Below are 72,089 nucleotides of genomic sequence, written 5' to 3' on the forward strand. Positions count from 1 at the left end.
CTTTGGCAAAACAATCAGGATGTTTTGTAAAACCCTACTTCTTGAGAGTATTATAGTTAGAAGTTATCATGTGCACACTTTCATATAGTCTCTCCTTTTATAAACATATGTTACATGATTGGGTGGAAGAATGATGACAATTGAATTAATTTGATAACCACTCTAGAATTGTTAAGCCTTAATGCTTATTAAATCAAAGGATGATTAAAATATCCAGAATATTGGAATGTGGCTACTACTCATTTGATGTATGTGGAAAATGATCCAAATTCTTATGATTAATAAAATATATCTTCAAATTTCCAGTGGCACACTGCTATGCTAACTGGGAGGAGAGAGTGGTGATGCCAGGGATTGAAAGCTGGAAACGAAGCAAAATATCCGGGTAGAGCCTTTGCTAAGGATAAAATTTTCAAGGCCCATACCAAATATATTGAATTAGAATGCTAAGTGATGAATGACAGCACCAAATTTTATTTGTTGGCTTCTTTGTTTTGTGAAGTCCTGGGATTTGGACCTAGGGCCAGGGTCCTGTCCCTTAGGTTTTCCTCAAGGCTAGTGCTCTACCAGTTGAACCACAGCTTCATGTCCATATTTTTGGTGATTAATTGGAGATCAATCTTACCAAATTCCCTCTTTGTGCTTGCTTTAAACCTGATCCTCAAATATCAGCCTCCTGAGTAACTAGGATTCCAGTTGTGAGCTACCTGAGCCCAGCTAGAATCACAGTTTAAAAGTATTCTTTACTGAATCAGATGTGTCTGACTACTATTTTAGCACTTTGTTTCCAGTGGGTCAGATTTAAACTAAAATCAGAACTTTTCTTCTTGTAACGACAGCATGCATTATCTATCTAATTTATTCCTACCTTCATTTCTGATCTTTTTCTTCTTTGAACTTTTCCATTCTTATTTCACAAGCAAGCATGTCAGTGCTGTTTTCCTTTTCTGAGGCAAGTCAATTCCATTCCCATCAATGGGGGATGTACTTACTGTTCTTACTGCCTGGAGTACCTGCTGGATGATGGCTCTCAAATCAACATCCCTCATCAATGTGAAGTTGTTGCCACAAAATCACCAATTTCACGTCTCTGATTTATAGAGATTATCATTAAGATTTCTGGTTTTTTTTCCAGCATGAAATTAGTGAGGAGAGAGCCACATTCACTTCTGTTTCTCCAACACCTGTAATAGTGCCTAGTCCTTAGTGCTCAGCAGCCTTACATGGAGATCAGCCTTCTCCAACTCAATTGATCCTAGCTTCTGGTCAGGAGAGCTCTTCAGGCTGAAGTTTGGTGGCCAATAGGCATTCCTTCTCATTCTTTGTGCCTTTTGGTGTTGTTGAGTCCACTTCAGGGCCAAATCAGTGCCTGACACCTATTTCCTGCTATGGCAAAGGTGGCTGTGCCATCATAGAAGTTATGGCCATTGTATTGTTAAGCTGTGTGAGGACACCCCACCCCCACACAATTTCCCAGGAGTCCATTCAACAATTCAGCAACCAAACTATCACCAGTTCCTGATCAACTCAGAATATGTGTCTATTTAAAAAAAAAAAAGAAAAATTCAAGACATGTTTTTGATGATTTGTCATTGAACTACTGAAACAGAGTATATAATTTTATGTATTTGTATGTCTTTGACCATCTCTCTTGAGCCCTTGCCATATTTCTATGTGTTTGCAGCTTGGGTATGGAAATACGTTTTAATTCAATATAGTCAGAGACTATAGTTCAGAAGGCTCTTTTTTAGAACCTTTTGGAGGGAATACCAACTTTCCATTTGATGTTCTACAGGTGGCCATCTTGGTACAGGTACTGAATAGACTGTCATAACATAGAGGCTGTACTGATTTCTACTGACTTTCCTCTGGGGTCAGGGAGTGTGATCCCACTGCATATGTGTCTCTTTGCTACACTGGAGGGCCCAGGACTCCTCTGAAAATCTAAGGCTTGGGGTAATAAATAATAGAAGTCAGAATTCAGCTTCTCACATCACTAAGATTACAGGCCTGAGTTTCATGGACTCAATTTTTGTATACATACTGGAATCAATTTCATAATACTCACTTTCATTATATTCACTTCATAGACAGATATATACAAATATATGTATATAATTATTCATCTATTTATAACAAGTGTTATATCTAGAAACACACGTATATATATTCATATAATTATAATCAAATTATATCACTTCTTTCCCTAATAATATTTACACTAATGTTTTACGCAAAAATACTGAAGACTAAAAAGTTAAATGCCTTTGTAATTTGAAAAATCATATTCAATCTTATATATTATATAAAATAGTATATATTACATAAAGAATATAATGTATTTACATAAAACTGATTTAATTGTGGAGTTTTTTCTTCCTGATTTTGTGTTTGTTCACATCTGTAAGCCTTCTTTCTTCTATTGATGATGGTATATACTTTCCAGTATATATTTCTATTATATATTTTGTCAATTTTTTTCAGCACTAAGTAGACTTTTTATATTATTGGAGCCAAATTTTTCTTCCATATTTGCCCAAAGCACAAGGAAGATGTATACAGATTAGGACTCACTGTTGGAAGCGTGTCCCACATACCACTATAAGTATTGTGGCATTTATACCAATAGACAGCTTAACTTTCTAGGACATCTGATCTGCTATGTCCTAGACCTTTTGTTGTCACCTTATCACCCCATGCTGGCATGGCCTGGCTTCATTGCCACTCCCTGTGCATTTAACAGTTTCCATTATATCCAGTAGGATCTCTTGTACAGCTTTCTGTCACTCTGTGTTTTCCCTCCTACAGAACATGTATACACGATGGTTCAGATTGTAAGTTTAAGAGGAAATATATCAAGAATTCTAGAATATGTCAAAAAACATTGACATTTTAATAAAGTTCGAAAAATAAATAGAATGAAACTTTTACAACAATCAGGACAAAAAGAAAAAGAAGGATTTTCTCACTAAGGGGAGAAAGAATCTCCAAATCTAGATTGGTCTCTAACTTGGCGTTCAGGGAGAAATTCTGCCTCAGAGTCCTCAAAGGGATTTCCTCATTAAAGACAGGATTCTCTCCTGAGTCCAGGTAGGGACAGATTCTAATTTCTCAATTGGAAATTGGATCCCCTGCAAGAGGACAGATTTGTCTGGGTATTCTGTGAGGGAAGATTCTCTGACCTCATCTGAATCTAGATTTTGGATCTCACTTATTGGTTTTTCTCAGCATATACTGGGGTCATTTTCCATTAGCATACATTTACCCTGTACACCATGACGTGTTTTTTTGACTGGTTTGGAGCTGATCTAGCTTGATTGTGAACATCAATGGGAAAATTCTGGATCATCTTCTTCCTTGGTGGTATGTGCAGGTACACCTGCATAACATTTGGGGTTCAAAACCAGTGGATTGTCCACAGGACTCAAAATGTACTTGGGCCTCTCTACAAATTGAAAAAGAAAAACCCTCTACCTTCACATGCTTTCTTGAGATCAGTGATGGATTCTGATCTCCATCAGTCACTATAGACGACATCACTGATGGGTTCTTTGTCTGGAGTTCTGCAGGAGCTGCTCTATGGTGATGCAAACCTGAGAATGGAAATAGGTACAGGAGTCTTAGAGTAGACCCTAGAAGTTAAGGTGTGACTAAACTTCCATAAGGATAGAATGGGGGAAGCTGTAGAATTTGAGTTTGGACTGAACACTGATGCGAAGGTAGGGTGTTTTAAACAAGTGGCTACTTCTAAGTTCTTTCAAAAGAGAACAGTTATTACCTGGCATAGAATATCCATAAAATGACATTTTTTCCAAGCTGGGGAGTACTAAGGGCCCTTGGCCAATCAGGCCCATCCCTAGAGATGCAGGTTCCATACCTACTCATGAGCTCTGAGGCATCTAAACAAGGACTTCTTCCACTTTTTCTTTGTCTCATGGGTCGTGGGTTCCTCCAGCTAGTCCAGAAGAATGTGTAAGCAGAAGAGCAGGTCTGAAGAGGGCATGTTGAGCTTGACATACTGTGTAAGTTTTTTCAGGGTGTCATGGTCCTTGGTCTCATAGAAATCATCAGGGTAGAAGTCCATCCACATAGGGATGATGGAACAACCATTGCTGTGGGAAGATTGGTGACAAGGAAAATGAGAGCCCACCCTCCCCATTCTGAGTCTTGTCTATAGCCTCTGTCTGGCAGGACTTGTTGTTGGGAAGTAGGAATAAACTCCTGCAAGCAGGATGCTCCTCACAACCCACTTCTAGAAATTTCTCAAATATAATCCCCTAAAATTCTCCCTGTAATAGGAAGAAAATGTTGTTTCCCTACTGAATCAGACTTGCTATACACAGCCCTCCCTGTCATCCCTGAGAGTCCAAAACCGCAAGCACATCCACAACTATGTAATCTGCTATCCTCTGAAGTGCCAAGCCTCAATCCCCTAGTAAAAATCACAACTGGTGAGCAAAGAAGAAAGTTGACTTTGATTCAGAAACCTCAAACATATCAAGTTTTCAAGGACAAAACTTTTCTTTATGCCAACATCCACATACTTTTTCACTTGTTCATCTTCCTCCCAGTTACGGTAGAAGGATCAGTACCAATGGGAGGAGAGTAGGAAGTTAACTCTTTGCTTCTCCTTTTCTGAATTAACATGACACACATAGGACTGGCTATGTCCCATATGGTAATGTAAACATGACAGACAAAAAGTAGAGTTATGTCTATACAATTTCATGGAAATTGTGTGAGGATCTTATATGTATCTCTACAAAGACATACACAATGGATCATGCCTCTAAACCTACTAATCAGGAGAGTGAGATCTGAAGATCACAGTTTGAACCCACTCTAGTTTGTAAAATTCTAAAGACACTTATCTTCAATTAACCAGCCAAACGCCAGAAATGGACCTTGGGCTCAATTGGTAGAGTGCTACAAATCGGACAACACTCAGGCCACAGATTCAAGTTCAAGTTACATCCTTACTTATGTCCATATTCCTTTAAAGGCCTCTAAGGTAGTTATTTCCTAGGTGAGGGTGAATATTGGGTGCCACTTGCTCATTCCTTTAATCCTAGTCTCTCACATGCAAATTGCTAAACTTCCACTAGCTTATGAGGCAAATGAAATATTCTGGCAGCCCAGTAATAAGAAATTAAGCAGGGAGGCACTTCTTTGTCTCAAGCCAAGTTCCTTTGATAAGAACCCAGTGAAACAGTCTCAGAGAGATAGCGATTGTTCCAGTACTCTGCCAGGTGGTCTCATCAGCCCTGGGTTTGTTGGTCATGGGGCTTGAACTCTGGGCTTCAGTGCTATCCCTCAGCCCTTCAGCTCAGGGGGAGCTCTCTTCCACTTGAGCCACCACACAACTTCCAGTTTTCTAGTGGTGTATTGGAGATAAGAGTCTCATGGACCTTCCTGCTCGGGCTGGCTTTGAACCGTAATCCTCAGATCTCAGCCATTGACTGTAGTGTTCTAACAATTGTCCAAAGTTCCACTGCAAGCCTTTTAGTAGTGAAATGGAGAGGAGAGACTCATAAAATTTTCTGCTCAGGCCATCTGAACTAAATCTCAGGTCTAAAACCCCTGATTAGCTAGTTATAATTATGAGCCTACAGAACCTGGTGATAAAGCATTGTTACTGGAGACAGTGGGGTTGCAAGTTTTAGTCCACCTTCACAACACTCTATATCATAAAACAGCAACAGTACAACCCTATATCAAAATACAATAATAAAAAGTGTTTAGAATACAATTTAGTGATATAGTCTGCTAGCAAAACTTTCAGGAAAACCTTGGTTTTAATGATTTAGCATCACAAAACCAAACAAATTGAGATAATTTCAGTAGATTCTACAAATGTTTACATTACATCTTAATTTCAAAACATACAAGAAAACATTCATACTTATAAGGAAAATGTAAAAAAGATAAAAGATGGCAGATTATGAAATGGAAAATTCTACACTGCAGGAAAATTATTTTCATGGTGAATATATGGTGGTATTGTCATGGTGAATATATGATAATGTTCTTCAGAGCAGCAGCAATAGATAAATATATATTTACTACACATAGTCTAACTTGTCTGTCTCTATCAACTTCCAATCTTCTATGCACATTATCAATGTATTCATGTTTATGGTATACTCAAAAAAAATAACTAGCCGAGTCAGGAGGTTACCGAAATACATTAGCTTAAATGTTTTAGGAGATAAACGTGCTAATTATATTGACTATTCTATATCTTAAACATGTAGTGTGTTATCATTGTATCTCTAAGTATATGCAAACACTACTTCAAAGTGAAATTGAATACAATGTTTTGAAGGCATATGCCTGTAAAGCTACCTATCTGGGACATCATGTCAAGACCAGTGTAGTTTTTCCTGCAATGCTGCCCAACCTCTTGCTCTGTGTGATGGAATATGTCTATCATCCCAGGTCCATGGGGAGCTGAGAGCAGCTCCATGTCATTCTAGGCAAGAACTTCCACATGGTCCCATCTCAACCAAAGAAGGTTCAATACTGGCTAGCACCTATCTCCCCTACCTAGGTGAAAATACAAATAAGAACTTCGTAGTATAAGAAACAAACAATATTAAAACAAGCCAACACACACCTAGTGTTTGTTTCTCATACCTGCAATCCTAACTATAGCTAGGACTATATATGTGAGCCAGAAGCACAAAGCAGTTCATCATATTAAAAGTGACTATTTGAGTGTCTGCTTTGACTCTGAGGTCTTTGATCTATTTGTAGTTGATTGTGGTGCCGTGTGATATATAAGGATCTAGCTTTAGTTTTCTACAAGTGATTAACCAATTTTGCCAGCACCATTAACTAAAGAGGGGGTCATTCTTCCATTCTATTTTTTTAGATGGCTATCTGCCTGGAGGTTCATTTCTGGGATTTCAATTCTATTCCATTGGTCCTGAGGGAGGTTCTTGTGCCACTACCAAGCTGTTTTGATTACTATGGCTTTTTAGTAGAGTTTGAAATTTGATATTTCTCCAGCACTGTTCTTTCTGTTTAGGATTGTTTTTGCTATTTGGGGTATTGTATTGTTCCATATGTATTTTTGGATTGCCTCTTCTATTTCCTTGACGAATGAGGTTGGAATATTGATAGTTATGGCATTGAATTTGTAGATAGCCTGGGGAACTATTGCCATTTTCACGATATTGATCTTTCCAATCTTGGAGCATAGGAGTTTTTCCCGTTTCTAGGTTCTGTTTTGATTTCATTTTTCATGTTTTTTAAGGACCTCATCATAGAGGTCCTTCATGTCTTTGGTTAAATGAATTCCTAGGTATTTTTTTTTTTGTGGGGCTATTACGAATAGAGTTGCTTTCCTGATTTCAGCCATGCTTTTCTCATTGTTGTCATACAGAAAAGCCATTGATTTTTGAGGGTTAAATTTATACTTTGCTACTTTGCCAAAGTTTTGAATCAGTTTGAGTAATTTGGGAGTGGAGTCCGTGAATAAGAGAAACATTAGGTCACCTTGGCACAGACCAATGTTTTTGTAAAGAGTCCCAGAAACACAACAAATAAAAAAATGTTTGGAGAAATGGTATTGCATGAAATTGCAGGGTTTCTGAAAGGCAAAGGAAAGAGTTAGCAAGATCAATAGAAAGACCACATACTGGGAGAAGATCTTCACTAGCCATACAACGGACAAGTGTTTCATATATAAAATATACCTAGAACCCAGAAAATCAAATCCCCCAAAAACAAATCCTCAAAGAAACAACTACCCAATGAATAAGGGACCTAAGACTTAAAGAGACACTTCTCCGAAGAGGAAAGAAGGATGGCCAATAGACACATGAAGATGTGTTCAACCTCCCTACCCATAAAAGAAATACAAACCAAAACAACATCAAAACAACAACCACCTTACCCCAGTTAGATTGGGTATAATTAAGGACTCTAATAACAATAGATGCTGTAGGGGATGTGGCAAAAATGGAACCTTATTACATTGTTGGCGGAAGTGTAAACTTGTTCAAAAACCTTGGAAAACTGTATGCAGGTTCCTCAAAAAACTCCACACAAAGTTCTCCTATCACCCAGCAATCTCACTTTTGGGCATTTACACAAATGATCACAAACAAATCAATACTAATGTTACCAGCAAAACTGTGTTTATTGCAGCATTATTTACCGTAGCTAAAATATTGAACCAAGCCAGATACCCCTCAGTAGATGAATGGATCAAGAAAATATGGTGTATATACACAATGGAATTCTCTGCCTCCATCAGAAAGAATAACGTTGCCCCATTTGTTAGGAAATGGAAAGCCTTGGAAAAAATTATATTAAATGAAGTAAGACAGGCCCAAAGAAACAGGTGCCATGGTTTCCCTTATTTTCTATAACTAGTATATGTCTGAGACAAGCAGAAAAGGTCAGATAAGTTGATGTTAGGTGAAATGAATGCCAAGATAAGGATTCAAATGTATTTTTTTCTTTCATGCCAATGTTTCTAACATATTTATGAGATGATTTCTTTGTTGTTTTCTATGTCCCTCCCCCACGGTATAGCCCCTGATTTCATTGTATTTGATGTTGGTATAATTTGTGGAAGGGAAGCAAAAAAACAAATTAAGTAGGGATACAGTTGAACCCATTGAACAATGAGATATACAAGATGTTATTTCAGAAAACGAACATTACAACCTGCCCGGGGGAGGTGGGTGAGTGTGGATTGGGGCGGTTAGTGAGGTGTGTGTGTGTGAGATAAGAAGTGATGGGAAGGGGAAACAAAGGAGGGGGCAACAATGCTTCATAAGAAATTTCTCATTACTTTGCCCATATAATTATAACCCCTCTCTATGGTATTTTCACACACACACACACACACACACACACACACACACACACACACACACACACACACACACACACACACACACACACACACAAGACCATTTCAAGCCAGGTGCCAGTGGCTCATACCTGTAATTCCAGCTACTCATGAGGCTGAGATCTGAGGATTGAAGTTCAAAGCCAGGCCAGGAATAAAAGTCCCCATAAGACTCTTACCTCCAATTAACAACTCAAAAGCCAGAAGTGGTTCTGTAGCTCAATTGTTAGAGTGCTACCTAACTTGAGCACAGAGTATTAGGGACAGTGCCCAGGCCCTGAATTCAAGCCCCACAACTGACAAAAATATAAATAAACATGTAAATGTCTGAATTTTTTGTGAAATGGTAACCTCACTGTACATACTTAAGTAACAATTACATTTCAAAAAGAATCAGAAATCCCGAAGCCATGGGTCGTTATGATGTGCATCTACTTTCCAAAATTTCAAAGTCCCATCGTCTGAGCTGGTAGCACACAGGTTGTAGCCCAAGGGGATGAGAAAATATGAAGCCAGAGATCCTTTCAGATTGTCCCACTAACGCTTTTATTACTTTAAGAAAAAACAAACAAAACAAAGGAAAGCAAACAAAATAGACTTTATGGTTAATTAAAGTGCTATTAAAGATTCCAGGCAGAATTATATTGTTAAATGATGAGTCAGTACATATATTTTGTAGATACTGAACTCACATGTGTCACAAAAGTATCTATGGATTCATAACTAGAAAGTCTTAAGTGTAAGGCATATTAATTAGGTGAGTTTCATTAAGTAGTCAATGAAGAGAACACCACACGGTATACAGTCAGGTAAGTAGTTTATTTACTGAACTGCTTCCCATACCATACATGGTAGAAAGGCATGTAAAAAAAAAATGGGGTGACCCAACCTCCAGCGAGGACCTATCTAGGTAAAGAACCGGATGAGGTGAGGCCAGGTCGGGGAAAATTCTGGCCACACTGGATCTAGATGTGACTTTAAGGCCTGAGACTCATCTCTGGTTAGATAGAAAGTGTGACCAGAGGCTGACCCGGTTGTGACTTAGCAGGAGGGGGAGGTGGCTGCCTCCAGGTGTGCCAAATACCTAGGTAACAAAGAGTGGAAACTTAGTCAAGAAGTGGGAAGGTGTGTGCAAAGGGTTTGCATGTCCTGGGGCAGACCTAATACACAATACAGGTAGTACCTCTACCATGCAATTCCTGACTCCAAAAAATTCATTCTCAATAATTTTGTTTCTTTCTATCCGTCTCATTCATTCTTTCTTTCTTTCTTTCTTTCTTCCTCTTTCTTTCTTTCTTTCTTTCTTTCTTTTTTCTTTTTCTTACTTTCAAACTTACCATATATTTTAATATCAAATCACCTATATTTGCCAATGATTAACTCAAATTACCTGTAATCATTTATTTCCATAATATCATCTAGAGGTAGGCAGAACTGGAGCTCACACCATTAACTAAATTGGTAGAATTTGAGAGTATCACAATTCTGAATCCGTCTAGGAAGGAAAGTATCACCCATATCAACCTACTAAGTAGGGATTTTGGAATGCAATCATGATCCCTGCTTTTTGGGATGGGTGCAAAAATTGCTACTCTATGAGTACAGTAACTTAAACAAGAAAGGATTGGTGGAATGACTCCAGTGGTGGAATACCTGTCTGGTAAACACAAAATCTAAACTTAAATCAACTTCCTAAAGATAAAATAAGAAAAGGAAACAAAGAACAACTCATACTGAGCATGTGTTTAATGTAAACATTTACCCTAAATTATTGTAATTATAAATGTCATCATTTATTTCTAGGGGCAAACACATTTTGTGTCAAGCCTAAATGAAAATATAACACACTATATATAAAGCTTTGGTAAAACACAGGTCTAGCTTACAATGATGAACACATAAGTTTGCATGCTCAGTGGTGTTGCAGGGCTGATATACATAAATATACAAATTTATATATATATACATACATATATACCTACAAAAATACATATATACATATATGTATGTATTTATATATCAAGTAACATAATAAATAAAAATAAAAAATTTACAATGAATAAATTTAGTTCACAGATACCTTTCCCAGAGTATTATTTTACTTGAACCAATTCAGGTCTTGAAGTCTCCAATGCCATATCACTCTTACATGGTTGCTGATACCTTTCAGCTTTTTTATGATATTCTTTTTTCTTTGTTTTTCAGATGAAAAAGCCTGGCAATAAACATACTTGTATGACATTCCTTTCTTTAGAAAATGAAAAGCATGTTGTGTTATCTGGCTCTTTATGTATCATCAAACTAATTTTTTATAATTTCAAGTACACATTGTCTTAGACTTAGATCTCACTCATTCTCTTCCAATAGTACCTATGGGAAGGAGAACATGAAGGATCATTTTGTTACTTTTGGAGCTTCTATCATTAATCACTGAAATAAACATTATGAAAATGAAACTCTGAAATTATTTAGAGAGATCACTTGAAAGTTACCTTTCTACACACTCATTCTACTCCCTCAACTAAATCATAGAACTTAAAATAAGTAACAATTTAGCTGTGTGACAGTGGCTTATGCCTCTAATCCTACCTACTCAGGAGTTGAGATCTGAGGATGATAGTTCAAAGCTAGCCCTTGCAGGAAATCCGTGACATTCTTACCTCCAATTAACCACCAGAAAACAGGAAGTGGCACTGTGGCTCAAGTGGTAAAGTGATAGTCTTGATCTGAAGAGCTCAAGGACAACACCTAGATCCAGAATTCAAGCCCCATAACCAAGAAAAATAAAAAAATAAAAACTGATCAAAATGTAATATTTGAAAACTAATGTGCACATATACACAAAAACTGTATAGAAATAAAACTGTAACAGTCCCTGGACTGGCAAAGAAAAAGAGATTAAAATGAAATTGCCTTCAATAATTCACTTAGACGATATATACTGACAGGGGAGCCTACTGGAACTCACATCACTAATTGAAGAGGTAAAATTTGAGAAGATCACATTTCAGAACCAATATGCAAGGAAAGTACTAAGAGTCTCATATCATCCTAAAGCCTGGCACGTTGGAATGCATTTGTGATCCCAGCTACTTGGCAGACAGAAGTGAGGAACTTAGCCTCTGTTCAGCCCTCAGCAAAATTGATAACCTATGAGCAAAGTAAATAAATCGAAAAAGGATGTTCTAATGGTAGAATACTTGTTCAACAAACAAAATATCTAAATTCATACTCATTTCCTAAAAGAGGAAATAAAAGAGAAGAAATAACGTAAGAAAGAAAGGAAGAAAGAAAGAAAGAAAGAAAGAAGAAAGAAAGAAAGAAAGAAAGAAAGAAAGAAAGAAAGAAAGAAAGAAAGAAAGAAAGAAAGAAAGAAAGAAAATAGAAAGGAAAAGGGGCTGGGAAGGTGGCTTAGTGGTAGAATGCTTACCTTGCATGCATGAGGTCCTGGGTTCGATTCCTCAGCACAATATAATTAAAAAAAAGCCGGAAGTGGCTCTGTGGCTCAATTGGGAGAGCACTAGCTTTGAGCTGTAGAGATGAGGGACAACACCCAGGCCCAGAGTTCAGTCCCCACGACTGGACTCTGCCCCCCCCCCAAAAAAAAGAAAGAGAAAGAAAGAATGGAGGAAAAAAGAAAGGGAAAAGGAGAGGTATAAATAAATCCTCAGCATGCGATAGATGTTAATAATGACCCTGAATAAACGATAGCATACAAAGCTTTGGTAAAATACCACATTGAAAGTTTTGGTAAAATACAGGTCTGGCTTATTCTGTTGGACCAATAGGAGTGTATGTCTAGTGTTGTTGGAGGTATGTTAAGGTGTGTGGGAGTTTACCATCCTGAGGATCTTGCAATGATGAAATTGACTAACTACACAACTACCTGAGCAGATCCCTGCTGAGACCTATATTAAGTCACAGGTTAGCGAAGAACAATATTTACAATTATATATATAGATATATATATATACATATATATAATTTACAATGAAATATATATAATAAAAATAATTTTGTGACCAAAATTATTTTTACCTGATTCTGTGTATGTTTTTCATTCTATGTACAAGTTCCTCATTCTCTTCTGTCTCATTATATTGTCTTTCCTTGGTTTTGTTTTGTTTTCAGAACCATGGTCTAACAGGACATTTCTTGTATTTTTGTCTTCTAGTCTTCACAAAGTCTGCAGTTAAATATTCTTAAGTTCCTTTTGTTAGAAAATTTCAAGCACATTGAATGGGATCTTCATCATAATTTTGTTATGATCTCAAATAAGTTTTTATTTCTGGAATTTCACCTGTATAATATTACTTCAATCTTTTCCAAAGGTCACTTTAGTGGAAGGAGGAAATTCAACATGGATTCTGGTAGAGAATTTCTGTTACTAAAATCTCTGATACATCGTAAGGCAAGCAACTCCGAAATTATTCATTAGAGAGATGATTTGAAAGTCATCTTTGCAGATGCTTGTGTTGGAGCAGGGCTGGCTTTCCAGGCAGGAGATAGGTTGTGTGAGAGGCTTCTAGCCAAGCAAGGCTGGGCTTCAAGGGCAGTTATAGGGAAGTGAAGGTTTTTTGTAATAGCATTATGGACTTTGTGGGAAGAAGTAGGTTCAGGGCTGTGTTTGCGAGGTTAGGCCATTTAGAATTAGGCTATTTATGGGTGAAGTTTCTGATGAAATGAGGAGGAGCTTGTGGGAGAAGGCTAGTTGTGGGTGGGGTAGGAAAGGGAAGGGAGGAGCTTGGAGGAACTAGGATATGGGAGCAATGGGACTATGAAGAACTAGAGTAGTTATGGGCCCAGTATCTGATGGATGAATTGAGGATTCAAGGGAGGAGCCTGATGTAGGCGGGGTTCTTGGTGCAGCAAAGCAGGATATAGAAGGAGGAGATATGGATGTATCCTGGTTTCTGGTGATGCAGAGCATGGATTGCAGGAAGGGGTGGAGTGGAAGAAGGCTTTCCCTGTAGCAAAGGAGGGATTTCAGGAAGGAGTCTGATTGCAGTCAGGCCTTTGAAAATTTATAACGGGACTACCAGGTGGTATGTTAGTTAAGTTTTGACTTTTTAAGGAGGAGGCTGCCTGGAAGTGGTTTTCCAGTGGATATAGTCATGTTTTATGGGAAGAGGAAATTGGATAGTGGCAAGACTTAGTGAAGAGTGGGGCTACAAAAAATAAACAGTTACTGCTAATAGGAACACCATTTTCTGTCACTATAGAATTATATTACTTTATGTATGCAAGAGATATTGGAGAAAGTAACCAAGTAATTTTTCCTTCCTAGTGAAATTTTTCTTTATTCCATTTGAGTAAAAGTAAAACCACAGGTCACATCAGGCTCAGGCAAATGGTAGACTAAGACACATGAAGCACTGGACTTGATTCCCCAGCACAACCTTTAAGGACCACAAATAAAAAGTTTAAAATGTCTCATTGGTCATAATGGACCCTCTATGGTCTTAATATTGTGAATGAATAGAACTTTTACTCTGGCCAATTTAGAAATCCGAAATCTAAGTAAGTAGTAATGTTTTAACATTATATAATATTGGAAAGTATATTAAAATAATTAGGAAAATATAAAATTGAATATGGAATGTTCATTTTCCACCATCAATTTTTAATCTAAAAGAATTTTAAACCAGAAAATTACCATATAATGAGATTGCAGCATGATTTCTTTTCATTCATCAAAATGGTGTCTTAAGCAATGTCTTTGGCATTGGATACATCGATGTTAAAACATATCTAAGAATGTGAAGAACTAAGATGGAGGAGGAAAAGCTGGAGGCAAAAAAAGCTCTTGCATAGAAAGGAGTTTTAGTGTTCCAGTGAACAGTCCTAGGCCAGATAATTACACCAAGTGTGCCAGCACGGTACAGAGAGTGTGGCCAGAGAGAGAAAATCCAGGCAAAGAGACAGATCTGAGTACTTGCTGGCTGCCGCCGACACAGCGACAGCCATAGCTTCCATACCTGCAACACAGAGAGTCTGGTACAAAAGCGTCAGATGCAGCAGGTAAGCGAATTCTACTCAACACCAGCAAGAACTGACAAGGAGCAGATATTTTCACCCTGCAGATCACAGACCAGAGATGACCCAGGAACCAACACTCTGGCGGTGTTAGTAGAAGCCTGCCATCCTCACTCCTCAGGGAGCAGAGGAGGGCAGGCCAATCATCCCCCACCCTACTACCAGAGATCTCCATCTTTGATACTGACAAAGGCACGGCTGAGCTGCTAGTGCCAACTCAGGCCTTGAGAGAAAAACAGAGTCATTTAGCAGGTCACAGGAACCTGCTCAGACCTGCCAGGCTCAACTCCACACAGGAAACAGTCACTCAGCCCAGGCAGAGGAAAATCTGTCCCCAGGAGTTGCTCTGTTTTCTGCATAAACAGAGCCAGAGGCTGCCCCTCCCCATGGAAGCCTTGACAATCAATTGAAATTCAGTAAACATAAACCCTGACAGTGGCTCCAGGCTGGGCTCTGTGAATGTCTCAGAAGCTAGCCCCTCAGGGAAAAGCTACTGTTTGCTGAAAGGCCTCAACTCTACACAGAACCTAACCTCATCACAGCATCTCCAAACAAGAGGTAACAGCCATCTCCCTCTTTTGTGATACTCGAAGCAGATCTATATCCCATTGAACTAGCCTGGGAGGAGGACCACAAAATCCTGGGAAAAGCAGAGCATTTTTCTGCTTGCCCAAACAAACTGACTTTAGTAACCAATTAAGCCACAGGAAAACCAACCACCACAAGCAGATCAAAGACTCCACCAAGAGACTGGATATGAAAAAAAGGGAGATACAGAATCTTCCCGTCTCCCACCCTCACCAAAAAAACAAAGAACTTTCTTTTTTGTACCTTATTTTTAAATATTAAAAACAATTTTAATTTCTAATTTTTAAAAAAACTTTCGTTTTCAATTATTTTTTTCTTTTCTTCCTCGTATAATTTTAATTTTAGGTGTATATGTTTGTATGCTTTTTAAAAATCTCTACTGACATTTTGATCATTTTTTTCTCTTTTTCTTTTCTCATTCTTTTCAATTCTTCTCTTTCATTCTTTTCTGTGTGACTTAATTGCTGTTCTGCTCATCTTCAGATATACCTCTTGCCGATTATTAGATCTTATCCCCCAAGGAATACACACTAAATCCAGAAATTTATTACTCAACTCAAAACCTTAGACTTAAACTCCTTTATAGCAGTTTTACCTCTTTATACCAATATAATATTTTAAAAGGTTTTTATTTTTCTAGTTTTTCATGTCTCCTTTTGATCCCTCCCCTCCTCTCATCCCATCCCCATTCTTCTCTGAATACTAGTCCTTCAAACTTGCAGTTTTTAAGGGTTTCACATTTTAATTGTAAATTTTTGTTTTCCCATTTTTATCTCTTTTTTATTTTTCTTCTTTTTTTCTCTTATTCTTTTTTCTTTTTCTTTTTTTCTCTATCTGCTTTCATTCTGTCCAATCCATTTCCCTTATTTGAGATTAGGACTTGGTTAATTCCACTCTCCCTCACCTTTCCACATCCCACTAATCCTTTTTTTCCCCACATACTCCCTAAACCGAATAATTTCTAGTTGCCAAATTCTCCTTTACTGTTTGATGTTGAATAGATTCTATCTCTTGAACTAGAATGTATCTGCAGACTTTTGACTGTGTAACTACAGACTTTGGTTGATGCTTACCTTAAAATAGTGTTCGAGCCCAAAACTGGTGTTACACTCATCCCAAATGGCCAGAAAAACTCAAGAGAAATAGCAAGTCCGGGGATCTCAGCTCCCACTCATGACAATCAGGGGACAGATTAGATAATGAATAAACCAGAGGACGTTCCCAAAAAGCTCTACAAACACTACAGATAAACAGCGTAAATGAAAAGAGTGAAAATTTGCAAAGTATCAGTGTGAGGATGATAGGTAGAGAGAAGAGGTAACCAAAGATCAATACAGGAGACTCATGAGTCTGAGGAAGCTACTCAAAAATTGATACAGGAATTTTGTGAGCAGATTGAGAACACTGAAAGAGAAATAAAGGAATTGCAAAAGCAGATTGAGATCAGTCAAAGAGATAGAGGAGGAACTGCATGAGCTGGCTGAGAACAGACAAAGAGAAAGTCAGGAATGGTGTGAACAGGCTGAGAACACTCAATGAGAACTACAGGAATTCTGTGAACATGAGGAAGCTAATCAAAGAGAAATACGGAAACTGAGAGAACCGGATGAGAATAGACAAAGATCAATGGAGGCATTCATGGAATCCATAAACAAAAAGCTGAAATAAATCAGGGAGACTACAAATGGAATGCTGAATGGAACCCAAGAGAAGGAATGGCAGTCCAAGTAAACCATAACCAATCAACTAAGTGATTTGAGAATAAACACTGAACACAAAATTAAGGAATTAAAGAGTTTCATGAAAGATCTAAAACAAAGCTCCAGCAAAGAATTTGAAAGCTGACCAACTAGAAGAAAAAGAAATAAAAAACAAAGTAGAAAGTCTTGGCAGTAGGTTAGACCATGCAGAAGATCGAATTTCGGGGATTGAATACAGCCTAGATATTATAGAGAAAGAATATACAACCATCCAAGACAAAAACCAAGAAGTATGATAGATCTATTCAACATTTGGAAGAAACCATCAGAAGGCCTAATTTGAGGATAATGGGTGTAGAGGAACACCTAGAGACAGAAGTTAATGGTCTAGGAAATTTGTTTCACAGGATCCTAGCAGAAAACTTCCCAAACATGCAAAAAGATAGGCCTATTCAGATACAAGAAGCTTTTAGAACACCCAATAGAGAATATGGGGGGGATTACTTACACATGAGTCCATGAGTAAGGACCACGATAAGAATTCTACAAAGAAGCGTCAAAATGGACCAAAGGGTCCTACCCATAATACTTTGCTTCTACTGCAAATCACACAACCTCCAAAATCCAGCGTCTCCATTTGTAGAAATACATACTTGTGACAAGGATAGAAAAGGCACCGAGGACCAAAGTGAATGATGCACAATTTTAAGGTAGATTCCATAGATAAAGGAATGTGTCCCACACATTTCCAACTGTAAATCTGAGAAAGTCAGTCATCTTTGTCATACTAATAAAAACCACATAAAAGCTAACTGTGAGATTCAAAAAGATTGCATGAGAACAGGTGTTCATTGTGACAGCACAGCAACTTCAGTGCAAATTACTATCTCTGTCTTTGCTTGTCTTATTCCAATCTCATTCTTGAATTCTGAAGGTGAGATTCTGGAGAGCCAGTTCTCATTGCTCCAGTAATTAATTGGAGATATAATTTCTTCACATAGTTCTTGTATTCTCACTGTTTATTAAGCTTACTGAGTACTAATGGGATTATAAAACACAAGGAAGTCTTAACTTCTCCACTATTTTTTAAATGTCTGCTGTAAGAACAACAAAGCTAACGAAAGCAAAAACTCAGAAGCCATATAAAGATATTTGTGGTGTATTGGTACCAGAAGAAATTGAAATGTCACATATAAATACCAAATGACATTTACAAAGCACAAATCCTAATTCTTCTGTGAGCTAATATGATAATTACACATGTATATTTTCCAACAAAATCACCATTGAGAATACCACAGCCAATTTCAATCACAGAAGCAAAGCTGCAAGAATTGCTAAAATTTCCACCTATTCTTTCCAAGAGTTGAGAGCGTTGATTCTGCTGGCATTGACTGTTTGATCCTCTTCCTCCTCACAAATAAGTGTGCCTATGTAGAACAATTTATATCTATATCTTAACTTCATGGGTGTCTAGCCTTTCTGGTCTGATCTTCAGTCTTAGTACCATCTATGTAGCATATGTAGTTTATGAACATGAACCATCCCTTAACAAGCAGAAACATGCTCTAAAACAGTTCTAACAGAAACATCTGTGATAATGGAAATATTCTATATATGCATTGTCTAACATACTACCCACTGGCTATATGTGGCTAATGAATCTCAAATGTGAATAATGTCTGAGACATTAATCTTTCCAATTTCAGTTAAATGAAATTTTAAATAATAAGATTCATTTACTCACTCTTAACTGAACAGCTCAGTTTCCAAATAAGGAAGCTGCAGTTCTCACAAAGATAGTAATATGTATGAAGTCTTGACTTTAGACATGCCAAATTCTTACCAAATTCCTAGCGGTACTGGAGGATTGAACCCAAAACCCTATACTTTTGAAACAGCATCTCTACTAGTGCCATACCTGCAGATTGTAATTGGATTGCTTATTTTGAGGTAGTATCATTTTGCCTGGGACTGATTGGACTGCGGTCCCCCTAACACAGGCAAGAAAACATTGCACCCAGCAAATGCTTAGAGTTTCTGAAACTTTTTTTTGTTGTCTGGGCTTGCCTGGCACTGAAATTCTCTAATCTTTGTTGCCCAAGAAGATAAGATTAAAAGTTTGAGCCACTTTATCAAGTAAAGGTACACGATTTCAAAATATCATGATATTGCCTGTATTTGTGCTTAACATATAGATCTAACCTTACTTTTCTCCCTCTTTTGTTTAGTATTCTGAGTTGAAAATTTTGGCTTTCTTGATATACATAGCTTTGTTTTAGATGGAATACCATAACAATAAAAAAAACTCCCAAAATTTTATGTCAAAAATCATGGAAAAGAAGGCTTCAGTTTGGAAAACAACAACAACACTGATCCTTCCGTTATAAATGCAATATATTTATAGTGTTAGTCAGTGCTTTCTTATATCAGAAGAGAAGGAAGGCAGAAATGTGAAAAATTTGTACATGTACCACAGTTGCTTTATTAGTCTGTAGTTGAACACAACTTTGATTTATATATTGGCTGTTGTTGTGAATAAGTTAAATAACAATGAACTACAGATATATTCACGAGTTACCGAGAGAGAAATAATCACATTATTGGTGGGTAAGATGATACATTAACTTAGCATTTCTCTTTTATTTTGTCGGTTTGGGGCTTGAACTCACGGCCTGGGTGTTGTCCCTCAGGGCTTCAGCTCAAGGCTAGCGATCTACCATTTGAGCTACAGCACCACTTCCAGTTTTCTGGTGTTTCTTGGAGATAAGAGTTTCACAGACTTTTCTTCCTGGGCTGGCTTTGAACCTGATCCTCAGATATCAGCCTCTTTAGAAAACTGCATACTACTTTCTACAACGAGAATACTAACCTGGATTTTGACCAAGAGGGTAGAAAGTTTCCTTTTCTCCACACTCTCACCATTATTATATTTTATAATATGGGCAAGTTTTTACTATCTGCAGCACACCCCAAACTGGCCTTAGACTTAAATCCAACCTCCTAAGTGCTTGGAATTACAAGCCTTTACCACAACACCTGGTTCCTTTGATTTTTTGATAAGAGTTATAAAAGTAATTAAGTAGTATCATAGTAATTTTGAGTGACATTTCGCTAATGAATTCTGGTCTCAAAGCATTAAGCCAGCATAGAAGTTGTATTAAGTACAACTTTGTTAACCCACTGTCGATCTTCAGGGATTTAAGGAAAACATGTCTATTCAGAACTTTTGTCTATTTTAAATCAAGTTTCTCGTTAATCTCATCTTTAATCTTCTATGCAAAATCAATAAATAATTCAAGGTAGTAGAAAGGAAAAATATTAAGCAACTCAACATTTTTCAATTATCAATAACATGATATTGCTTAAATCATTTTCTATTTACGCTTGCGAATATATAACTCAATTTAGTTATACCTTTTACAAGGCTGTAAGTATTTTATTTATTTTACCTTGATTATTCATTCCAAAGTATACGTGTATAATTTCCCTTAGTTTCTTTCAATCTCAAGTAGTTCAGATTTGGACTGAAGAATAAATTGAAGGAAACAAAAAAAATACAGTTCCTCTCATCTGATGATGCCTCTACAAGAATGAGGAAAGAGTTCAACCTTCTAAGGACCTATGATAGGATATCAAAAAGAGAATTCATTCCTCTAGGTCTTCCTTATGATGTAAAACACAATATATTGCTCAGATACTTTTGTTTTATCAGTTTTTCACATTTACATATGGACTTCACCTCAGTTTACAACATTCATTCATTATTCTGTTCCTGATATTTTTACAATACCAAGACATAAGATAACCAGTTTGATTTACAGCATGAGAAGTTATCGACCTGGCTTCCTTGGAAGCAGAGCATGGTCAATAGATAACATTACTTTTGGTTGCTCACTACATGTAATAGTACATTTCTGAACAAGCATTGTTACCTCCTCCTTTATTTTCACCTACCATCCTTCCCTCCTACCTCCAAAAGTATACTGCCCTCCCCCAGTCCCCAACATAAATTGTAAAGTTCATTTTTCAACATAGGGTTTGTGAATTTAATTGTTACAATGGGTCAACCTGTATTCCGTTTAAGCATTTTGGTTTTTTCCTTCCCCTTCCCAAACTAGAGGAACATATATACAAGATGTAGCAGCTTCAAATACAGTGAAAACAGGTGTTATAGTTTGAGGGAGGAACCTATAAAGAAACACAAAAAATCACATTGCACATTATAAGTATGTTAGAAACAATAGCAAGAAAGAAATAACCACTGTGTCCCTATCTTGGGGTTCATTTCCCTTAACATTATCTTGTCTGGTCAAATAGACATAGCTTTTGAACATTTCTGTTTATCGCAGATATATATTCGTTATTGAAAATTAGGGAAACCATGGGATGTATCTTTCTTTGGATAGGCCATACTAATATTTTATCTTCTACATTGTTGTATTAGTTTATTCAAACACACACAAATATACACATACAAACTCACAGATATATATAGGTGTAGTATGAAGAATCAGTCAGTCGGCAAAGCAATATTTTAATAGGAATTCCATAAAATATTTAATCTGCTGAGATCTGATTAGAATTTGTAGAAATAGATAGCTGTCCAGTTTCTTCACTTCTCTTCAATCTAGTAATAGAATGCCTAGCTACAGCAATAGGACAAGATGGAAACATAAAGGGGATCTAAATAGGGAAGGAAGAAATAAAACTCTCCCCCTTTGCAGATGACATGATCCAGTATTTAAGGAATCCCATAGAATCCATTCCCAAATTACTCAAGCTGATTCAAAATTTTGGCAAAGTAGCAGGGTATAAAATTAACCCCCAAAATCAATGGCTTTTCTGTATGCCAACAATGAGAAAAGTGTGGCTGAAATTAGGAAAGCGAAACCATTTGTAACAGCCCCACAAAAAATAAAACACCTAGGAATTAACTAAAGAAGTGAAGGACCTCTATGATGAAAACCTTAAAAACTTGAAAAAGGAAATCAAAACAGAACTTAAAAAATGGCAAAAACTCCCATGCTCCTGGATTGGAAAGATTAACATAGTGAAAATGACAATACTTCCCAAGGCTATTTACAAATTCAATGCGATACCTATCAAAATTCCAACCTCATTCTTCAAGGAAATAGAGGCAATCCAAAAATTCATATGCAACAATAAAAGACCCCGAATAGCAAAAACGCTCCTCAACGGAAAGAACGCTGCTGGAGGAATATCAATGCCAAATTTCAAACTCTACTATAAAGCCATAGTAATAAAAGCAGCTTGGTACTGGCACAAGAACAGACCTCAGGACCAATGCAATAGAATTGAAAACCCAGAAATGAACGTACAGACCTATAGCTATCTAATTTTCGATAAGGGAGCTAAAAAACTAGAATGGAAGAAAGACAGCCTCTTCAGTAAATGGTGCTGGCAAAATTGTGTAATTACTTGTAGAAAACTAAAGTGAGATCCTTATATTTCACCCTGCAACAGAATCAACTCCAAATGGATCAAAGACCTCGTAGTCAAAGCAGACACTCTGAAAACATTACAGGATGGAATAGGAGAAATCTTAGGTCTCCTTGGCTCAGGCCGAAATTTTCTGAATAGAGACCCGGAAACACAACAAATCAAATAAAGGTTGGACAAATGGGATTGCATGAAGTTGCAGAGCTTCTGCATGGCAAAGGACATAGCTACCAAGATCAATAGAAAGCCCATGGATTGGGAGAAGTTCTTCACTAGCCATACAACGGACTAGGGTCTCATATCTAAAATATACTTGGAACTCAAAAAATTAAACCCCCCAACAACAAATCCTCAAAGAAACAACTGCCCAATAAATAAGTGGGCAAAAGATTTAAAGAGAAACTTCTCTGAAGAAGAAAGAAGGATGGCCAATAGACCCATGAAGAAGTGCTCAACAGCCCTAGCCAAAAAAGAAATGCAAATCAAAACCACCTTAAGATATCACCTCACTCCAGTTAGAATGGCAAAAATCAAGAACTCTAATAACAAAAGATGCTGGAGGGGATGTGGACAGAAGGGAACCTTACTGCATTGTTTGTGGCAGTTTAAACTTGTTCAAACACTTTGGAAAGCACTATGGAGGTTCCTCAAAAGACTCCACATAGAGCTCCCTTATGACCCAGTAATCCCACTTGTGGGCATTTACCCAAATGTTTACAAAGAATACCACTCTAAAGCTACCGGCACAACTATGTTTATTGCAGCATTATTTACTATAGCTGAGATATGGAACCAACCCAGATGCCCCTCAGTAGATGAATGGATCAAGAAAATGTGGTATATGTACACAAGGGAATTCTACGCCTCCATCAGAAAGGATGACATTGCCCCATTTTTTAGGAAATGGAAAGAGTTGGAAAAATTATATTAAGTGAAGTAAGCCAAACCCAAAGAAACATAGGTCCCATGGTTTCCCTCATTTGGAATAGTTTGTATATGTATGAATCAAGCAGAAAAGGTCAGATAAGGCGATGTTAGGAAAATAAATCCTAAGATATGTATTTAAAAGTTTTTTCTTTCATGCATTTGTTTCTAATGCATTTATATGATTATTTTTTGTTTCTTTATATGTCCCTCCCCCACAGTATAACCCCTGCTTTCACTGTATTTGATGTCGTTATAATTTGTGGAGGGGAACGGGAAAAACAAGTGTTAATCAGGATACAGGTGGACCCATTGCAAGTTGAGAAGTACAAGTTGTCATGTCAAAAACGAACTTTACAATTTTGGTGGGGTTGTAGGGGGAGGATTAGATTTCGGGGAGGCTTGGAAGGCTTGGGAAGGGGAAACAATGGAGGAGGCTATAATGCTTGTTAAGAAATGTACTCATCATCTTGCCCATGTAATTGTAATCCCTCTGTACCGTTTTTTCACAATAAAAAATAAAAATTGAAAAAAATGTATTCTAAATTATTGCTATTTTACTGCACCTTTCCTGCAACCAGTTTGATATAGTTTAATAATTGTCAAGCCAAGTTGCTCTATATTCTACTGGAGATTTACTAATTCATGCATGCAGGTATATGTATATTTATATGTATATATATGTATATGTTTATGTAGCTATATATTTACATATATATGTTCCAATGTGGATCATTAGACTGGAAACTTTGCTTTGTTTTGGTGGTCAGTAGTTGAGCCTGGTCTGCTCATTCTGTGACAATATCTGTACTTATTCTCATCATTCCTTTATTTACCACACCATCAGCCTTCTAAAATCAGTTTCATTTCCTGGAGAATATTACCAATCAGTCCAGCCAATATCCACCCAAAGGGCTTTAATAAAGCAAGCTTTAAGGAAGGAAGATAACATGAAGTGACAACTACAGAATTTCTACGGAGACCTAGAAGTTTATCAAAATTATGTCTGACATCTTTCACGTTTCTGTCTTCCTTCTCATAGTTAAGAAAACTTTGACCAACACTATAAATATATAGCATTTATAACTTAAGGATCAATGTTTTATTCCAACCTGAAGCCTTCTTTTCCATGATGTTTGAAATAAAATTTAGGGAGTTTTTTTTTTTGATTTTCATGGGATTCCATCCAAAACAAAGCCAATGTTTTCAATTCAAGAGTACTAAACAAAAAAGGGAGAAAATCATGGTTAGCTATATATGTAAAGCACAAATATAGAAAATATCAAGAAATTTTAAAATTGTATATTTTTACTGGATAAAGTGTCTCAAACCTGTAATCTTATCTTCTTGGGCATCAACAATTAGAGAATTCCAGTTCCAGGCAAGCCCAGACAATATAAAGAAGTTTCAGAAACTAATCATTTGCTGGGTACAATATTTGGTTTGTGTTGTCCAATCAGACCCAGGCATAGTGATACTACCTCAAAATAAGAAATCCAATTATAATCTGCAGGTATGACAGTAGTAGAGATGCTGTTTCATAAGTATAGGGTTTTGGGTTTAGTCCTTCAGTACCACTAAGAATTTAAGTGTGTGCCAGGTTAAGAATTTGGCACTAAAGTCAAGACTTCATACTCGTTTTACAAGTTCTAATAAAACTTTTACCTCTTTTCCTAATCTTTAAAAGTATAACCATAACTTCCATGCCCAAATCAAATAATTTCCTATTAGAGATTTTCTTCTATCCATTACGTAATATGTTATGTGTTGGATACTGTCCTACTGAAGTCATATTAAAGATAGAAAACCCATTGTCTTAGAAAGTGACTGCTTGTTTGTCTAACAAGGCAATTCACTAATTAGTCTTTTGAATCCCTTCTGTTGGAGGAGGGCTGGGGGAGGGGGTCACTTTAAACTGGCCGAATTTTTCTATCCAATTTTAGACAAGAGCACTTTACAAATTGTTACATTGTCAGGACTAGCTGAAAAAGTCCAAACCAGGCACACAGCCTTCTACACCCTCCCTGCTGGCAGCCTCCACAAGGAGAAAATGCATCCTGAGGCTAGAAGGGAACCAAACTAACCTAGTAACCTTCCATGCCTCACAGGGAGGGTGGGCATAGCAGGTCTGTGACCAAACCCAGCTGGAACTTTTATTCCCCCAGAGATGTTCAATTAAATAACAAAAACACAGATAAACACAAAAACCAAGAATCCACATTTAAAACTGGTACCAATTCTAAAACAGAACTAGACAAGAACTGAAGGCTGAGTTGGGGACCAATGGGCCCCAATTTATCCCTGCCGGAACTCTGTGCTGCTCCCACTCAGCAAGCTGAATCCACAGTCTGCTGAGTGAGCCTGCCACACTCACCCATAACTTCCCTACCCCAGAAAACATTAAACACACACACTAAACTTAACAAGACAAACAAGTGGCCACAAAGACAAAATCAAGTCTCAGTGAATGGGGCAACATCTCACCACCATTCACTTACCAGGGGACTCAACCCCCCCACTCACCTCCGGAGGATTTTTCTCTTAGATTCCTGCAGACGTTGACCCAGGGGCCTTCCAAGGTGGAGGAGAATTCCCAGTCATCTTGGGGCAAGGAACAAAAGTCCCTTGCGGCCATCCCCTCAGATTGACAGGTTCTCCCCCATGCTCAGAACACCCCTAGCCAAGGCCCGAGGCTGAGATATAATTGGGGCCACTCGCAGGTGGTCAATGGCAGCTTCATAATTGACAAACAAGCAAGTTACAAAAGCAAACAAACTAGGACAAAATCTCGGGGTGTTCCATTGGGATTGGCATGTTTTTAGGATGCCCAATTGTAGCAGCCTTTGTATATGTGGCCTGATTCCATTTTTAGCTTCCCTGCTTAGTGGATGCTGATGTATCATCACCGGGGCAGCCGATGGCTTAAGTCCAATGGCCAATCCCATTCCCCCTGTCTCCGCCCAAGCCTGAGGGAAACCTAACAACCACTTGGGGTCAATTGAGACTGGCTGAGGGCTTTCATGCAAACGATGCTCGTCTTCTAGGCGTAAATTCAGAACTTGGAGAGATTGTCCTTGGGGTCCTCTAATGGAGGCCCCCCCTTCTTGGAAGTGAATTTGGGCCCCTACTTTTGAGAGGACGTCCCTCCCCAACAGCGGGTAGGGGCAGTCAGGAACCAGGAGAAACAAGTGTGTGACCAACCCCGTTCCAAGATGCACTTTTTGCTCAGTTGTCCACTGGTATAATTTTCCCCCAGTGGCTCCCTGCACCCAAGACTTTTTATTACTTAGGGGACGTTTTGGTTGAGTGAGTACCGAATGCTGGGCACCAGTGTCAACCAAGAAGGTAACTGGACTGCCACCCACTCGTAAAGTCGTAAAGTTATCTGGGGCTCAGGGGGGGCTCCTGGCCCTGACTGGCCTAGTCGTCACTTCCTAATGACAACACCAGTGCCGGTCTCCCAGCTCCCCTGGCCTGTTTTCTGTCATTGGGGCAGTCCTTGGCCCAATGCCCAAATTCTTTGCAGTATGTGCACTGGTCCCGGCTCAATGGTGGTCTCTTTTTGTCTCCCGGGTTCCTCACTGGCCTACTCTCTCTCCCTTCTGGCTGTCTGACTATGGTGGCCAGGATCTTACTTAACTCTCTGGTACGTTTCTTGTCTCGCTTGTCCTCCCTATCCTCCTGCAACTTACACAATCTTTCTTCCTTTTCTTCCTGAGTTTCTCTCTTATTGAAAACTTTCTCTGCCTCCTTGACTAAATCTTGCAAAGTATACCCCTGAAGTGCCTCCAGCCATTGCAGCTTAGTCCGAATGTCTGGGGCTGACTGCCCAATAAAGGACTTATTAACATCGGATTGTCTGTCTACGGTGGAGGGGTCAAAGGGCGTATACATACGATATCCTTCCATTAATCTTTCTAAAAACCCCACAGGCGTTTCATCAGAACCCTGCACTATTGCACGTACCTTGGCCAAATTAGTGGGGCGTCTCCCGGCCCCTTTAAGACCCGCCAACAGAACCCGGCTATAAAGACGGAGCCACTCCCTACCAGCAACAGTGTTGAAGTCCCAGTTAGGGCGGGTCAGCGGGAATACTTCATCGATCTCATTTGGCATTGGGTCGGTCTGCCATCTTGTCCTGGAACATTTTTGCGAGCCTCTAGGAACACTCGCTGATGTTCCTCTGTAGTGAGGAGGGTCTGTAAGAGCTGCTGACAGTCGTCCCAGGTGGGTTGGTGCGTTAGCAAGATGGACTCAATTAAACCCGTCAGGGCCTGGGGGTCCTGGGAAAAGGGCAGGTTATGGGTTTTCCAATTATGTAAATCTGAGGCAGAAAAAGGCCAGTATTGCACTTGGCCACCCACGGTCGGGAGGAGGAAGGAATGAGTTGTCCAGACTCCTTCTCTCTCCCATCCTCGATGGCGGCAGAGACATAGGCGGCTGCTAAGTGGGGGCGAGGGTGCTCTGGGCGACTATGGCACCTGTGGCTCCGCCTCTGGCTCAGTGGAATTGGGAGAAGGCATAGGTGGAACAAGGGAGCTCTCTTGTGGCTTCCTGCATTCCTCCACTGGAGCGGGCTGAAGATAGGGCGGTGGAGGGTCTGGCATTTGGAGAGGCTCTAACAATAGCAAGTCTGTCTGACTGTCAGGCAGACCGGGGGGATTTGGAGAGCAGGTGGAGGAGTCCTTTGTTTTAAGTTTTGACAATTCCTTTAGGGGGTAAAGGGAAGACTGGCATAAGGGTGGTGGGGGAGGAGTGAGGGGAGTGGGTGGCAGAGGGACAGGCAGGGGAGGAAAGGTGGGCTGGGTGGGGGCAGGAGGAAGAAGGGTGAGGGGAATGGGAGAGGGTGGAGGGGCTGAGAGAGGGATGGAATGGGAAAGGAAAGGCTTAATCCACTCCAGGGAGTCCTGAGCAAGGGTTTCCCAAGTAAATATGTAGGGGACCTGGTCAGGATGTCATTGAGGGCTGGGCTGGAAGACTCGAGCCTTCACCTGTAAAATAATACCAAAATTAAAGGAGCCCTCCTTAGTCCACCCTACATTGAAGGTGGGCCACTCAGAGAAACAGAAAATTATCCTCTTCTTTTTCTGGACCTCCAACGACAAGTTGTGGTCCTGGGCTAAGACTTCTTTCCAGTGATCTAGAGTCAGGCTTAAGGGGGTGGTTAGTTGTTGTCCCATTTCTTTGAGCGTCACAAAACAGACACCAAAGACAATCAACGTTAGACAGATGCAGACAAGACTAGACAAACGCCGCGCGGTCCCCGAGTGAGCACAAATGAGGAGCGAAACTTCAGAAGGGAGAGGCCGGCCTTGCCTTAACTCCCCCGAACATAGAGACACTCGGATCTCGTCCCCCCTCCACGCGACACTGGAGTAGGACTCCTGGGCGGGACTAGGGTAGTGGGCACGTCTGCTTTTCCCTCTAGTCCACCACAAATTCACGCGACCCTGGAGTAGGACTCCAGGGCAAGACCAGGGTAGTGGGCACATCTGCTTTTCCCTCTGGTCCACCACACAAGTCCTGTACAGGCACTTTTGGATCCCCAAAACGCAAAATGAACACGACAAGCATGGAGAACACAGAAAATTAGAGCTCTGTCTTACCTCCAACTGGTCTTGAAATTTTGGGTCTGCGGACGCCTTATCCCGGACAAGCCCCCAACTGAAGGACCCCAGACTCACTGGGATGCTTTCTTCAATGGGAGGGCACCCCAAGAACCAAGACTCCAAACCAGCAGATGCAACAAGCAAGAGGAGTTTATTAGGCTTTTGCGCAAACGGGCTCCCTGTCGAAGGCAGACTGGAAGCCAGGCACTTTAAAGACAAAAACCACAGGATTATCATAAGACCCCAGGCTCCCCAGGATTGGCTCAGCTCTGTGCAGGAAGTTTTGTAACACTTGTTGAAAACTAGTTGGTTCCCTAAAGGGGGAGGCTTCTCTGGAGGGGAGTCCACATATTTACAGGCTTGCAATTGGTTGACATTTGACCTAGTTTGCTGGGCTCGCCAGATGGTCCTTGTCTTGAGCCCCCTGCCGTGAGTTTTTACACAGGAACTCAGGAGAACATATTCTTTTGTTCTTTATCTATGTTTGAAGACCTTGTCCCAGGGCTGGCCTCCATCTGGACTTTGTAACTTTTTAACTTATTTCTGGGAGGGGAAGGGTCAGTGTTTTCGCAAGCAGGTTTACAGAAGCAGAATTAGCAGTTAGCATATTGTAAAATGGACATAGCCCCAATTTCAATCTTTCACCACAATACTCACACCCCAAATATAATATTTAGTTCATGCAATCTTAGCAACATAAGCATATGGCCCAAAATGTTCATTAGCTTTATATGCTGTCATTAATGTAGTATAACTAATACAATTAAGTACATACCCTGAGAGAAAGTAGATTCTTCCTGGTAAATACATGCTTGAAGGCACACACACATACACACACATATTTAGCACTCTAACTCAGGTTTGGTTCCTGACATTGGGTATGAGACAATGATCAAATAATCAAACTTTCCTGCCCAGACATAAAATACATTCATAATTCCACACATAAAAAGACACCAGATCATTCAAAATAATGAGAATATTTAACAGAATGACCCAGCTCCTGAACCATCTACTCCCTGATTTCATTCATTTATGATGATGTGTTTTTCATATCATATTTAAAAATCATTTTGTGTTTCCCTAATTAGCAGACAAAAATATGCTATCATAGAAAATCAAGGAAAATTACTTGTGCCTCAGTAATCTTTAATATATCTCATCAAAGGCTTGTATTTCCTTCTTGCAAGCTGTTTCTGGCATTTTGCCCTAATGTCTAATATTAAGTTAGAAAGGACATGCCATATTTTTTAATTCATTTTCCCTAAAAGTTATGATATGCAGTTGACTCTGATTTTTTTCTTATTCTAAAGTAAATTTTCTCAACAACTTGAACTATTGTTAATGTTATTTCGAAGCCATTTGAAATATCAAAAAGAACGGGGACTGCACCTTGGCAGTGAATGGCAGTAAAGGTTGTGGGGACCTAAAGGATTTGAATTATCTAGAGTGCCTTAAAAGTGGCACTGTTATTTAAGGACTGATCACATAGTAAGCTTTTAAAGTGTGGTCTTCTTATTTAATCTAGGAAGATAAAAGTATGCTTTTCATCACATTCTTGCCTGCAATCCACTAGAATTATTTCTCTTGTACAGTTTATGCCTGGTGTTACTGTAGTGAAACCTACCAACAACTGCACAGCTGTGTTAGCTGCTTTAGATTTTGAAATTTTCTTCTAGTAGCCCTAGTGATTTGAGCCCAGATTCATGGGATAGTAACATAATACACAATTGCAAAACACCACAATATAAAAAGACTATTTCAAAATGAAGTTCAACTTTTTTCTTTGTTGTGTTATTTTTTCTTATTGATTGTCTTTTAAGGAGCTGAGGGCTGTTTATTTCTCATTATTTTTCATGTAACTTAAATACATTTACCAGATTTTTTAAATAAAATACACAGATAAAAAATGACATATATAGTTACAAAATATGGCTAAAGTTTTGAGTGATTTTTTAAAATTCGAATCCTGTTCTCAGTTATCCTCAAATAACTTTGCGATGAGCCAAGCATATGTGTAAATTGATACATATCAAGCACACAGAACTCTGGACTTTTTGGGTTTTGATTTCTATATCAACTCCACCTAGAAAAGAAAATTATCACTTGCTTCATGACTTAAGTAATCTACTTAAACCAAGTTTTATTAATTTTATCAATAGATCATATAATCTATGGAATTGATGCACTGAATAAGTGTTTGATTTCTTAGTTCCATTGAATTAAGATTACATTTATTTTACTTTTTTGCATATGAAATAATGACATTCTTGAGGATAAACCATGCCTGTTTTTCATTTTTATTGCCAAAATGGAACTATTACGAATCAGCACAGATGCCTCTCATTGTAAAAAGGGACCAGGAATTATATACATATATATGTGTATATATATATATATATATATATATATATATACACATATATATGTATATACATATACATACATATAAAATTTTGTTGATCCCCATTTAAAATTATGTATGTATGTATATATATTTGTATGCATGTGTATATATATATATACATAGATATATATATACATACATATATACATACATAATGGAATTCTGTTCATCCGTCAGAAAGGATAACATTGCACCATTCTTAAGGAAAATGAAAGACTTAGAAATAATGATGTTAACTGAAATTAACTGGAACCAGAGAAACTTACGTTGCATGATTTTCCTCATTGGTGGTAAATGGAAATTGTCTATAAATGTAAAAGTAAACACACTGCATGGTATGCAAGGAGGTACAAATGAATTATCTGACGTGTCAGAGAACATGGAGAGTGAAATTACTATAATTCTCTTAAAAGACTAAGTCAAAGACCAACAATTAAATACCAGTAAATGTGTATTGCAAGAGAGGACAGTGGGGGACAATGTGAGAGGGGAAGGAAATTGAAGGGGAAAAGGATAAAATACAGGCAATAACCCATTGTATACTTCCCATAATTGAAATGTACAATGCAAGGGGTAGCGTGAAATGGGGGTGAAGATGTTGAAGTGGTAACACAATTCCAGGTTCATTGTATACATAAACTGCTTTGTTAAATGTCAAGTAATTCCATAACATAATATTGAGATACATAAGGGGTGGTTGAGAATGTTGAAAGGCGTGACAATGATCAAGATGCACTGTATCCATACATTGTTTCAGTGAATGGCAACTCCTTTGTTCAATTACTTAAAGATAATAAAAATATGCAAAAAATAATTATGATAGTTGAATTGAGAGTTGAACCTCAACTCAATTCCCATTTAAAAATATTTTGAACATGGAGACTTGGAGAATGAAATTCAAATAATAAAACATTATTAATCCTTTAACAGAATTTGTGAAATTTAAATCAAGACTACTTTGCTTTTGTCAGCCATTGGGCTGTTAGAATATTTCATAGTAAGTGGCTTAAAAATAATCAAGAGTACATTATCCATACCCTAGTAGCTTAAACATTTATTATAAAAATGGTTATTCAAAGAAATTCTTGGTCTTATGGGAGTTCATTTTTTGTCTTATGGGAGTTCATTTTCTGGTTCATTATAAGCTATTTGCTGGGCATTCGCAAGGCAGAGTATTTAAATTGGGCTTCTTTTATCAGGATCAGTAGGGTCATCACGGAGAGGTTCATTGTAATGTAACCAGACAGAGGAATTCAATTTCAACATGTGTATCTGGAAGGAGTTACATCATCCAATAAACTTTGCAACTTTTTCTTTAACTAAGTGTGGTGTATCATTAGGATATTATTTCATAGAAGACAGTCACCTAAGGACAAGCTTATATCATCTGAATTATGTGAATGATTCTTCCTAAAAAGGGAATAGTTATACTGATGGCAAAGTGAAATATGATTGCTTAGTGGCTCGAATCACATCATAGGTAACCATGTAAACGTGGTACAGCATTTCTAAGGCCCTTCTGATGTATTTGAACAATCTCTGATGAGTTAATTGTTTTCAGAAATATTCGTTTGAGCCAACAAATATATATCTCCTTTGATTTTAATTATAGTCCACTATTAGGACTCCCACAGTCACCAAAATAAGAGGATGCTAATTTCTCTGATAAAATACATAATAATTTGTTACAATTAATGTAACATGAAGACTGTAATATTAATAGCATTATAATTACTAGTATTCACATTATATAATACATTGACATCTTTGGTTACCTCAATTTTTAAAATATTTATAACTAAATGTAAAATTTTTGCAAATAACAATTTGATGATGTATAGAAAATGTGAAAAAGATTTGTGTACATATTTACTACAGATGCAAACAGATTCATCTGGTTATTTCTGATCCTTCACATGTTGGTTGGATTCATGCATGGGGAACATGCAGAGAAGTCACAATGGCAAACTTGCATTTACTAAAGTGTTAATTGCATGAAGTTTATGTTGGGGTAAATAGATTTTATAAATTAAATAGTTTTTGTCCTTTCCTTCCTCCCTCCCTTCCTTTGTTCCTAGGTTCCTTCATTCCTACCTTTTTTCCTTCCTTCCTTCTTTTCTTCTTTCCTACCTCCCTCCTTCCCTCCATCCCTACCTCTCTCTCTCATACTCTCCTTTCTTTCTTTTTTCTTTCTTTCTTTTTTTTCTTTCTTTCTTTCTTTCTTTCTTTCTTTCTTTCTTTCTTTCTTTCTTTCTTTCTTTCTTTCCTTCTTTCTTTTCTTTCTTTCTTTCTTCCTTCCTTCCTTCCTTCCTTTCTTTCCTTTCCTTCTTCCTTTCTTTCATTCTTTTTCTTCCATCCTTCCTTTATTTCTTTTACTCAGAATATTTCTTATGGCTATAGAAAAAATATCAACTGTTGTACTCCAAGGTGTTATGAGTAATTGTGAATATACTAGATTAATGTTAATTTGAATAACCTATGCTATATCTTAAGACAAATTGTACTAAAACAACTTAACAAAGTTGCAGGATATGTAACAAATATTGCTTTTCATGATATTTTTTTATTACGACAAACGAAAATAAGAATTTAGACATAATATTGTGTGTGTGTTGTTCTTATGATTTGAACTCAAGACCTATAACTGGGCTGGGAAGATGGCTCACTGGTAGGGTGCTTGCCTTGCATGCATGAGGCCCTGGGTTAGATTCCTCAGCACCACATAAGCAGAAAAAAATAGCCGGAAGTGTGCTGTGGCTCAAGTGGTAGAGTGCTAGCTTTGAGCTGAAGATCTGAGGAACAGCTCCCTGGACAAGAGTTCAGGCCCCACAACCAAAAAAAAAAAGACCTATCCCTTAGTTTTTTTCCCCTCTTCAAGGATATTGCTCTAACATTTGAGCCAAAACCCCACTTCTGGCTTTGTGTGTGTGTGTGTGTGTGTTGTGATGTGTGTTACATTAATTGAGATGTGTCTCACAAACTTTTTTTTAATGTGAACATACTGTACAGAGGGGGTACAATTACATGGGCAAGATAATGAATACATTTCTTATCAAGCATTGTAGCCCCCTCCTTTGTTTACCCTTTACATCCCTTCTCAGGCACCTCCTGCTCCCCCACACCCAATCCTCCCTGGCCACCAAAGTTGTAACGTTCATTTTCGACATGACAACTGGTACTTCTCATTGTTGCAACGGGTCCACCTGTATCCTTATTTAAATGAATTGTTTTTCCCCTTCCCCTCCACAAATTATACTGTCGTCAAATACAGTGAAAGCAGGGGTTATACTGTAGGGGAGGGACATACAAAGCAACAAAGAAATAATCTTATAAATGCGTTAGAAACAAATGCATGAAAAAAAACACATTTAAATTAAATACATATCTAATGGTTCATTTTGTAACATCACCTTATATGACCTTTTCTGCTTGACTCATACATATACTAGATATTGCAAATAAGGGAAACCATGGGACATATGTTTCTTTGGGCTTGGCTTACTTCACTTAATATAATTGTTTCCAAGTCTTTCCATTACTTAACAAATGGTGTAATGTCATTCTTTCTGATGGAGGCATAGAATTCCATTGTGTATATATACCACATTTTCTTGATCCATTCATCTACTAAGGGGCATCTAGTTGGTACTATATGTGAGCTATGGTAAATAATGCTACAATAAACAAGGTTGTGCTGGTTGCTTACGGTGGCTCAGTGTTAGAGCGCTTGCCTTACATGCATGAGGCCCTAGGTTTTATTCCTCAGCACCACATAAGAAAAAAATTAGCCGGAAGTGGTGCTGTAGCTCAATTGGTAGAGTGCTAGCCTTGAGCTGAAATGCTGAGGGACTTTGCCCAGGCCCAGAGCTCAGGCCCCACGACCAGAACCCAACCCCCCAAAAAAAGAATGGATGAGTACTTTCTTATCAAGGATTTTGCCTCCTCCTTTGTTTCCCCTTTTCAACCTTTCCCGTCTACCAACCCCCAAAACCTCCCCCCACCCCGCCAAAGTTGTAACGTTCGTTTTTCGACATAACGACTTGTACATCTAATTGTTACAATGGGTCCACCTGTGTTCTTATTTAACCATTTGTTGTTTCACTTCCCTTCCACAAATTATACCAACACCAAATACAATGAAATTAGGGGTTATACCGTGGGGAAGGGACATGTCTGAGACAAGCAGAAAAGGTCAGATATGTTGATGTAAGGTCAAATGAACCTCAACATAATTATTCAAATGTTTTTTTTCTTTCTTTTGATTGTTTCTAACATATTTATAAGATGATTTCTTTGGTGACAAGGCTGGATTTGAACACCACCTTCCTGAGTAGTGAGGATTACAAGCTTGAGAAACCCATATTCAGCAAAGATATAACATATTTAACAATAAAATAAATTTATTTTTTTATTTTTTTATTTTTTTTTGTGAACATACTGATTTGAGGAGTTACAATTACATGGGAAAGATAATGAGTACATTTCTTATCAAGCATTGTAGCCTCCTCCTTTGTTTCCCCTTCCCATCCCTTCCCATCCTCTCCCTATCCCCCCACCCAATCCTCCCCGCTACCATACCCCCTCCCCACACTAAAGTTGTAAAGTTTGTTTTTTGACACAATGACTTGTACAGCTCATTGTTGCAATGGGTCCACCTTTATCCCTATTTAAACGATTTGTTTTTCCCCTTCCCTCCACAAATTATACCGACATCAAATACAGTGAAAGCAGGGATTATACTGTGGGGGAGGGACACATCAAGGAACAAATATATAATCTTATAAATGTGTTAGGAACAATCACATGAAAGAAAAAAAACATTTAAATACATACCTTAGAGTTCATTTCCCTAACATCACCTTATCTGACCTTTTCTGCTTGACTCACATGTATACTAGATATTGCAAATAAGGGAAACCATGGTACCTATGTTTCTTTGGGCCTGGCTTATTTAAAGATTAAATCCCCCAATAACAATCTTCAAAGAAACAACTGCCCAATAATTAAGTGGGATAAAGTCTTAAAGAGAACCTTCTCTGAAGAGGAAAGAAGGATGGCCAATAGACACATGAAGAAATGCTCAACCTCCCTAGCCATAAAAGAAATGCAATGGAGCGGGTAACAATGCTCAATAGGAAGTGTACTCATTACCTTACTCATGTAACTGTAACCCTCTGTATACAATTTTTACAATGAAATTTTTTTAAAAAACGACATTGAGATATCACCTCACTCCAGTTAGAATGACTAAAATCAAGAACTCTAAAAACAACAGATGCTGGAGGGGATGTGGACAGAAGGGAACCTTACTGCATTGTTGGTGGGAGTGTAAACTTGTTCAACCACTTTGGAAAGTGGTATGGAAGTTCCTCAAAAAACTCCACATAGAGCTCCCCTCTGACCCAGCAATCCCACTTTTGGGCATTTACCCAAATGTTTACAAACAAGACCACACTAAAGCTACCAGCACAACTATGTTTATTGCAGCACTATTTACTATAACTAAGATATGGAACCAACCCAGATGCCCCTCAGTAGATGAATGGATCAAGAAAATGTGGTATATATACACAATAGAATTCTATGCCTCCATCAGAAAGAATGATATTGCCCCATTTATTAGGAAATGGAAAGGCTTGGAAAAACTTATAAAATAAATTTCTTATTCTTTGAAATCTAGACGCTCAATTTAACAAATTAACATTTAGTTATTTATTTAGTTATTAAACCTGAACCTGCACTGTGAATAGTTTTCATTTTTTATAAAAAAAATATACACTCGAAAGTTTAAATGACAGAATATTTGCATAAATTGAAATACGCTAAATTCAAAAGCAACAAAGGGATCGTTAATCAAATATCTGATGTAAGGTAAAAGCAATAGGCTCTGTCAGGGTGAAAGAAGCAAAATTTTTGTTAAATTAAATATTATCTACTGCGGTCACATGATTTTCTCTTCTTTTAAACCTAAACTTTTTTGACATAAAATATAGATTCACACAGTTTTTGAGAATATAAAAATCTTAGTTAATGCTCATGTATTTTCTGAGGTTTGATTACCAAGGCATTGCAGAGAAACACTGAATTTCATGTATTTTTTGTAAACAGTGATTTTTAGAAATTGAATCAATCTTCCATATGTGATGAAGCAAGATGTTCAATAACTTAAGCAATTATTCCTATAGACTTAAACATAAGTTAAGTTTGAATGGTATGAAATTAGTATTGTACCTCCTCTATAGAATTATTAAGAAATAAATGATTGTGATAGTATTTATTTTTCCTTCAACTAGAAAGAAAGGACTTCAGTATAGATGACAAAAACTTGAATGGAATGTAATAAAATTATGAAAAATTCAAGTCATTATGAGTTAGATGAAATAGTCATTATTGAACGTCACAAAATGAAATATTTTGAAGCTTCCATATCTGTTAAATAAAATGTATTTGCACTCAAAGTATCTCTCTAATAATGGTATAATCAAACCACCTTCATGCCAAATAGCTTCTCTGAGTAATTCATAGAAATATTTAGAAGCAGAAGTTATGCCAATATATAGAAATATTTACCCACCTGAAATCATAAAGGATTGAGATTAATGATTAGCTTTCACTGTTGCCGTTTCAAAAGTAAACCGTTTGAAAGGTGAACCCTTTCAAGAGGGCATAGTTGTAGACGTTTGGTCACTGAGAACTTGTGACCAAAGTGGATTTTAAGATCAAAGTACTTTCCTCCTCTTCCTTCTTTTTTTCTCTTTCTCCTTCTCCTTCTCATTTTCCTTCTCCCTCTCCAAATTCCCCTCCTCCTCTTTCTCCCTCTCCCACTCCTATTCTTATTATTCTTTACTTCCTGGCTTCCATACTCCATCACATGTTCCTTACATGGGGTTCTGTGCCACCAGCAATCTAAAGCAATGAGGATAAGAAACATAAACTGAAATGTATAAAATAAGAAGCCAAGCTTAATATTTCCCCTTTTAAGGTAATTTCATAAAGTATTTGGTCATCATAATAGGAGATTCTCAAAGCATGCTCTCATTTATTATAAGGGATAAGATTTACTGGAAAAACAATCTGACCAACATCGCCCTAATGAAATGATTGATTAAATTAATATTATACTGGGACAAATCCAGTTTAAAATATCAGCTATACTTCAATAAGAGGTGAAAAAATCGCCTCTAGTGTTTCCTATGTATAGACAGCAGAATTCAATCTGTTATTCAAGGAAATTGACCTGCAATTGGCAGCATTGTCCATTTCATAAATGATGTAAGAAGACTGTAGAACAAATTTCAATGCAAAGTGCCTGATATAAAATTTATTTTGTCCCCTGTATACTATGTATGTCTGCTTCCCAAAATCACTTGTATTTCATATTTTTAATTAACTTTAAGTAGTTGTATGGGAGTTACTGTTTGACCAAGTAGTTTATGAATAGTGTTTAGTGAGAGTTTTTTTCTTTTTTCTCTCCTGAGGTTTGAACTCTGGGTCTGGGAGCTGTCCCTGAGCTCCTTTGGATGAATGCTAGAAGTCTATCACTTGAGGCACAGCAGCACTTTCAGATTTTTCTGAGATTTAGTTGGAGATAAGAATCTCACAGACTTTCCTGCCTGGGCTGGCTTCAAAACTCAATCCTCAGCCTCTTGATTATCTAGGGTTACAGGTGTAAGCCACTAGTGCCTGGCTTAATATAATGCACTTTTTTTTTCTTGGCTAGTACTGGGGCTTGAACTCTGGCCCTTGGCAATGCCCTGGAGCTTCTTTTCCTAATGCTAGTAGTCTACGACTTGTGTCATAGTGCCAATTCCAGCTCATTTTGTTTATGTAGTACTGAGGAATCAAACCCAGGGCTCCATACATGCAAGGCAAGCAGTCTTCCACTAAGCCACATTCCATGGCCAATACAATGCATCTTGATAATCATTATCCCTCATCCTTCTCAATCCTATCTCATCCCTCAATTTACATAATTTTGCAGAATATTCAGACTCGCAATGTCATCTATAGTCACTCAGAGTATATATCACACATCATATTTTATGGATAGTTTTATTCATTAGCATACTTGTTATACATTATAAAATTCTGAGATTTTAAATTCTAAATTATCACTCAGATTCACCTACTGATATTCAAAAATTTTTTCCTAAGGTTAATGCAAATGCAATCTGTAATTCTTCGATAAAATACAATGATTCTGGGTTGGGAAGGTGGCTCAGTGGTAGAACGCTTGCCTTGTATGCTCAAGGCCCTGGGTTCGATTCCTCAGCACCCCATAAGCAAAAAGAAAAAAGCCGGAAGTGGCTCTGTGGCTCAAGTGGTGGAGCGCTAGCCTTCAGCTGAAGAGCTGAGGGACAGCGCCCAGGCACAGAGTTCAGGCCCCACGACCGGACCCCACCCCCCAAAAAAAACAATGATTCTTAGAATATTAAAGAGTTGGAATAAGAACATCACCTTCAGTTCTAGAACATTTTATCATCACTACCCTCTCAAAATACTCCAATATTTATTAGTAGGCACTTCTGTCATCATTTCAACCAACCTCCCCTTGAGCAGCTAATATTTCATATTCTACCTCTACAGATGTGCCAATTTAAAAAAGCTCATATAATTAGAAAATTTTGAATATTTTATCCATTTCTCCCATGTAATATTACTGTTTCCAAATTTTTCTCATGGATAGAGCATATTGCTTAGTATACATGTGTCTAAGGATATGACATCCTAAATTAGCATTTCAATATTTTATTATATGTTATTTTAAAAGGTTTTGCTTTGTATATTCTTGTACATGTGTCTCATTGGACGTGTGTTGAAATCTATTTTGCATATAAAATTATGATTCAGAATTATGGATCATAGAAGCAACTCTGTGTAATATCTTAAAGGTTGCCAGTATGTTTAACAAACTGACCCTATCATTTTAAGTGTCAAGCACCATTGTACAAGGATTCCAATTTCTACATAATTGTTGTGCAGGGCTATCTTATTGTTTCTATTTCCACTAATCTCTATATGTATGCAATGTCTAGGTATGTTATGATATTTCCATATGTTCCTTGGTTGTTGTTATATTCCTATAGTGATATGTATTTGGATTTTTTGATAACTTATTCAGGATCGTTAAAATTTTTCATTGGCATTAATATGCTCTTAATATATTTCTGATTCAAATCTCTTTAAATAAATATATATGTATACACACTATGTGTATTTATATACAAATACCTATATATACATATATAAGAATATACAGATGTGTAAATACATGCATATAGACATATATGTATATTATTATTTTTATTTGTCTATAAGTTGTAAAAAATGATTCTAGTGGAAAACGCATTTACTTCCCGTACTGTTTTCCAGAAATTCAGAGTCTGGGTTGTTGTTTTTTCCTTTATCTTCTAACTAGGAATCTTTATATCTTTCTGATGGTTCTTACCTAATCATGTCTCTTTTGAACCACACCTGGGACTATTAAGTACCCATTTGAGTATACTTCCCCCATGTGATAATTATTCAAATTTGTGTTACTTGGGAAATGAAAGGCGATTATTTATTTTTGTTCTTCCTTATTTCAATCACAAGGTCTGGATAATGATTTTTGATATTTATACAGTGCTCTAGAGTGATTAAACACATCTATAGAAAAAGATAACCTCACAATACATGGATAATGTTTATTTATTAAAAAATTGTAACATCACATTACCTGACCTTTCTGCTTGACTTATACATATACTAGATATTGCAAATAAGAGAAACCATGGGGCTTATGGTTTTTTGGGCTTGGCTTACTTCACTTAATATAATTTTTCCAAGCCTTTCCCTTTCCTAACAAATGGGGAAATGTCATTCTTTCTGATGAAGGCATACAATTCCATTGTTTATATATACCACATTTTTTGATCCATTCATCTACTTAGATATGTATTTAAATGTTTTTTTTCTTTCATACATTTGTTTCTAACACATTTATAAGATTATTTCTTTGTTGCTTTGTATGTCCCTCCCCCATAGTATAACCCCTGCTTTCTCTATATTTGATGTTGGTATAATTTGTGGAGGAGATGGGGAAAACAAGTCGTTTAAGGATACAGGTGGACCCGTTGCAACTATGAGAAGTACAAGTTGTCATGTCGAAAACGAACTTTACAGGTTTGGTGCGGGGGTGGGGGAGATTGTGTGTGGGGGGGGCAGGGGAGACTGGGAAGGGATGTGAAGGGTAAACAAAGGAGGAGGCTGCAATGCTTGATAAGAAATGTACTCATTATCTTGCCCATGTAATTGTAACCCCTCTGTACAGTATGTTAACACAAAATTAAAATTAAAATTAAAAAAAATGTAATAATTTCCTACAGGAAATATTGTCTATTTCTTTAGTTCTTGTTTAGGATTTGTTAAATTCTGTTGTGCTATAGTCAATTATAAAGTTATACAAGGATGGTAAAAAACAAACATCTTAATATCATATTCTAATATTAGCTTAGTTCTGCCTGTGTTATATATATGAGGCTGTATTTGAGTTTTGCTTCAATTTCACATGCTATATTCTCCCAGTATATAAGTTGAAAGAAGACTCCCTCTGGAAATATGCTATTTTTATAGCTAAGGAAAACAAGTCAGCTGTTAGACACAGACAATGAGATAGAAATCTTCCCCTAGAAATAGCCTTTGACCACTTCTGATTCACATTTGTAAGCTGAAGTAAGTCACATGACCCATCTTGACATTGCAGAGTAGAGGTAAAGCTCACTTACAGGAAGCTGGTTCAGGACATAGAGTAATATGCCAAGATATGCAACACGAGATAAAGAGGGAAAAAAAGAGAACTACAATATAATCTATCATACTTGCCATCACAGTCTCTGCAGGAAGGAAGTTATTATGTACCTTTGTTTCTAAAACTACTTCAAATCATGTCTTTTATGCTAGGATGTTACAGGAATTAGAGAACATTTTGATACTGAGAGAGCATAAAATCTCAATGAAAGCTGGAGTAATCATTTCAATACTACATTATGTTCTCCAAAAAAAGAAACCATTTTGTAGACAATACTTTATATTTTCTTACCAAGTATCTTTTTTTTCCAGAAATGGATTTTGTTAGTATATGTGACTATCCACCAGAATAAATATCTTCATTTATCTTCATCTTGTGCAGACAGCAAGTCAATTGGATGTAAGTGGGAGTTCATCAGTATCACTTTTTAAAACTGTAAAAAATGTGGACAGGGAGCCAATATGCATATTTTTCCACCATCACCTATCACATCCTCCTTCTTCCTTCCTAGGAAACACACCCAATCAATAAAAAGTCTTAGATATTTGGCTCTTGACCTTGAAAGTGGAAGCAGCATATTATGGATGTTGGAGATCACAGTTAATAGTGTTTTCCATAATAATGTCACATGCAACAGCCCTATGAGTCCTGTAGGTCTTAACACGACTTCGTTAGTAATCTGATAGGAATGTCAGCCTTACTGGATTTAGTATTGTTTTCCACTTCCTTTTCTACCACCTCCCCTAAATTATAATACATATTAACAGAATGAAAACGTAATGCCATCCTAAGAAAGTCCCATTGCACAAGACGTTATTTTGAAAAACAAATTTACAACTTTGGTGACGGGATGGGAGGATCGGTGGGCTAGGATGGTAAGGGGAAACAAAGGAGGAGGCAATAATGCTTGAAAAGAAATGTACTCATGGGCTGGGAAGGTGGCTCAGTGGTAGAGCGCTTGCCTTGCATGCCTGAGGCCCTGGGTTCGATTCCTCAGCACCATATAAGCAAAAAAAAAACAAAGCCGGAAGTGGTGCTGGGGCTCAAGAGGTAGAGCGCTAGCCTTGAGCTGAAAAGCTGAGGGACAGTGCCCAGGCCCAGAGTTCAGGCCCCACGACCGGACCCCCCAAAAAAAAAAAAAAAAAAAAAAGAAATGTACTCATTACCTTGCTCATGTAATGGTAACCCATGTGTACTATATTTTCACACACACAAAAAAAAACTTATGAATATAAAAAAGAAAGTCATTTAGGGCTCTGGGAATTTGGCTTTATGGAACAGTTATTGCTTAGCATGCATGAAACCCTGGGTTCAATTCCTCCATACTACATAAACAGAAAAGGCAACACTGGAAGTGGTGCTTTGCCTTAAGTGGTAGAGTGTTGGCACTGATGTAAAATAAAAAAGAAGCTCAGGAACAGTTCCCTGGCCCTGAGTTCAAGCCCCGGGATGGGCAAAAGAGTCATTTATCAAGTAAATGCAAAATAAAGAACCCATATTTGGAATATATAATTGTTCCTTCCAAATGATATCTAACAATAGTCTTTAATTCATGTACTTTATCTATATTAGAATACTGTGTTGAACAAAAAAATGTTTTCATAATAGATCATGGTAATTAATGCCAGTAGTATGCTTAGATATCAGGTGAAGATTAATCCTGGAAATTCAAAGATTCCAGGCTTTTGAGTGGTAACTGCTAATCACAATAAAAAGGTTAGTACATATGTGAGATTTGGAAATCTTTTTGGTAAATCAGGGCACCGAAAAGGCAGAGGTTAATTAATAGTTTTGACAGAGGAGAAGGAATAACTCCAGATTGAAGGAATAAATGATAGTAATAACTAAGTTACACCACGAACTGTTCTATGGAAGCATTTATGGTTATTGAAGAACTAGTTATCAACTAGGCTTAATCCTCAGTGCCTTTAGCATTCTAATCACTTAGACTAGTTCTTAATCTTTGTGTGATAAGTTGTATATCCTTCTATGCTGTTCTTTCACAACTGATTTCCTTTGCTTTCTAAAAATCTATGTCTTTCATATTTCTCTATGAACAATTTCTGATACTAAGTCCACAAAAGCAGACAGCAGAGGATGCTAAGGTTAGAGTCCCACACCTCATGAGTCATTAATGTAACAACATGGAAAAGGAGGACATATTTATTGCTACCTCAATTTTTCTAAAAAGCTGCAATGTCACATCATTTGATTCAAATTTCCATTCTTTGTCTACATAATGTCATTTAGTGCACATAAATGCAAATATGAGACAGGTACTGGTGGCTCATTCCTATAATACTCGCTACTCAGGAGGTTGAGACCAGAGGATTGTGGTTCAAAGCAAGCCATTGTCAGGAAAATCCATGAGACATTTATCTTCAATTAGACACCAGAATCCCAGAAGTGGTTTTGTAGCTAGAGGTAGAGCACTAAATTTGAGCTGAAGACCTGAGGGACATTGCCAAGGATTGGAGTTCAAGCCCCACGACCGACAGAAAATGTGTAAATATGACTTTGTTTCCCCCAAAGGAATGACAAAGTCAATAGTAATCTTCGCAAGCACAGAAAATAATTCCAAAATGATTCAATGTACCTACTTTTGCTGAATTAAGTTATGGCTTCCTTTCTGGACATATTCCCTTCTCTATGATTATCTAATGCACATACTTAGGTAGCAATTTAAAACTGAGAGTATAGAAGCAAGCTGAACAGTGATGATATTGTCCTATCAGAAATTCAAGTTAGTAATGAAAATTTCTTCTTAAGACCTTACACAAAAAAATACTATGATATAGTGTAATAGAACTCACTGTTGAACATATGAGCTTTCTAATTGATCCAATATTTATTGGTACCAACATTAGAAAAAATGTATAATGCAGTAATAAAATAGAATTCCTTTGCATGACTACGTAAATTCCTTGTTTTTTTAAGTCACTGTTTTCATCTTAAAAAATAGGGCTGTCTATTGTCTTCATGTGATTTTTATGATTGAAAGTGCTTAATGAGAAATCAAAATGCATTATAGTCCTTTGTTATTAATTCCCACTTTTTCTTCTTGGAGAATATAATGATCAAACAATAGTTCAGAATCAGCAAGCAATAGGTCAGAATCATGTTTCCAGTGCAAGTGGATCACCAGTAAGTAATCCTAAATACCATTTTCCGCAAAGTTTTTGTGACAGATACAATTGGCCTGCCTTCTCTAGCTGCTTTCCTAGTCTGGGCCTATTCCTTCATTGTACAGGAAAAGTGTGATTCAACTGATTTAAGTGAGATATGTTACTAGAAGTATCAAGGATTTAGATTCTTGTCTGTATATTAGTAAATCTGTGTCTCTTTATGTAGGCTACAAAAGTGAATTTACAAATTTCAAGTTAATACATGAATTCTCTTTCCATCTTTTTAAAAAAATAAAATTCTGCTTGCTCTATAAATTGATCAGAGGCATGGATTTGTGGCTAGGTAGGTCCTTGCACATCTCTCTGTTCCTCTCTCTCTTTCATGGTTCTCATAGATAATATGATTGCTCCATAATTATCCTAATTTATTTTGCTTTTATATTTTTGGTTTCATCATTTCATTTTCTGCTCTGCCATTTCACAAATCATTAATGTAGAAGGCATTATTTCATATTTTCTCATTCCTAGAATAAGCTGCACATGAAGACAGCCATAGTCCTCATTTTCAGTCTGTACCATTGAATACGGAGGAACATCTTTCCTCTGCTCTCCATCAAATCCCTACTCTCGTAAGAATAATTTAGAATAGTAAAAATGGAAAAAGAGAAAATAAAACATGGTGAAAAAAGATGCAGAAAATTCACCAGATATTTCTGAGCAGGTCAACCAACATGTACTATTAGGGAAATACATGGACACCTCATTTTCACTGGCACTCAAAGTCTCTGGTTAGGCAATTCTGATAAAGATGAGGAACAAGATGAAAATATGAGAAATGATATCAGTTGCAATAAAAAAAATAGAGAAAGATCCAAGCAAATTTCTTCTTTGTGCTGCCGAAAATAATTGGCTTACTACAGTGCGGAGACTACTTTCCAAAAAGGTCACTCATGTGAATACAAGGGATGACGATGAGTATACGCCTCTTCATCAGGAAGTCTACAGTGGACACTTAGACATTGTCCTTGAGTTGGTGGCTCAAGTGGCACATACAATAACTGTAGATGGATGGACATATCTGCACAGTGCTTATAAGTGGAATAATAACAGAGTGGCTTTTTTCTCACTTCATCATGATGCAGATTCCAAGGCCCATTCTAAAGGCCTCTTGACCCCCTTGAATCTTGCTGATGGAAATTAAGATAGCAAAAATTCATTTGATCCCCTACTGATGAAACATTACATAAAACCATGACTGAAGAACAATTTGGAAGAAACTGCATTTGATATTGCTAAAAGAATAAGTATGTATCACTACCTCTTTGAAGTTGTGCAAGAATGCACAAATTTTTCCACTAAGTCCTAATGATTCAATTACTTTTTTTAAATTTCAAAAATGCCATTCCATCCTTTGTGTCCATACAAAATATTTTCAAAATACAAATAACAGCAATCATTTACTGTAAAAATTCATGGATTCTGTGGAATTCTTTCAAGTGATTTGCCTGCCTTTGATATCAAAATGTATTCAAGTGTTTTTGTATACATCTATAATGATTTCTTCAGATTTTGTGGCTTTTTAATCAGAAATAATTTTAACTTATCTATTGAAATTAATACAGAAACTAAATATATTTCTCATGCTTGTCTGAAAAAGTATATTTTAAAATATTCTATATTCTATGTTTGTATAGTGTCCATAATCTATTTTATTGTCCCCCAGATATGATACTTTGAATTCTATGCTACTTTATAATATATAGCTTCATTAATGTTTCCTTTCAGGTTTCATTCCATATAGAAATAGTTTAAGATTCCTTTGTTACCTAGGTCCTTATAGTATTATATTTCTTTGGAATAGAACGAAAATGTTGTCTAATTTCAAAAGTTTTATAGAGGTTATGCTATGTAAAGGCCTTTCTTTTTTGGGGGGGTGCCCAGTTGTGGGACTGAACTCTGAGCTTGGGCGCTGTCCCTCAGCTCTTAAGCTCAAGGCTAGCTCTCTACCACTTGAGCCACAGTGCCAATTCCAGCTTTTTTCTTTTTGCTTATGTGGTGCTGAGGAATCGAACTCAAAGCCTCAGGCCTGCAGGGCAAGCACTCTAAGACTGATCCACCTTCCCAGCCCCATATAAAGTCCTATCTTTTTTCTATTTCTTTTTTTATTGTGAAAATACTGTACAGAGGGGTTACAATTACATGGGCAAGGTAGTGAGTACATTTCATATCAAGCATTGTAGCCTCCTCCTTTGTTTACCCTTTCCATCCCTTCCTATCCTCCCTCTCCCACACCCAATCCTCCCCCCCAAGTTGTAAAGTTCGTTTTTGACATGACAACTTGTACTTCTCATTGTTGCAACATGTCCACCTGTATCCTTATTTAAACGACTTGTTATTCCACTTCCCTTCCACAAATTATACCGACATCAAATACAGTGAAAGCAGGGTTATATTGTGGGGGAGGGACATACAAAGCAACAAAGAAATAATCTCATAATTGCATTAGAAACATATGCATGAAAGAAAAAAAAACATTTGGAAAAAATTATATTAAGTGAAGTAAGCCAGGCCCAAAGAAACATAGGTCCCATGGTTTCCCTTATTTGCAATATCTAGTAGATGTATGAGTCAAGGGGAAAAGGTCAGATAATGTGATGTCAGGAAAATGAACTCTTAGATATGTATTTTAATGTTTTTTTTCTTTCATGCATGTGTTTCTAACGCATTTATAAGATTATCTCTTTGTTGCTTTGTATGTCCCTCCCCCAGAGTATAACCCCTGCTTTTACTATATTGGATGTCAGTATAACTTGTGGAGGAGATGGGGAAAAACCAATTGTTTAAGGATACAGGTGGACCTGTTTCAACAATGAGAAGCACAAGTTGTCATGTCCAAAACGAGATTTACAACGTCGGTGCGGGGGGGGGGGAGGGGGGGCAAAGGAGAAGGATTGGGATTGGGGGGAAGGGGAGGATGGGAAGGGATGTGAAGGGTAAACAAAGGAGGAGGCTGCAATGCTTGGTAAGAAATGTACGCATTATCCTGCCCATCTAATTGTAACCCCTCTGTACAGTATGTTCACAAATAAAATTAAATTAAATTAAAAAAAAGAAAAAAAAAACATTTAAAATACATATCTTAGGGTTCATTTTCCTAACATCCCCTTATCTGACCTTTTCTGCTTGACTCATACATATACTATATATTGCAAATAAGGGAAATTATAGGACCTATGTTTCTTTGGGCTTGGCTTACTTCACTTAATATAATTTTTCCAAGTCTTTCTGTTTCCTAACAAATCAAAGAAAGGTTGGACAAATGGGATTGCATGAAGTTGCAGAGCTTCAGCATGGCAAAGGACATAGCTAGCAAGATCAATAGAATGTCAACGGATTGGGAGAATACCTTCATTAGCCATACATCAGACAAGGGTCTCATATCTAAAATATACTTGGAACTCAGAAAATTAAATCCCCCAACAACAAATCCTCAAAGAAACAACTGCCCAAAAATTAATTGGGCTAATAACTTAAAGAGAAAATTCTCTGAAGAAGAAAGAAGGATGGCCAATAGACCCATGAAGAAATGCTCAACCTCCCTAGCCATAAAAGAAATGCAAATCAAAACAACATTGAGATACCACCTCACACCAGTTAGAATGGCAAAAATCAAGAACTCTAATAACAACAGATGCTGGAGGGGATGTGGACAGAAGGGAACATTACTTCATTGTTGGCGGAAGTGTAAACTTGTTCAAACACTTTGGAAAGTAGTATGGAGGTTCCTCAAAGAGTCCACATAGAGCTCCCCTATGACCCAGCAGTCCCACTTTTGGGCATTTACCCAAATGTTTACAAACAAGACCACACTAAAGGTACCAGCACAACTATGTTTATTGCAGCATTATTTACCATATCTAAGATCTGGAACCAACCCAGATGCCCCTCAGTAGATGAATGGATCAAGAAAATGTGGTATATATACACAATGCAATTCTATGCCTCCATCAGAAAGCATGACATTGCCTCATTTGTTAGGAAATATAAAGGCCTTTCTAAGGTGAAGATTTAATACACTGATGTCAAACTATTAATTATATGAATTACGTGTATTTTTACTTGTAATTTTGTAATCAATTTTTAATGTTTTTCATTTCTTGTATGTGAAGAATGAAAAATTTTGAATACTTCACAAATTTTCATAGCATCCTTATGCAAGTGCCCTGTTAATCTCTGTATTGTTGTAATTTGGTTATACATGCTGCTGAAGCATAGAGTATCATCTAAACTAAATAGTTAATGTTGCAATCTTTATACAGGGTTATATTCTTGGGTGCCTATTTGTTACAAGGAAACCTTATTGTTTCTAACAGTGCTATTGATCCTATTTCCCTGAAATTCTGTGAATAGTCGAAAAATTTTATTGTTCAGTCCATTGCTCACATTTGCAAATTTTTGTCAATTCCTATTTTAAATATTTTCCATTTTGGATTTGATTGTACTTTCAAGTATTTATAGCTAGGTCCAAAGGTGATGGCTGTTTCAAGTAGTAATTTATCCAACTGAGATAGCTCTGTGGAGCCAATGGATTCAAAGTAAGCCTTGCTTAAGAGCTACTTCTAAACTTCTGCAGTTGAAATTTTCCCAAATGAGGTCTTACTTCCTAAATGAGATCCTAGGATCCCAGGACCCAGTTATCTGCATCATCAGATAACATGGGCAAGATTTCTCACCTAGGCCCATGCAACATGCCAACAGAAACTAATTGAAGACCCATATCAGTTTCTCGTTTCCTATATTTCAGATCCCCAATTCCTTGAGATGCAGGAATTATCAGTAAGCAATTGTGAAATGCAAGGCAACTTAAAATGAATGAGGAGATCGCAAAATCTGAGAGACAGTGCTGTAATTCAAACTTTCAGTTTACATATGACCAATCCATATGAGTGAACAAGATCACAAAATGTCATAAGATTATTTTTAATACTCCTCCTCTAATGAGTAATGAAATATTTCAGTCCAGCATAAGTGGTCCAAAAAAGAGTTCCTGGAATGATAGATCCATAATTGCTCTATCAACTTTTGGAAAACTTGACTTAGAGGTGAAATGTAATTTAGAAAAACATTAAATGAGAAGATCCTTAGTGCTTCAAAACATTGATACTTCAGTTAAACTTGGTTCTGTGATATAAAAATGTGGTCACTCTCAAACCAATGACAATGTACATTTAATCTCCTGAAAGTGTATTCCTTTTCAAATAAACATTTTAAAATCATATTCACCAAAATAACTTTTGACAAGTAGTTGATACTTAGTGCCATTACAAGTTTTTCAAGTGTAGGGAGCAAGTTACAATAGAGTTGATGTATTTACCCAGCACCAATGACAAACAGGTTCAACCATTCATTATAGTGTAGAAAGAGTACCACCCACCATTTGTGTTGTTCAGTAGGTGCCTTCCAAAAATGTGTTCAATAGATCAGCCTCCCATATTTCAAACCCAAAGGTTAGCTAATGAAGTTAATTTCAACACAATAGTTGTTGGGTCTTCGTCCATCCCACGAAAGACAAACGGGGTCTAAGGAAAGGTAAGTGTGGCTGGTAGCCCGTTCCCCAGCCTCCCTTAGCCCAGGAGAAAATCAGACGCAGCAGGGAGTCAAGTCAAGCAGTAAACTCGTTTATTAACACAGAGCAAGCCCTTTTTAAAGAAAAAAAAAGAGCACGTGGCTTGGGAGGGGAGGAAGAGGAACCAATCACTGTAAAGGCCACACCCTATCATGCACCTAAACTTCCACGGTCTAGTTATGCAGTGAAGGTAAAGTAAATTGGGCTCTGCCCACTCAACTCCCTCTCAGAACCATCTTTGCTGCCCATGTGCTCCACAAATAGTGACAATAGTCAGAAATAGTTGCCTTATCAAATGTTGTTTTATTTTTTCTCTATCTGTATAACATAGTAAGAAATATGACTTTATGTCTTGAATATGAGTACTCATCAGAGATGTGAAAAACATAAAATCTGTCTTCTATTTCTAACATATTCCTCTATAATAGTAAATCTTAGTTTTCTTCTTTTTCCAAAACCTACAAGTAGTAGAAAATATTATCCCAGGTAAAATAAAATAATCACACACCATTGTACAAAGCCATTTATAAAAATTGATAATTAGGAATACATTCTATGCCATTTTAAACTTTCTTTTTGACTAAAGATCAATCTTCCAAATAGATGAGAATACAATTATGTCTAGGTGCTTCGCATCTCCATTCTTGCAAATTGTTACTACAGATGAGTGAATTATGGAAATATAAGCTGACATCAGTTCAAGTATATGCAGGATTGAAACTCCATGGAATATATATAAACCTTTCAAAGTATTATCAGACATTTTAACAGAATGAGTATCAAAGAGGAAGTTGAAACCAGAGAGGAATAATAGTAAAGATGAAAAATTGAACAAAGGGTAAGTACAGCTAGAATACACATGTGATAAAGGAAGTGATATATCAGAAATAAAGCTTGGAGAAGGGGTTAGTTGAGAATGATAGAAGGAGTCATTGTGATCCAGGAGTATTAGATAATTGGATGGATATATTTAATTGTAACACACTTGCACAACCTTATGAAATTCAGTTAATAAACACAACAAGAAATAAAAAACACGCAAAAATCACAACCAAATAGCAATCTCTACAGAGTATGAATATGACCTCTCAAAATTTTAAGGAGTTAATGAAGGGCAGTCTTGGTAAAAGCAAATAAAGCTGTTCAAAGAGGGCAGTTTGGGGTATGGGAGAATTTTGAACAGGTTTAAATAGATTGTCTAAGGTTATAAATCACCTACATCAGCTGCAAATATTATCTTTCTTCTGCTAATTTTCTTTGGATGAACTGGATACTCCAGCCCTCAGCCACACTTGATAGCTTGAGAAGATAGAATGGATGAAACAAGATCAAGAACCCATTGCTCCACTGGAGAGAAAACAATCCTCTATGTTTTCTTTCATCTCTCTTCACTATGTTTTCTTCATACTTTTAAGTCGATTTTGAATTATATTTTTCCTTCTTTGTTCTGGCAAATTAATTAGTCAAAGTAATTCACTAAATATTACTTGCCATTTTTTATCATGCTGTTGAATTGGGCAAGCGAGTCCATTAAACTTCCCTCTTGCATTTGGTTGCCATGAAAGAACATCTATGTTAATGAGGAAAATCTAATGTAAAGATTTCTCTCCAGAAAACCAGTCGAAGATTCTGTGATCACAAATATTTGGCTATACATTTTCCTTTTCTGTTACCTTGAATGTCTTCTTGTGTCTAAAGTGCCCAGAAAAATAAGTACTCCATCACTTTTTGGTTTAATCAATTCTAACCTCAAAGATATATATTCCTAACATGATGCTTAGACGAATTAAAAACTACACTGCTTTTATCTTCTCTCTTAAGACTCTCCTTAGATACCATATCAGGAACAGTGAAGTTATTCCTTGCAAAATTATTTCAATAGATTATTTTTCTCTTGGGCTTGCATTTGCTCAACAAGATGTATGAATGAGAACAGAATTAAATTACCCATACCTTGAAAGATAGTGTCTGTTACAAAAGGACAATGCTTCTATGTCCTACTTCTATGTCCTCCTCTTAGCTCTTGCTTGATTTCCAATTTATCACTGGTCCTTGGCTTTACGTCTAGTGACGGACTACACAGCCTCAGCCACTGCTACATCTTCATGGTTTCTCTTTTAAAACTCTCTTAAGTTGTCTCATTTGGATGTAGAATTTATTTTCCTGTCTTCATTCAATCAGTTCTTCAGTGTAGTGAGCCAAATAAGCTCTGTCACTTTAGGTAGCAAAAATATTCAGAGAATCTATATCAAAAAGTTTGGGCCTCCCTCCACTGCTGAAGCCAACGTGCTTAGCTAGGACTTCTAAGAACAATTTTCTAACCTTTTCTATTTTTAATTCTTTTCTAATCCCAAAATTTTTTGTCTTATGTAATTTGTCTTCACTATCTCATGTTAATAAGGATATTATATTTTGTGAACCACTTAGAAATGTGAAATCATTGGTTTGATGTATCCAATCAGATTTTTTTTTCTGTGTTTCACTGCTTCACGTGCAAAGACATTGTGAAAAGTGTTACAAAGAGAAAAGTGTAACCCAATACCTTCTTTCATTGGGGAGGGCAGTTTCTCCCTAAATATTTTGACCCAAATTTTCATTTTCAGAGAATTACTGTTTGATAATTAAAGGTTAATTCACAAATTTTGATATCTTATGTTTTTAAGAATTTTGTGTTTAAATTCCACTACAACCTTGTTTCACACAGTGAGAGTATATTTCCAGGGTAAAGACAATTCTCAAGGGAACCTACAGGATTTACAGCAAGGTTCCTGAGGTTTGTTTGTTTAGTGTGAAAAAGAGCCATCCTCAACCACATTGCTTCCTCTCTACTAAGTCTCCATGGACTTCTTTGCATGAAAGCCTATTTTCCCAGGCAATTTTAAATTTTCTTAATAGGCTATGTTGTTAAATTTTTTGAACAATTAAAATTTAAACTCTTTTGAAATTCCTTCATCAGAACCACGAATTCACCAATCCTAATTCCATCTTTAACATAAAAAAATTAACATCTTGTTTTCATTATATAGTGTCTATGCAACTATTATTTTCCAGTGACTTTGTTATGCATATATATGACCATATTTGTTGATGTTGAGCAAAATGAAATCCAAGATAAAAATCCAAGAGATTTTTATTTGCAGTTGTTGTTTTTAATGTCCTATGTGATTTCTATTTTTTATGGTTTTTTCCCTATGGTTTATCCCTGCTGTATTTGATTTTGTTACTCTGTGCATTGTGTATTCATTTACCTTAATTAGAGAAGGGAAGAAGAACAGCAATGGATTTTTTCCCTATGGTTTAATCCCTGCTGTATTTGATTTTGTTACCCTGTGTATTGTGTATTCATTTACCTTAATTAGAGAAGAGAAGAGGAACAAAGGACAAAGGGCCAACCAATGCAATAGCAATACGCACAAGACAATATGTTGGAAATGTACATTACAACTTGTGAGAGGTGAAGGGGTGAAAGAAAACTGTGAGAAATATGAGGGAAGGTTAACAAGTTTGAAAAGTTATGTATTCACTACTTACAATTACTGTAACCCTACTGTATATAACTTTGATAATAAAATTAAAAAATAAGCTGTATAAAATATAATTTCATTGTATTGGTACAGTAAATATTATTGTTTATGTAGTAACTTTTAAAAAATAATACTATTTGGCATCTAATTTGAATTAATTACCCCTTTTCTATCAGAGAGTCTTCAATTTGAATGTTATCCAACTAGACAATATTTTCACAATATACTTGCCAATATTTTGTTGTTGTTTGTTTTTTGGGTCCGGTCGTGGGGCCTGAACTCTGGGCCTGGGCGCTGTCCCTCAGCTCTTCAGCTCAAGGCTAGCGCTCTACCACTTGAGCCACAGTGCCACTTCCGGCTTTTTTCTTTTTGCTTATGTGGTGCTGAGGAATCAAACCCAGTGCCTCTGGCATGCAAGGCATGCGCTCTACCACTGAGCCACCTTCCCAGCCCTACTTGCCAATATTTTGAAAAAGAATAAATTTAGTACTTTTTCTTACTAAAACTGAAAACAGTTTAATTTTAAGGAAACCCATAATTTTTATAATTAAATAAGTTGTTAAGAGGACAGAATATATGGGTTCTTCAAAACTCCTATGGTTGATAACTACTCATTTTAAAATTCTCAACATTCCATATCTGAGAGATTCAAAACCTATTCGCATCTTATGAAATTCTGCAATAGATACAATTTCCAATGGGCATTAACAGATTGAGAGGTAAACAGAAAAATAGCCACATTCTGGTAGAAAATAAAACTCTGAAGCATCTGTACTAATTAATTCTTCAAGAGTAAGCAATATTTTTTATGAGAGTAAGCTATTATTTCTATGATCATCAGTCCCAAGATTTATGCCATAAAGTCATCCTAGCCCAACAGTTTCCAGCTTGTAAGGTGCACCTTACTTTAAAATTCCTTAATTCACATAATGAATAGCTTATCTCTATTGTGAAAAAAATATTACATTTCTACTAATGTGATTCCCTTCTTGTTCTGGAAAGAACACCACAATAAACTGAGCTGCATCATTCCCCCCCCCCCATTGGTATTTTTGAGATCAGAACATTTGCAATCATTATTTATATTTATACTTTTTCACTATCATAGACATTCAGGATGCAAAGATCAGAAAATTATGGTTCAAAACCCACCCAGGTAGGAAGGTTTCTTAGATAATTATCTGCAATAAATTTCTCAGAAAAAGCCAGACTCAAGTGCCAATGATGTTGAAGTGGTAGGGCATAAACAGGCTCAGAGACCGTGTCCAGGCCCAGAGTTCAAGCTCTATGACAAGCCAATGCAACAAAAACAAAAATGAAAACAAATCCCAAACCTAGTGTTTTTCTCAATTTGTAAAGTGGAACTTAATTAAGGAAATGGCTTCCTGAATTACATATAGGTAGAAGAAAGATGTCACACAATTACTCTCTTCATACCATAGTATACCAAACCCTCAAACAATTGTTCATTTTCTAAAATTATAAATTAATGTCATTTAATTGTATGCTACTCTGTCTAGATTATTCACATTATCACGTTATACATGAAGTGTTGGAATTATCTATTAACTAAGTTCTAATTATAACTTTCTTGAAAGTATATTCTAGGAAAATAGAATGCCAGAATCATTTGTGAATTTGTCAATTAAACCTTCTACTTAAAAAGAGTTTTGTAGTATCCTAAAGAATATGAAATTACAAACAAAACCAAAATATTTATTTTAAATCTCAATTCTAATTTAGCAAGGTCTACAAACTCTTACATTACAAGTACTTTGATATTTCTCGAGGCTTAACCATTTGTAATCCTTCATCATTTCTTTGGAATCCAACACAATGATGCTTATTTACTTTTAGAATTTTTTGGATGGGAATCATGAGCCATTTAGCATCTAGGAATGTTCTGTAATGAAGAGAGCACTTAAAACACAACTGAGGCTTATATATGAGTTGCATTTCAATAGGAAACTTGACTTCTGAAAACATAGTGACAAAATTAGCCCAAACTTCCAACTGTGTATCCCTTTCTTGTTTTTGGTTTGTTTCATTGAGACAAAATTATACTACCTGGTCCATGAAAGGTATCGCTATGTAATTCCACTCTTTAATCTCCTGTCTTAATCTGAGTACTATAATTCCAAGCTTGTATCACATTACGCTGCCATAGTTTGTTGGTTTATTTAATGTAGAAACAGACTAGCAAATCTGAATTTCTCCTATGATCTTATCGACTAGACTAACTGCTCAGACTGTTTATGTACAATTTTCAAAGACATTCTAACATTTTACACAGGATATGAACATTTTCAGATGCACCTGCAGGGGTCTCTGATTCATTCCTCTGATCCAGTTCCTTTAATAATGATTACTTCGCTCTCGTAGTATCTCTGGTTCCTACCTATGTAATATTCTCAACTTTTTTGAAGTTCACTTGAGGGCTTCCTAGTAATAAAAATTATCACTTGATTCTAGTCTTACACAGGAAGTATTTTCTATTGTTTTCTAACTTTTCTACATATTCTGAGAATTGTTTCATTTGTGTATATGTATGTGCATATATAAGTGCCTCTGTGTGTATGCGTATGTTTGTAGGTATGTATGCAAAAACCTGAATCTCTTATTCAGCAATCTTGCTCATGAATGGTATTCCAGCTTTTGTCTGATTAATTATACATAATGTCTCAAAGCCTGTTCTGTCCAGGCTGGATGCAAACTGAACTTCCCCAACTCCATTATATTTTTAGGTTTTATTTTTCCAGGAGTATCAACTTTGAAACTACAAACATTTTTGTGAGTGTAAAGTCTAACCTGTAGCCCAGATTTTTTTTTTTTTTTTGGTCGGTCGTGGGGCTTGAACTCTGGGCCTGGGCGTTGTCCCTCAGCTCTTCAGCTCAAGGCGAGCGCTCTACCACTTGAGCTACAGCGCCACTTCCGGTTTTCTGGTGGTTTATTGGAGATAGGAGTCTCACGGTCTTTCTTGCCCGGGCTGGCTTTGAACCGCGATCCTCAGATCTCAGCCTCCTGAGTAGCTAGGATTACAGGCGTGAGCCACCAGCGCACGGCTTGTAGCCCAGATTTTTAACTCAAGAATTCACATAAAGTTTGATGAACATATACATTACATATCCTGAGTGTACACTGTTAGAAATGTGATCATAAGCTGAGTAGTGGTGAAATTGGAGGATTGGGGTTCAAAGCCACCGAGGTAGGAATGTCTTGGACACTTTTTTCTCCAATAACTACCTGAAAAGTAGACGTGGCACTATGGCTCAAGTGGTAGAGCACTAGGCTTGAGCTGAATAGCAGAGGGAAAGCGCCCGTTCCCAGAGTTCAAGTGCTATGACCAACAACAACAAAAATGAATATAAGAAAAGGAATGTGATCTTAGCCACCAAGTTCATTGCTAGTATAATCCCTGTTCTCTTAAGATGGACTCTTTTTTTCCACTTAAGTCCATACTCACTCATATCTGACTTCCATTGGAAACAGAATCATCCTTTCATTCTACTTTTTACAAATTTACGTGATTAGCATACATGATTTAGAAAGGGAGTGGCCTCATGCTTCATGTTCCACTTATGAGTAATGCTTTCTCTATATCGCTCCCAGGAATCTACATACAGGATGTGGCTTTATTGTTTCAATGTTGTCTTATTTGTAGAGTTTTATATATTGTATCCTTATACTTATACTTAAACCTTATACTTAAACACAGAACTTCTCTTTCTTCTATTATTGTTATTGTTTTTTACTGTTAACTCATGTATACTTGGGAAATTAATGCACAGCACATACACTCACAATACACTCACAAAATTGATCCAAGAACCTTCTTCCCATTTAAAATTGACCTTAGTTTACATAGCATTAAGAAGTTTGAACTCGATGTACTAATGGATAATGCATTTATAAGCAATTTAAATTTAACATTTTTCCTGTACTAAGTTGACTCTGAAACACGTGTTACCCCATGTCCAATGGTGTCCTTGTGCTATTTCAATGAAATCAGAAAACATTCATTTTATATGGAGCAGCAACATAGATTGTCACTGTAAATGGAAATAACTGTTACTGGATGTGGCAACTGCTCCCAGGAGAGGAATTGAACATAGAGGAATGACAAAGTTCAAGTTAACTTTTGCTTTCCTTTTTACTGTACAAGAAAAGAATCCAAGGCTTGAAGAAAACTCTGTCCCTAACTTTGGGGGAGGAGGGAGTACGGTCGTGGGGCCTGAACTCTGGGCCTGGGCGCTGTCCCTCAGCTCTTCAGCTCAAGGCTAGCACTCTACCACTTGAGCCATAGCGCCACTTCCAGTTTTTTCTGCTTATGTGGTACTAAAGAATCAAACCCAGGTCCTCATGCATGCAAGGCAAGCACTCTACCACTCAGCCACTTTCCCAGCCCTTGTTCTTGACTTTTGTGAGTGTGTTTTTACTCATATAAAACTTGTCTGTAAACTTCTAGTTGAGAGTATTACAAAAGGAAACAATGTACCATTTGAAGGCCAGCATAGATAAAAAGGAAATAACATTGTTTTAAAATTGTTCTACTGCAAAAAAAAACAAAGATATGGAGGCTTTAAAGTGTCTTATGGATGGATGTTTCACTCCTGAGATGATTCTCTCGTTGCAGGAGTCAGTTATTAATTCCTCTATTCTGGTAATGAGTTCTCCATAGCAAAAAGGATTTCAAAAAATCAGGATTCAGTGAATATGATCAGAAAAATCAGCCTCTTCTCAGACCAGTACTCCTTTAAGGAGGGTCCCAAAGAAATACCTGGGGTTTGTTTTGTTTGCTTGTTTGTGTATTTTGTGATGGTTAGTGGGGCTTGAACTCAGAGCTGGACCCTGTCCCTGTAGAGTTGCCTTTCCTACCCACCTGTCCCCAACGGTACTAATCTGCTGCTTGAGCCAAACTCTACTTCTGGCTCTTTTGGTGTTTAATTACAGAGAAGAGTTAGTCAGACTCTCCTGCCTGGGTTGGCTTTGAACTAAGATAGTAAGAAAGACAAGTGACATCAACAGTATGGACTTCTATTTTGAACCAAGAAATATTAGATGTTTATAATAAAGCTAATATTTGACAATTTTTATAAGAAGAGAATATGTCCAGCAAAGAAGCCATAACTTAAATTAGTCAGCAAAAGTAGGTGCCCTGAATAATTTTTGAATTATTTTCTCTGCTTGGGAAAATTACTATTGACTTCATCATTCATTTTGGGGAAACTTAATGTCATGTTTGCAATTTTTGTTGGTTGTGGGTCTTGAACTCTGATCATGGGTGCTGTTCTTCAGCTCTTCAGCTCAAGTTGAGTGCTCTACTACTTTAGCTATAGCACCACTTCCGGGTTTCTTGTGGTTAATTGAAGATAATGGTCTCATGGACTTTGCTGACCAGGCTGGCTTTGAACCACAATCCTCTGGTCTCAACCTCCTGAGTAGGTAGGATTACAGGCATGTGCCACCAGCACCCGGCTCATATTCGCACTTAGTTCAATTAATGACACTAAGTAGACAAAGAATGGAAATCTGAATCAAATGATGGGACATTGCAGCTTTTCAGAAAAATTGAGGTAGCAATAAATATGTCCTCCTTTTCCATGTTGTTACATTAATGACTAATGAGTTATGGGACCCTTGCATTAGCATCCCCTTCCATCTGTGTAGGTGTATTTAGCATCAGGAAATGCTCATAAAAAATAGAGAAATACAGATTTTTAGAAAGCAAAGGAAATCAGGTATGAAAGAGCATAGAAAGAGATACATTTATCACACAGAGATTAAGAACTAGCCTAAGAGATTTAGAATGCTAAAGGCAATGAAGAATAAGCCTAGTTGATAACTAGTTTTTCAATAACTAAAAAAGGTTCCCTAGAACAGTTTCTGCTATACCTTAGTTACTATCATTTATTCTTTCCATCTGGAATTATTCCTTCTGTTCTGTCACAACTGTTAAATAGCCTCTGCCTTTTTGGTGCCATAACTGGCCAAAAAGTTTTCCAAATCTCACTTAGGCTACCCTTCTCATTCTGATTAGCACTGACCTTACAAAAGCCTGGAAACTTTGAATTTCCAGAATTAATCTTCACCTGACATCTCAGCACATTCCTGGCATTAATTGCCGTGACCTAATGAACAAAACTTTTTTTCAAAACAGTATCCTAATATAGGTAAAATACATGAATTGGGGACTATAGTCAGGTATCAGTATGGAAGGAGCAATTATGTATTCCAAGTATGGGTTCTTTATTTTGCATTTACTAACTGAATGTTTGTTGTTCTTATTGTTGTTGTTGTTGTTTTGCCAGGCCTGGGGCTTAAAATCAAGGCTAGGGAATTATTCCTCAGCTTTTTTTTTTTTTTTTTTTGCTCAAGGCTAGCACTCGACCACTTGAGGAACAACACCACTTCCAGGGTTTCTTTTTCTGTTTATGTGTACTGAGGAATTGAACCCTGGTTTCATACATGCTAGGCAATCACCATAATATGAATCCACATTGCCAGAGCCCTAAATGACGTTCTTAAGACGGCATTACATTTTCATTCCTAAATATGTATCATAATTTTTGCCAGAAACTTTAACTAGAAAAGGACTTAGAACACAATACTAAGTTCAGTAAGGCTAGATGGACAATGAGTAACCATCATGGTCTAGCCAGCCACAGAAGGGCTTACCTCATAGAGCTTGTACAACAGACTGAGCGAGAAAGCTCTTGACCCACAGCCTACCTCCAGAATGAGAGGGCCACCATGGTTCCAGCCACATGGGGATGCTGGGCCACCTACTCTAGTACCCATTCAATCAATTCCTGTGTGTGTGTGTGTGTGTGTGTGTGTGTGTGTGAGAGAGAGAGAGAGAGAGAGAGAGAGAGAGAGAGAGAGAGAGACAGAGAGACAGAGAGACAGAGACAGAGACAGAGACAGAGACAGAGAGAGAGACAGAGACAGAGACAGAGACAGAGACAGAGACAGAAAGACAGAGACAGAGACAGAGACAGAGACAGAGACAGAGACAGAGACAGAAAGAGACAGAGAGATACAGAGAGAGAGAAGGTCAGAATTGGCTCAGGCCAATAATCCTAACTACACAGGAGGCTGAGATATGAGGATCATGGTTCATAGCCAACCCAGGCAGGACTGTCTGTGAGACTCTTATCGCCAAAGAGCCACCAGAAAACTGGAAGTGGCACTGTGATTCAAGTGGTAGAGAGCTAGCCTTGAGCCTAGGACCTGTAGGACACTGCCGAGGCCAAGAGTTCAAGCCCCACAACTGACAAGCAGTGGACTTCTCACCACAAGATGTGGACTGAATAGGACCCATTGTCCTAGGGATCATGGCAGAGAAGTCAGGCCAAGCTTCCTGTCAGCTGGGAGTCATGAGGAGGTAACCTGGCATCTCCATGACTCAGTTTCCCCAGCTGCAAAACTGAACAAAGTGAAGGATCTTCTTCCTCATGGGGATAGGTTAATAATGAGAGAGCCATGTCTTGTTTCATAATCCCATACCTGTCACACCATTAATAACACACACCTTCTGAGCCCTTTCTGGGTATCTTCCTGTTATATGCTCATAGAATTGCTGAGAACCATATCTGACTGCCGCTCCCTCTGTGCCTGGCCCTGCTCCAGAGATCCTTCTGTATTAATCCCTTGATTCCTCGAAACAATCCCATGAGGAGATTGAGGGCCAAGGGTCGAGGCCCAACCCAGAGCTTCACCTGTGGTCAATAATCAGCTGCCATGCACTGAATTTGGTACAATCCATCTTAACCAATGACTGAGCATGGTGATGCATGTCTACCATCCCAACTACAGAGGACCAGCTCTGCTGGTGCATGCCTGTCACAGATAGGAGGACCAGGATCCAGCCCAGCCAGACCACATATTAAGTTTCCATCTCAGAAATGCCCAAGACAGAAAAGCTTGGCTCGCATGGTAGAAGACCTGACTGGCAAGCCAAAGGCCTTGAGGTCAAACCCTAATATACCAAAAAGAACCAGAGGCCCAGTGCCAGAGGCTCATGCCTATAATCCTATTACTCAGGAGGCTGATATCTGAAGATTAAAGCTCAAGATTTAAAATAGTGTTCACCTCGGCCATCAGAGGTCATGATGAGAAGACCCAGAGTCTGACCTATGCTGTTGAGCTCCATACTAGCAGGGCTCACATCCTTACTAAGTGCTGGCCATTCTCTCTGCCCCTGGGAAGCCACCCCCTGCAGGCTACACTCCCAGATCTTCCCAAGCTTTCACTGCCACCAATCAGGCCCAAGGGAGTACACAGCTTCTTCTTCTATTTTAACAGTGCTGAATCCCCTTCAAGCGTCTCACCCTTCCAGGTCCCCAGACCTCAGCTGCGAAGCCCATGCACTCCCTAATGATAGCCAGTACCAAAGCATCCACCTCCTTTTTACAACACACTTCTACACACACACACACACACACACACACACACACACACACACACAAACATCCAGACTGGTGACAGAAGACTTGTCCATGCAGCACCTGCAATATGCCAACTGATCACTCATCTGAGCACAGTCAGGCTGTACAAGGAGAAAGATGATCTTTCTCTTTCTCTCCCTCTCTCTCTCTCTTTCTGTGCCTCTCTCGGTATCTCTCTTTCACACACACACACACACACACACACACACACACACACACACACACACACACACACACACACACACACACACACACAACTCAGATCAGTGCCTCTCCAGGGTTTTTTGGAGACCAGATGGACCGGGAACACCAGCAGAATTTGGCAGAGCCGGGAAACTTGATCACCCTGTGAGAACTGTTGACAGCTGGGGGAAGGAGGGGACAGGCCATGTGTATGTGTTTGGGGGGGAAGTGTTTTCCCAGATACTCACCTTCTGCTCTGACCCCCAGCACCTTTTCTGGGACCCTCTTCAGGTGAAATGGTGACTGAGCACAGAAGACAAGGGTTCACAGAGCAAGGGGGCCTATCTTCTGCATCCAACATACCCTACCCCCAGAAAAAAGGAAATGACCCCAGAAGGCAGGTGTGGAGATGCTGCTTCCCATCTCTGACTAAAGCCACCACATTCCCACCAGGGAGAGGAAGGGTGCAGATGTGCTGCTGTGTGGCTCCCACTGCTTCAGGCCAGGGGCTCTGTGGCGCCCACTCCTGACCCAACCGTTTATCTCCCCATTTCCTGGGACACTGGCTGCTAGGGATGGGGATGGAATCCACGGCTCAACACCCACCCCCATCCCTGGGACACACTTGTGGCAGAGCCCTGACCAGACTGTGGGGCACAAGGGAGGCACCGATCCTGGTGTGGGGGGAGAAATTTGGTCCTGAGATGCGGGACTGTGTGGCAGCCACTCTCGTGTGCTGCTGGAAGAAGATGTTGGCAGCTGCTCCAGGTGTGGCGAGCAGTGATGGCGGAGGCATGGCGGACACTCAGGCCCAGAGTCGAGGACAGGAGGGCCAGGACCTGGTCAGGGACTCAAGCTGGCCAGAGGTGCACCATTGCACCATTACGTGAGGACCCCAAGAGTCATTGTGGGTGTGAGCCAGAAGCACCAAGTTTGAAACTCTACTCCACAGTGAAGGGGGGCAGGGAGCCGGGGCACAGGCAGGCACTTGGTGGGACTGAGCAAGTCTTCTCCTCCTAGGCCTCGAGTCTCTTGCTCACTACTCAGCCACATCTATCTTCCTCAACTGCTGATAGTGTTGTCAACAAACAGGGAATCCTGGTGCTTCCTGGCAGCATGGAATGTAGGTGCGACTGCCATTCTTGTATCACATTGGTCAGAAAAAACCATGAAAGAATGGGGGTGTGGCCGGAATCCTGTGATGCAGGCAGAATGGCCGGAGTCAAGATGGCAGCAGCCCCTTTCCCAGATAACTGTGTCCAACCCAGTTGGGGACAAGAGGATGACCTGCTTTAGCTGGATGGCTGCACCCATTGTTGTGTATGTTAGATTGTTGTCAATCCCGGACATTGAACTCAGGATCTGGGCACAGTCCATGAATTGATTTTGCTCAAGGCTAGCCCTCTACTACTGAAGCCACAAGGCTCTACTTCTGGCTTTGTTAGTACAAGTTGGACAGGGGTCTCAAAGACTTTCCTTCCTAGGGTGACTTTGACCATGATCCTCCTATCACAGCCTTGTAAGTATCAAGGAGGACTACTGAGAGCCACTGGTGCCTGCCTAATCATTGGTCTTACTGATGTTCTTGGACAGACCAGTGAGTTTCCTATCCTCGGGATTAAATGGTGGGAGCTGGAGCCCACAGTTTGAATCCTGATCCTGCCACCTCCAAATGGCAGGAGATACTAAGAAACTCATTTCTTTTCATATGATTACCAATGGAATGTGATGTATGTCATGTTTGAATGGGCAGTTCTTGAATGATTCTAGGATAAAATTATACACAATTATATATAGGACACTGATCGATTTTAGTTAATACTTTATGAAGCATTTAAACAATCACATTCATTAAATGGAGGCATAATGAAATACTTAAGAATTGGATGTCACATAGTAGAAAGGTGCCATTTTTTTTCTGCCAGGACTGAGATTGGAACTCATGGTCTGGGTAATTCTGTTGCACTGTGTGGGAAGGGGAGGTTTGCCTCCTTGAAGTCAAGAAATTCAAATCTGTTCCTTAGGGCTGAAATCAATCCCCATCATTAGAAAACATCCTATTCATGTACATTGTAAATATATTATTTATACTTACATACATATGTTGACTCCATATTGCGTTCAGTGTAGTTATTTTTAGTCTTATTCATGTATTGATTGTTTATTTTATTGACTATTATGACATATAGAATAGTGATTAAATAGATTACATAGGATATAGGTCTGCCTATATATTCCACTTCATACCTGACACCCAAGATTTACACAGAAAAGGAAAACGTATGTCACCATCAGCTTCTTACTCCACGATTCATTGTTTGGTAGTGCTGGCATCTGAACTCACAGCCTACAAGACCCAATTCATGGATGGGTGAGGGTCAGCATGCCATCCTGAGGCAAATTGAGCTGACAGGCAGTTCCTTGGACCTGAGATCGAGCCCCAGGTGTTGACAAAATAAGAACAGATTGACATACAGATGGTAGTAAGCTAATAAGTATATATCTTGATAGAGTGCTAGAGATGTCTATGCATTATTCAGTTATATAGACTACATTCCTACCAATTTATTATGCCTCCATGTAATTAATGTTATTGTTATCATCCTTAACAAACTATTAAGTAAATCAATCAGTGTCTGAAATTATTGCATTCCTGTAATAGTATTATTTTAATGCTTCATAAATATTAAATAAAATCACACTCCTGAAGTCATGCTGTCCAGTTTTGTAGAGACATCATTCACGATCAAATCATTCAACCGTAACATTGATAATATTCCATTGTTATTCCTATGGGTGGGAAGGAGTCTCTTAGGATCTCCTGCCATTGGTTGGTGTCAGGAGGGGGATTAGAAATCAGGGCCTACATTGCCACGTGGGTCTATGTCTTCCCCAATAGTCTGCCAACTTTCAGCAATGCAAGGTGATGTACCTTTGCTACAGTGTCATTCAGACCCGGGGGGCGGGTTAACGTGCAAAGGAAGAAAACATAAAAAGGCCATCTCACTGCATTTTTCCACACAAGGCCTGGTGTTCTAGGATCCCAGGATCAGCTGTGGGTCCAGTGGCTGAACCCCAGCATAGGATGATCGAAGCTGAGGCAGAGTTGCCACGACCTTAGTTCAAGTCCACTGCTGAGCAAAATAAATAAATAAATAAAAGAAATTAGCTCCCTGGCCTACAATTCACCCCGTTTATTCTGCCAGAATGTGGATTTGAACTCAGGTTCTGAGTAAATCTGGACCACTGTGAAAGAAGGGAAACTCTCTGTACTTGAAGATAAGAAAGTCAGTCCTGTTCTCTAGGAATGATTTCAAACCCTAACCCTGGAAAAAGTACTATTTATATACATTGTGAAGACAGGATTTGTCCTTACCTATGGATGCTCACTCCATACACGTTTGGTAAGGTTGCTGCTTGTAATTTTTGTTTTATTCATTTATTTACCATTGATTTTACTATGATGACACCGATTCTGTTTATTACATTGATGACATCCTATCACATGGCATCTAGATTTGTAGATGTGTTCTCCATCATGCCTGACACCCAGGAGTTTCAGAGGAAAAAAAAGGTTTCACACTCAACTTCTTCCTCCATGATCCAATTGTTAGTAGTACTGGGATCTGAACTCAGGGCCTAGCAGGACCAAATGGAAAATTGTTCAGGGTGAACACACCAGCCTGTGAGCAACTAAGGAGTTAGGCCATTCCTATCATCTGACATTGATCCGTAGGCTGGGCCACGATAGTCATAAATTCATTATTTAAACATAGGATCTATATTTACATACATATGTGGACAGCATCTTGCGTTTGGTGTACTTCTCCTTATTTTCTGACTTGTCCATGGAAGTATTGTGTAATTTACTGATTATGGTGACAGATACAACAGTGCTTACATGGATGACAACCTATTGCCATGGCTGTAGGGTTTCCTATGCATACTCTATCCTAGATGAGACCGACGACTTTCACAGGACAGGAAAACGGCTGAATCGATGGGCTTCTCACATGAGGATTCATCTTTTGGCAGGGTTCACATTTGAACTTAGAGCCTAGTAGGCCCAATTTGGGAAAGGGTCAAGGTGAGGACACCAGCCTGTGAGCAACGAAGGAGATATGCTGTTCTCAGGACCTGATATCGAGTCTCAGGGAGTGCCAGCATAGTCTTAAATTCATAATTTAAACATAGGACCTATATTTACATACATGTGTGGACAGCATCTTGCATTTGGTGCACTTCTTCTCCTTGTTTTGTGTCTAATTCATGGAGGTATTGTGTATTTTACTGAGTATGGTGACAGGAATAACTATGTGACATGGAAGACAACCTGTTCCCATGGTTATAGGGTTGCCTATGCATTCTCAATCCTAGTTGAGACCCGGGACTTTTACAGGAGAGGAAAACATGTGCAATGACTGGCTTCCGACAACACAATGAAACTTTTGTCAGTGCTGGGATTTGAAATGAGGTAGCTCTGTTGCACTGTGGGAGAAGGGGAAGCTCACCATCCTCAAATACTACAATGCCAGGCCTGGTCCAGGGCCTGATTTGAAGCCCTAGCACTAGACGAAATAACAAGTTCACCTTTTTTAAACATAGGATCTCTATTCACCTACAGGTGTGGTATGCATCTTGCATTCAGTGTAATAATTCTTTTTATTTTGTGTCATATTTATGGATGTATTGTGTATTTTTTTTGAGTTGGGTGGCATATAACTGTGATGACATGGATGACAACCTATTTCCATGGCTATAAGGTTGCCTATATAGCATTCTCCATCCTCACTGAGACCCAGGACTTTCACACCAAAGGAAAACAGGTGGATTGATGGGCTTCTTACATCATGATGAATCTTTTGGCAGTGCTGGGATTTGAACTCAAGGCCTAGCAGGACTATTTGGTGAATGGGTCATGGTGAACACACCAGCCAGTGAGACACTAAGGAGCTAGGCCATTCTCAGGACCTATGATCCAGTCCTGTTGGGAGCCAATATAGTCATAAATTCATCATTTAAATAGAGGATCTATATTTCCATACATGGGTGGGCAGCATCTTGAGTTTGGTGTAGTCATTCTCTGTATTTTGTGTCTTATTCATTGATGTATTTTATATTTTCTTGAATATAGGATGACGGATATAACTGTGGTGACCTGGATAACCACCTATTCCCATGAGGATAGAGTAGCTTATACATTCTCTATTATAGCTGAGACCCAGGACTTGCACAACACAGGAAAACAGGTGCAACTAAGGGCTTCTTACATCAGGGTGAATTTTTGGCAGTGCTGGGATTCGAACTCAGGGCCTAGGTGGCCCAACGGCCCAGTGGGTACACGTGAACACACCAGCTTGTGAGCCACTAAGGGGCTGGGCCGTTCCCAGGAACTGAGATTGAGCCCCAGGGAGGCCACAATAGTCCTGCATGCATCATTTCAACATGGGATTTATTTTCACATCCGTGTGTGGACTGCAGTGTTCATTTAGTGTAGCTATAGTATTGAGTATGTGATGACAGGTATAAGTGGGCTGACATGGATGACAACCTATTCCCATGGCCACAGGATGGCCTATGCATTCTCCATACTAGCAGAGATCCAGGATTTGCACAGGAAAGGAAAATACGTGCAACATCTGACATCAAGATGAATCTTTTGGCACTGCTGGGATCTGAACTCGGGGTCTAACCAGCCCAATTGACGAATGGGTCCATGTTATCACACCAGCCTGTGAACCACTGAGGAGCAAGGCCATTCGCAGGACCTGAGATGAAGCCCCAAGATGCAGATGCAGGAGGAGGGCACACAACAGTCATCCATTCATAAGTTGAATGTAGTATGCAAATAAGTACATATTTGAATAGCGTAGGAGAGACGATGACCTGTGATGGAAACCAATCTAAGGTGTGTCTACTGATTCTTGGATCTTTCCCAAAGCCTCCATTTCGTGAATGTGATGATTATTTTCACGCTTAATCAACACTTCTTTACAAATAAGCGATACCCCATGTGTCTTGACTATCATTTCCTACTCACATCATGCACGAACTAATCATTCAAGGATTAGATCGATCTCATTCCGTGACTCTTTGTGGTACAGAAACCAGTAACTCAGGATTTCCCGCCATTGCCTTCTCATAGGGGGACTGAATTCAGGTCTCAGGCTTGGAAAACATACTCCTTATATACATTTTAAAGATAGGATTTATACTTCCATACAGATGTTCAGTACATATCGTGTTTGCTGTGGTTATTCATTTTCTTTCTTGTTTTATTCATTTATTTACCATTTATTTTATTTGCTCTGTTGATACCTGTACCACTCATTACATTGTTTACATACTCTCACATAGAATCTAGAATTGTAGATGTGTTCTCCATCATGCCTGACACCCAGGACTCTCCCAGAAAATGAAAACATGTGTCACACTGAGTTTCTTAAACCAATATTAAATTTTTGGCAGTGCTAGGATATGAACTATGGGCCTAGCAAGCCCAGTCATGAATGGGTGAGTGTGAACATAGCAGCCTCTAGCCAATGAAGCTGTCTGGTGGTTCCCAGGCACTAAGATGTAGCCCCAAGTTTGGCCAAAACAGCCAGACATGGATAGGCAGACGGTAGTACACAAATAAATATATATTAGTGAAGAGTGCCAGAGCTGTCTATGATTGAATGATATCTACTATGTTCCTACCCACTATTAGGTATTTATCATATTGCTATTGAAATAATATTATTCTTTTCGTGCTTAATAAACTATTAATTAAAATCAATCAGCATCCCAGGATTATTGCATCCAATTTTAGACTACATTGAAGCATGAACTACTCTTTCAATAAGTATTCTTATGCATTGGAACAAGTCTCTTGTGATCTCCTGCCATTGGTAGGTGTCAGGACCAAGATTTGAGCAAAAGCCTATGTTGACATTGTTGGCTTATGGCTTCCATGATAGCCTGCCAGCCATCAGCAATGGCAGGTCAGGTCCACTTTCCGACCATGTCATTCAGAACCAGGATGGTCACAGTGCAAACAAAAAATCGTAAAACTCCTCAGCCCTCTATAGCTCACCACTTTTTGTGCTGTCCCAATTTTTTTGGTCTTCCTACAAGTCCTCTGGGTCTAGGGTCCCAGGATCTACTATGGGTCTGGAGGCTGCACCACAGGCTAGGGCGATAGAAGTTGAGTCAGAGTTGCCACGACCTGAGTTCAGGCCTCGTGGTTAGCAAAATTAACTAATTAGTTAATTAATTAACTAAATTAAAAAAATAAAGCTCCCTGGTTTGGAATTTCTGCTAGTTTTGTTTCCTAGCCTGGGATTTGAACACATGGTTTTGGTAAATCCTTAGCAATGTGAGGGAAGGTGCAGAGATGCATCTACTTGAGTTCAAACCCTATGCCAAGCCAAAAAAATAATTAAGTAAATAACCTTGGCAGGGAGAAGTAGTTGTGGAGATAGGAGGGAAGGGATGGTAGATGTAGGGCACATGAGCATCAAAGATGGCGCTGAGAGGGAGTTGAGTGGGTAGAGCCCGAGTTGTTTATGTTAAAATCTGACTTTGTACCACAACCAGGCACAGTGACATCAGTGCTTGAACAAAAAACAGACATCAGGGAAAGTATAGAAAGCTTAGGCGCATGATAGGGTGACCTCTACAGTGATTGGTTGGTTCCTTTTCCTCCCCGTCCATGCCACGCAGTTTTTTTGCTTTAAAAAGTGCTTGCTGCATGGTAATAAACAAGTTCCTGCTTGACTTGGCTCCCTGCTGCATATGACTGTCTCTGGGCCTAAGGGATACTGGGAAACAGGTGAGTGACACACTTTCCTTTCCTGGAACCCCATCCATCTTCTGCGGAACTTACAAAGACTCAACATCTGGCACCCAATGTGGGGCATGAAAGGAAAATATTCTGCCTGAGGCTAAGGTGTCTCTACGGGTAAGTGAAACCCTTAGTATGGGTAATGTTATCTCACAGAAGGAAGAGGAGGGGCAACGTTAGGCCTAGAGGGAGTAAAAGAGGACTTGGGAAGTGGTAAGGAAAACGAATGGGTCAAATTCAACTTATCAGACAGAAGCATACACAGTGGAAGTCAAAATGAGGGTGAAGGTTACCCCCTCTGATTTGGGTGCCCATGACTGTCCTAGGCCCTCACCCTATTCCCGCAATTGGGGCAGAGGTATGTCGCTGTATGCGGCCCTACAGAGGGACCTGGGATGCATGGACCCTTATAGACCTTCCAAGGAGGGACCGAGAACCAGGGATGTAACCTATGTGAAGTCCTACCTGGGAGCCGCCACCCGGGAGCCCTGACCCTGGGCCAAAGGATTCACTTCCCCAAGAATATTTGGTCAATCTGGCACCAGGAGCTAACAGACCATTGGAATAGTATCCATGGGAAGCAAAGGATCTTAAAGAGCTCCGCAAGGTGGTGGTGGAGGATCGCCCAAACTCTCCTTGGACCTAGACCCTATTGCAGGACATTGTTCATCACCCATGTGTCCCTGAGGATTGGCTGGATGTGGCCAAAGCCGTCCTCGCAAATTCTCAGTTTATTAAATGGTGTGCTTTCTTTAAGGAGGAATGCAGAGTGTGGGTGGAGAATAACTTGCAGGCTCAACCCAGGATACTTATTATTTAAGCCATGTTAACAGGGACAGGGACAGGGTACTCCACTGGCATCCAACAGGCCACAATACCTGTCCTGTACCATGACCAGGTGAGGCAGGCAGAACTTGCAGCGTGGTACAAATTGGATGAAGGGCCCACTGAGTTCCCCATATCAAGAGTGAGACAAA

At 38.3% G+C, this 72,089-nt stretch overlaps 1 long non-coding RNA gene and 1 pseudogene across 7 annotated transcripts; both read right to left on the reverse strand.

Moving 5' to 3' along the window:
- Window positions 1-2,874: 2,874 nt before the first annotated feature.
- LOC138830082 (uncharacterized) lies at window positions 2,875-29,393 on the reverse strand. Of its 7 annotated transcripts, XR_011372864.1 has the most exons (10): window positions 27,627-27,934; window positions 24,909-25,054; window positions 24,690-24,797; window positions 20,643-20,812; window positions 12,905-13,052; window positions 11,527-11,614; window positions 10,947-11,081; window positions 3,878-4,112; window positions 3,475-3,593; window positions 2,875-3,379 (listed from the first exon to the last, which is right to left on the reverse strand). It is a non-coding gene; the product is annotated as an uncharacterized lncRNA (long non-coding RNA). The 7 variants fall into 7 exon arrangements; XR_011372859.1 differs by lacking the exons at window positions 2,875-3,379; window positions 3,475-3,593; window positions 3,878-4,112 and adding exons at window positions 9,677-9,950; window positions 29,184-29,393 and having other exon boundaries at window positions 27,627-27,860; XR_011372860.1 differs by lacking the exons at window positions 2,875-3,379; window positions 3,475-3,593; window positions 3,878-4,112; window positions 12,905-13,052 and adding exons at window positions 9,677-9,950; window positions 12,297-12,452.
- A 20,287-nt stretch (window positions 29,394-49,680) lies between these two features.
- LOC138830095 (U6 spliceosomal RNA) lies at window positions 49,681-49,780 on the reverse strand (annotated as a pseudogene).
- Window positions 49,781-72,089: the final 22,309 nt, after the last annotated feature.

This window comes from Dipodomys merriami, unplaced genomic scaffold (assembly GCF_024711535.1).
Source record: "Dipodomys merriami isolate MVZ:Mamm:240054 unplaced genomic scaffold, mDipMer1.0.p SCAF_183, whole genome shotgun sequence".
Classification (NCBI taxonomy): domain Eukaryota; kingdom Metazoa; phylum Chordata; class Mammalia; order Rodentia; family Heteromyidae; genus Dipodomys; species Dipodomys merriami.